General features: G+C 42.2%; 1 protein-coding gene across 2 annotated transcripts; it reads right to left on the reverse strand.

The window, feature by feature from the left end:
- Nucleotides 1-29,784: 29,784 nt before the first annotated feature.
- LOC110505546 (feline leukemia virus subgroup C receptor-related protein 2) lies at nt 29,785-60,665 on the reverse strand. Of its 2 annotated transcripts, XM_021584840.2 has the most exons (11): nt 59,706-60,665; nt 47,931-48,072; nt 44,536-44,676; nt 43,357-43,424; nt 42,903-43,006; nt 38,981-39,091; nt 38,384-38,489; nt 36,180-36,291; nt 35,688-35,752; nt 32,613-32,720; nt 29,785-31,170 (listed from the first exon to the last, which is right to left on the reverse strand). In XM_021584840.2, exons 1-10 carry the CDS (start codon nt 60,300-60,302, stop codon nt 32,646-32,648), a joined length of 1,521 nt encoding a protein of 506 aa, XP_021440515.2. In that variant the 5' UTR covers nt 60,303-60,665; the 3' UTR covers nt 29,785-31,170; nt 32,613-32,645. The 2 variants fall into 2 exon arrangements, with proteins under 2 accessions (XP_021440515.2, XP_021440516.2); XM_021584841.2 differs by lacking the exon at nt 32,613-32,720.
- Nucleotides 60,666-67,227: the final 6,562 nt, after the last annotated feature.

A 67,227-nucleotide genomic window follows, 5' to 3' on the forward strand; every position in this document is an offset into this window, starting at 1 on the left:
TGGAGAAATCGACCGTAGTTAGAGGAATTGCAAACACACACACACACACACACACACACACACACACACACACACACACACACACACACACACACACACACACACACACACACCCAATCTGTGTCATTCCCTGACAGTAAATTATTAATAATCTCCACAGGTCTTCAGGTTTTTATATGGGAGCAAAGGTTTTCTGCCTTTTAGGCATCTCAGATACATGTGTTACAACACTAAGCTCAAGCACTTATGCATATTCAGATTTGTTATCTTAGGCATCATGCAAGAGACAAAACGAATAAAGGTAGGTATCAATTTCAGCCAGAGTGTTAGAGTATAGTGTGACTTGCCCTTGGCCAGTACCAAGAGTGATGCATTGTTTTCATGGCCCGAGTGAACCTGAAAAGTGTACTGCCAGTACAATGTAGTGGGAAAATGTTTTAGAAAAAGCTGTCAAACACAAACAATGATATGCTGTACTATAATTGCCAAGGTCCCTTTACAGTCCTGGCAAGCATAGAGGAATTTCTACAAATGCAGACTTGTTATTGTAATTCCCCCTCAAATTACAATTTCAGACACACTTTAAAAATCAATAGGAGACTGGAGCCTTTGTTGCCATTTAAACAGAAGTATGTAATATTCATAAATGTTATTGTGAAAGCAAAAAGGATCCAAATATTTTTGCAAGAGTGTTGCATGATGATGGATGGTTGGGAGCCTTTCAAGTCCATCCAGGTCATTCAAATTTAAACAAAGAAGAGACAGTCTGACTCCTACAATTAACAGTCCAATCACATGCAGTGTCTCTACATGGAATTCAAGGTTGACACACAGGATTCGCTGGCGCAGAACCCATCTGCTTCCTCAGTGTTCTCTCCATGTGGTAAGTTAGGTAGACATGAAGGAGTCACGCTCAAAGAGAGTGATCAAAACATGCAGGGGTATGAAAAGAGGCCCAGATTTTCTCTGGAGATTTTTTGGCCCTGTGCTCTGGGAAGCCTCATATTTCTCCTGCTGAGAGAAAGAGAGAGGGGTGGTGGGATGGACGAGAGGGGGGAGGAGAACGAGGAGAGGGCTGCCAACAGGAGCAGAAGCCTGGGGTGTGCTCTGACCTGAGGTCTCAGCCCTGCTGGAGGATGTGGAGCAGGTTGACTTTGGGCTTGGCGACAGCGGCGGTGCATCGGGATGGTTTTGGTGAGGACCTCATTGTGGAACCGCTCCAGTGGGGTGGGCACACTGTCTGTCTGCACCACTAACGGACTCAGGGCTTTCTTCTCCTCCTCATTTTTCCTCCTTCTGAACCCCTCACTTAAGTATAAAGCACTACAGAAAAAAGGACGAGAGAAACCGCTCTAAAATGACTCCTTAAAGGGATACTTCGGGATGTTGGCAATGAAGCCCTTTATCTACTTCCCCAGAGTCAGTTGAACTCATGGATATCATTGTTATATCTCTGCAGCCAGTATGAAGTTCTGCGAGCCAATGCTAACTAACAGTAGCGCAATGACTGGAAGTCTATGGTATCTACTAGCATGCTAACAGTTACCATAGACTAATTACCATTGGCTTCCAGTCATTGCACTCACGCTAGTTAGCAATTGCGCCAATGTAGTTAGCAACATCCTTCAAAATGCACGCAGAGACATAAGAATGGTGTCCATGAGTTCATCGGACTGCAAAAGTAGATAATGGGCTTCATTGCCAAAATCCTAAAGTATCCCTTTAACCAACTATAGATCCTTTTAATTTAACCTGCATTACATTATTTACACTCTAATATCTGAACATTGCTTTAGCTCCCCATGTTTTAGGCACTTTAACATAAACGTAGACACTCGTCATTGCTAAACCAGGTTTGACTGAATCAGTCCCTGAGAAGAGAAATGTATCAGATTCTTCTTTTCAAAGATATTGTGGTAAGAGAAGGAAAGTTGAGATATGAAAGACAGAGTGAGGGGGCGAAAGGGCGGCAATAACACCCACTGTGATCTTGAGGTCACCACCGCTTTCCCAATCTGAGGACCAAAGCAAGCAACATGGAACAATCATAAAGGACCAAAGGAGACTCCATCTCCCCAGATAGTATTGTGCAATAGTGAAACTGAGTCAAGGAAATACTGTACATAAACCTAAAGCTCACAAACACAAGATTTCTCTAAAGTTTGAACCCATGCAACAGAATAAAAGTTGAGTTGTGCAACACAATTCCCAACAGTTCTGTTTATTCTATAACATTTTCCCTGCTCTTCCTTGCTCCATAAACTTTCCCCCGCCCAACTGCCATTTGAGGACTAGACTACCAAAGCCACACTGCCACATAGACACTGTGCTCGCTCTGGAAAACTTTCATGTCTACTATTACCATACATATCTTATTAGCTGTTCTCCTCACCTATTCATCTGAACACAAAACAAACACAAAGACAGGGGCCAACAGTTTCCACAAATTTAAACTGCTCCCATTCCAAACCACAATGGAAATGCTTACCTTCCATGGAAACGTCTGTTAGACAACATGGAGTTCATTGATGTCTTATACTCCAGATAACCACTGAGAAACAGACACACAGATAATGACAAAATGACAACTATTTCCACCACCACCACCACAGGCTGCACTGGGCTTCTGCATTTTCTGTCGAATTTGTGGGGAGTTGAATGTGTTACAACAGGGCAACTGTGATACTCAATGTCATAGGCCCCAAGCCACAAACTCCACAGTACTAACAGGCCCATAAAGCTAATCAAGCAGCAAATCCCCCATAGAAGAATATGGAGTGTAAGCACAAAACTGGATTTCCCTATAAATAGGGGGTTTAATGCTGTTTCAACTAGAAGTCATCATGGGATTCAAGCCATGTTTGGGGAAAAAAATACAGGTCTCACAAGAGTGCGAGCTGTAAAGCCTATAAATACTCTCGGAGATGTAATGTACAGTAACCGGCCAATTCTCTAATGGGTATCAGCTTCTCACCTTAACTCCTAGCTGAAGTAGTAATAGTTGTATTATGTAGTAATAGAAGTTGTTAAATGTGGGTAGGCAGCAGTATGGTCAAACATTAGACATTGCTGTTCTCTTATTCAAAAATGTATCTAGACATGTACAGTGCCGTGAAAAATATTTGCCCCCTTTTTGATTTTCTCTATTTTTTTCATATTTTTTTTATACTGAATGTTATCAGATCTTCAACCAAAACCTAATAAAAAAAATGTTTAAATGCATACTTCGCCAGGCATAATGAGACCCATGTTGTGTTATTTGTAAACTCAGGTTCCCTTTATCTAATATTAGGTCATGGTTGAAGATCTGATAACATTCCGTATAAAAAAATATCAAAACATTTAGAAAATCAGAAAGGGGGCAAATAGTTTTTCACGGCACTGTACGTTAGTGTGTAACATTACCCAAAGTGTCCGAACCCCTCTCACCTGTACAGTTCCCATGTCTCTGGGGTGGGGAAGCTCTGAATTAACCTCCCTCATCTCTCGTGCTCCTCTCTTATTCTCCTCAGGACTTTCAGCTACCATGGAGAGGAAAGAGAACCCTTAGCTTCAATATCACCTAACAGATCTATCAGATCTAACAGATCTATCATACTAACTTCAGCTATGTCTATTGACCTCCTCAGCAGTCAGGCACAGGGTGCTGTCCCTGTTAACCTCCTGGATTCTCATTAGGCCTGTCTGTGTCAGTGTTGTTGGCTGACAGTGGTCTCTACAGCTGCAGGAGAGGAAAGGGGAGCGGACATATCGTTATACTGATACCATCTATCTAATTACCACATAAATCCACCCTGATACTGGTTTAATAAATTAGGTGTTTAATAGGTCTAATGAATAGGGTGCTAATGCAAGTTGGCTGGCTCTGTTCAATTCTAAGAAATCATCCCACACACTGATAAAAACTAATATTTCAAAAAAATGTAACAATCTTTACATACAGAAAAGCACCAAATCTATGGAAAATGTAAAAAATCATCCCCTTTCCTCCCTCCCTGGGTTACATAAATGGCACATTTTCTATCTTCGCTAGCTGGCATTCCTGGCTGCCTCCTCCTTGGCATGCATTACCAGGGCTGATTGACGACTTTGGCACGCAGGTTTGAGCCAGGGTCAGACAGCAGGTCATAACCCCACAGGATCACATAGAGAATTTGTCATCTAAATAGCAGGGGGATTACATTGAATTTGCCAGACTGGTTGGGGAGATATGATGGGATCCAGAGACTGACAAGGCCTGATCCCCTGAAATAATTGAAACTGTTGCTCCTAATCACAGTATAGAGGAAGAGAACAGATTATTCATAGGAGCATAGGATTCACTGTCTCTCTGGCAGGACTGCTTTAGTGGCAAGATTGTTTTGCTGTGTCTGTAACCGGCAACCGGCAGAGGGGCTGAGACATCAAGGGATTGATTCTCAGAGCTACATTGCCTTGCTTCTAAATCATAGACTTGCCAAGACCAATCTAATAAGGACTATTCGATTAAAAGCACCACTTCAAGACCATGATTCACAATCGATAGAGGGGGCTTTTTGGCAGCCACAAGTAGGGAAAATATCATAATCGTTTAGACTCAAAAACAACATAGGCTAAGAAGGATAAGTGGTAGAAAAATGAAGTGGCTTCCTTACCGATTAATGTAAAGACGTCACAGTGGTGAGGCATAGCGAAAAGGTGCAGCAGGGTTAATGTGGTTGGGTTAGAGGATATGAGAAGGCAGGACAACTTACCATTCTGGAGTGTGCACTGGCTGACTGAGCAGAGAAAGGACGCTAAGAGAGGCAATGGTGTGTGACAGACAGTGAGATGAACATCAGCCGCTAACTACACCAGTCTTAACATACACACATGCAGAGAAGCACTTAGACATGCACATCGAAAAACACACTGTAAGCATACAAACCGAGCCATTCATACAGATCACATTGTCATGGTTCCACCTGTCACCAGAGGGCAGCAGAGACCGTCCTAGAGATATTTACGACACTCAGGTGTGTCCTATTTACTAATTTCCCTGTTAAAAGAGGTGTGTTTTCTGTTGTCCTTTGCAGAAGCTTGAATTGTTTACCACGTGCGTTCGTTTCCTGAGGGAGTTTGAGACTTAGCGTTTGTTGTTCTTTCAAGTGTACTGTGATCCTGCTGCTATTGTTTCTCAGTAAAGTATTATGTTTAACCTTAACCACTGATTCCTCATCTGGTCTCTACTCTGCACCTGGGTCCAACCTTACCACGTCACACACATACGAACAAACGTAAAGCCTTGTTACAGTAAGGCTATCTGGGCACTTTACACAATTTAAGGTGGAGTAGAAAAATGTCTGACTTGATCATGTCCCACCAGCAGATCCTAGCCCAGACCGGGTGCAGTAGTTCACTGCAGTGAGCCAAGTGTATTAGCTGCTGTGGCATCATTAAGCAACAGAGCCTAGTGAGAGCATTAGTCACCTGATTAAACATGATCAAATAATAATCTTCAGAGCGTGCACTCGCAGTGCTGATGATGTCACCCTAACCCTGTAATTGCATTAGCAGTTGTTTTTCATGAGAATGACTTTCCATGAGGGCAAAAAGGGCTCAGCTATAACAGCAGAACAAATACAGTAAGAGACATGATGACAGGCCATGTGGAGAAAGACGTTCTATGGCATGGAAAGGCAGTTCCTTCTGATGTCTAAACTAAAGCACTTTTTAGTGAAACAATAAAGGTGGTGGTGTCCCATACCTGTGCTTTGTGGGCTTGGTACGTCAAACCTGGGTCAAGAGTCACCCGTTCAGAGCAGGAGTGTTGTAGCAGGAGATCCTGACAAACAAAGCCTGTAGGGACATGACTCACTACAATGAGTAAATGACAGTGGCCTAAGATTCTAGAGAGCATGTGTTATCTAGAGCAGTAAAGCACATGTAATCCTGTAATAAATATCAATCTGATACTATCATGTGTGACATGAATACGGTGCTGTAGGCCTTTCTTCACAGTTGTTCTCAAACTCACAATCATTTACACTCTCTCTTTCTCTCTTAGAGAAAAAAAAAATCACTTAGAGCTAACTGATCCCAGATGAAGAGAGGAAAACTACTTTAAAGTTAACGTCATACTTTCCCATACAGAGTGATGGGACAACTTATTTAGGATCAAATCAATCGACAGCTCAGGCCCTGAGGTTATTTGTACTGCCTCATCCAAGCCGTCAGGTAAGAACTGGGCTCTTGCCACGTTCTTGTCTAAATGCGGCAATTATTACAAACACGGCTGACGCATTACTGACAGCTACACACAAGGGGAAAATGAATGCTAATGGCATGCTGTCATTATTTACAGAGCTGGGATGCAGCCCAAGTGTTATCAGCCAAAAGCATCAGGGTTTGTATAGTGAATAATAGACGGGGTATGTTTTACATGCCACTGCTCATTTTACCCAGTAATGCATCAGTCCAAAGATAACTGTAATTTATGATTCCGCACGCTGGCCCCAGTACAGACAGATACCCCAACAGCCCCTCACAGTGTCATTAGATATGGCCTACAGGCTCTGGGGCTCAGTGTCATTTTAGATATCGTTAGCGGGCTCAGACGACGCTCTGGATCATGACAGGAAGGTACAAACAAGATGAAGACAGAAGATCTCAACTCATTACCAGTACTGATATGAGGAAGATGAAATTAGTTTTACTTGTAGTACACGTGTCATTGTCAAAGCTCAACTTGCTTTGGAAGGAATTGGTTAAGTCTGAAAGTGTTAGGGTGAAGTACTGTAAAAAATATAAAAAATAAAGTGTAAAAATGTGTAATAACAATATTTATTTTAGGTGTGGACTTGAATTTCTCTAAAATATTCTCCACAGCTCGAAACAACCTGGCTACCTGAGAATGCATTAATTATGAAGCAAGGCGACATAACAAAGACATGTCATTCTCTGCATAAAGAAAGTCTGTTGTTTAAACAGTGTTGATCTGCTCATAGGGCTAACCATTTCTTGTCTGCATGCTAAGGATTGCTTTGGCTTAATAACGTGAGATCACATTTCTCAAGAGAGCTTAATTACTCCAAAACAAGTCCTCTGTTGACAATTTCACCCGCCAGTCATTGAATGTTAATGAATAATGCCTGTGGTTTCTGCACAATTCTGAGGTCCCATTATGGAGCAATCCAACTATTCTCTAATATAAAACGGTAACTAACTGTGAGGCAAAAGTTAGTTTTAAACAATGCCTAACTGTCTCCACAGGCTGAAACCAAGCGTCATGCAGCAGAATGGCCAATTACTGGCATTCTTTCTTCGCAGTGAGGATTTTCTGAAGAGAGCCCTAATAGACAAGAGACACTGGGCTGAAAAAACAAGCGCAGTGGAGCCTGCTGCAGGCTGAATCCTGCGGATGGCAGACTCAGGGCCAACAAAGTTTCCATCTACACTGGCACTCCCCAGCTAGGCCCCGCCCAGTTCACAGGTAGAGAGAGGCCCTGGAGGAGACATGGGGATGGGAGGGAAGGCAACTGAACCCACAGATCAAACAAAAGGCAGCTCATTTAGAAGACTGCCCATGTCATAAATGATGAGAGTCTGTCCAGTTCTTTACTGACTTACTATGCAAAGAGGTTGGGATGGTTAAAATATTTACCGGCATCAGACTGATGTTAGCCTGAGAAAAGGCCCAGTAGTAAGAGTGGATATAATGGGAGAAATAGCCTGCATGTCAATGGGCTCCTAAAACCTGCACCTTTCTGACAATCTTTGTTTCAAAACAAAAAGTATAGAGGTAATGGTCTACTCACATCATAACGAGCATGTGGTTTACAATAAACAGGTCGGTATGTAATAAACAGAATCATTTTAGAGCATTCAGGCGTAGCCGCCAGACCAAACCCTTGGCGTTCCTCCCTCCCCAGAATCAGTGCATTAACGCGTCATTAGTGTGCACAGATAGAGAGAGAGAGAGACTCACCCACAAGAGAAAACATGTCTGATATCATGCTGGCCTTTAGCATCAGATCCAGAGGAGCATCGCTGTAAATAAAGATTGAAATCATATAAAACTAAGCAAAATATTTCATTGATATTCCTTGGATGTCATCAAAGTCCATATGGTAAAATAACACATAATGCCCTTTCTCACATACAAGTGCAATCCCAAAGTTATTGAGGACAGAAAGATCTCAATCACAGTCAACAGAATTTACAGGCCTGGAAAGAACTGCTTAGATCTATTTCCCGGTATTTGTCAACCAACGAAGTGTACATCTTCAAACATGACATTTCCTTATGTGTCATATTAACATCTATATTCCTAGAGCTCACCATTTGATGTTTATGTGTTGATGGGAGGAAGAACAAAAGTGTGTTTCATTTCAAACAAGGTCATGAATATGTTTTTGAGTCACCCTAAAGTCCCTCCAGCAATTTACACTTTTACGGCATTTTTGTCAGAGCAGAGTAAAGCTCTCAATGAATGTGTTTCAGAGCAGAGTAAAGCTCTCAATGAATGTGTTTCAGAGCAGAGTAAACCTCTCAATGAATGTGTTTCAGAGCAGAGTAAAGCACTCAATGAATGTGTTTCAGAGCAGAGTAAACCTCTCAATGAATGTGTTTCAGAGCAGAGTAAAGCTCTCAATGAATGTGTTTCAGAGCAGAGTAAAGCTCTCAATGAATGTGTTTCAGAGCAGAGTAAAGCTCTCAATGAATGTGTTTCAGAGCAGAGTAAACCTCTCAATGAATGTGTTTCAGAGCAGAGTAAACCTCTCAATGAATGTGTTTCAGAGCAGAGTAAACCTCTCAATGAATGTGTTTCAGAGCAGAGTAAACCTCTCAATGAATGTGTTTCAGAGACCAACTTCTGTAACAAGATCAAAGGTCTGGAATGAGCATGTGTTTGTTCCTGTGAACCGTGAGATGATGATATGTAGTCAGTCACAGCCCCTCACCAGGCCAGAGGAGGAGAGAGGTTGACCTCCAGGAGCCATGGTTTGAGGTTGGAGTGGATAAGCACATCAAAGCCACACAGTTCTGTAGATTAACACACACACGAATAATAGCATTACTAGAGGACATGGGAGGTCAGCAGAGTCTGGGTCTGTTCTGGGTCCACTGCCCCCATTTTTGATTAACAGGACAAAAAGTTTTTCCCAGACCATGTCACCTAGGCTAAACAGGAAAAAACGTTAGGCCCTAGCCTAAAACTTGGGCCCTGTGGGGAGGAAAAACTCCTGGACCTAATGATGAAAGATCCAGTTTCTTATAAAACTATAATAAGTCACAATAGAAAATAGAAGACGTCAACGGTCTTATCTTGGTTACCACAAACTGGCAGTTGACAACATTACTGGTTTTCTGCTACTGATTATATGGATATTAAATATCCAATCACTATACATCAAACGGCTGCTGCTACTGAGGATTGGCTGGCTGCATTACATTAGCTAAGTATATTCACATTTCAGCTCCATTGAGCTGCTTACATCAGAGCTTAGATGAGAAACATATTTATGAACTCTATACTCGTGCATTGAATAGGCCTATATTCTTTATTTAAAAGCTCTGAACATCAAGTCTGATTTTCATGCCATTATATACTATAAAATCCTTCTGCCACATTGGGATGGTGTTGCTCAGTCAAAATTGTAGCACAGAATTAGCCGACACCTCAGTGTAAACCACACCTCAGTCCCAAACTGTCACCATCTAGGCCAGTGGTATTCAAAGTCGGGGTCGCGACCTGCAGTGTGGTGCTAAAATCTTACACAAATAAGAAATACAACGTTTTGATATGGTACAATATGCAAATGTTTTTGAGAAAGAACATTTGAAAAATTGAGTACATTTATTTGTTGTTTTCATTTTGAAATGAAAATGCAATGAATTGATGGTCATTTGTTGATGTAAATATCTGAATTTACCGATTATAACGTTCTGTCATAAGATTTGGGGTGGGGTAGTTGCTAGAAAATGCTAACATCCGATTTTCAGGTACACAGTATTTTCAACCTAACTTCTGTTTCCCCTGAAAAACGGAAGTAGGAACTCTGTTCAGGCCTCTTTCTATGCCTGGAACGTTAGGCTAGGGGTGGGGTCGTGAAAAAGTCTGAAAAATTATTGGGGAAAAAATGGGGTCCCCAGAAATTCTGGCGGAAAACATGGGTTCCTGCAGAAAAAGTTTAAATACCACTGATCTAGACCAAGTTGAAGAGAAGCACATGATTAAGATAGAGACAATTGTTGATAGACCCTGAACTCCAACTGAGCTAAGTTTGGAAAATGATGTAAGTATTTTCCAAGTGCGAGGGACCTGGCGACTCAGACACTCCATCGCCAGCTTGGCAGAGAACGACACAATAAAGGCCTTTTACTGAGTGGTCAGGGAGTTCCCTGTGTACAAAATCCTCCATTCTCGCTCTCTCTCTCTGCTTCCTTCACGGTTATAAAACAGCCATGCCACCACGGCATGGCGGTGCTAGGAGCTCTGTGGAAGCCCTCCTCACCACCACTCCCTCAGTCTCACACTCACTGCTCTGACTGGGGAGTGTCCCTTAGCTTAGGCCACAGCTCCCAGGGGAAAACAACCACCTTTTAGAGGGACTAGGCAAAGCTCTGGCCGTAAAGCCAAAGAAAAATCAGCTTAAAGGCAATTCAAAAGAAAATAGTCTGTTTTGAGAAGAGGCCAGAGGTTGGTGTTTTCAAGGCTGTCGTAGCATACACTACCGTTCAAAAGTTTGGGGTCACTTAGAAATATCCTTGTTTTTGAAAGAAAAGCCCATTTTTGGTCCATTACAATAACATCAACTTGATCAGAAATACAATGTAGACATTGTTAATGTTTTAAATGACTATTGTAGCTGGAAATGGCTGATTTTGAATGGAATATCTACATAGGCATTATCAGCAACCATCACTCCTGTATTCCAATTGCATGTTGTGTTAGCTAATCCAAGTTTATCATTTTAAAAGGCTAATTGATCATTAGAAAACCCTTTTGCAATTATGCTAGCACAGCTGAAAACTGTTGTTCTGATTAAAGAACTAATAAAACTGTCCTTTTTAGACTAGTTGAGTATCTGGAGCATCAGCATTTGTGGGTTCAATTACAGGCTCAAAATGGCCAGAAACAAACAACTTTCTTCTGAAACTCGTCTGTCTATTCTTGTTCTGAGAAATGAAGGCTATTCCATGCGAGAAATTACCAAGAAACTGAAGATCTCATAAAACGCTGTGTACAACTCCCTTCACAGAATAGCGCAAACTGGCTCTAACCAGAATAGAAAGAGGAGTGGGAGGCCCCGGTGCACAACTGAGCAAGAGGACAAGTATATTAGAGTGTCTAGTTTGAGAAACGGATGCATCACAAGTCCTCAACTGGTAACTTCATTAAATAGTACCTGCAAAACACCAGTCTCAACGTCAACAGTGACGAGGCTACTCCAGGATGCTGGCCTTCTAGGCAGAGTTGAAAAGAAAAAGCCATATCTCAGACTGGCCAATAAAAATAAAAGATTAAGGTGGGCAAAATAACACAGATACTGAACAGAGGAAGATTGTTATGGACAGACAAATCTAAGTTTGAGGTGTTCGGATCACAAGAAGAACATTTGTGAGATGCAGAAATAATGAAAAGATGCTGGAGGAGTGCTTGGTGCCATCTGTCAAGCATGGTGGAGGCAATGTGATGGTCTGGGGGTGCTTTGGAGATGGTAAAGTGGGAGATTTGTACAGGGTAAAAGGAATCTTGAAGAAGGGAGGTTATCACTCCATTTTGGAATGTCATGCCATACCATGTGGACGGCGCTTAATTGGAGCCAATTTCCCCCTACAACAGGACAATGACCCAAAGCACAGCTCAAAAGTATGCAAGAACTCTTTAGGGAAGAATCAGTCAGCTGGTATTCTGTCTATAAAGGAGTGGCCAGCACAGTCACCGGATCTCAACCCTATTGAGCTGTTGTGGGAGCAGCTTGACCGTAAGAAGTGCCCATCAAGCCAATCCAACCTGTCGGAGGTGCTATAGGAAGCATGGGGCCAAATCTCTTCAGATTACCTCAACAAATTGACAACTAGAATGCCAAAGGTCTGCAAGGCTGTAATCCTGCAAATGGAGGATTCTTTGATGAAAGCAAAGTTTGAAGAGCACAATTATTATTTCAATTAAAAATCATTATTTATAACCTTGTCAACGCCTTGACTATATTTCCTATTCATTTTGCAACTCATTTCATGTATGTTTTCATGGAAAACAAGGACATTTCTAAGTGACCCCAAACTTTTGAACGGTAGTGCAAGTTCTTTGTTCTAGTGTAAGAGGTCAACATCAGTGTTTACACAGAGAACCCATGCTATGATATATCTTCACACAGTGGTTGGTGAAGGAATGACATTACAGTGTAAGTAAAGTTTTATATAAAAAACTCAGTCATTCATGGTTCATTTAGTGATTTTCTACAAGTGCCTCCTTCCTATCCTTCGGTTCATGGTTTTCTGACAATAGTAAATGGCAAAATGTGAACAATTGCAGGAAACTAGCTGTAAAACAGATTTTTATTTGTCTAAACTGCCAAGATGGGGACCTCTAAAATTGTCTCTGAAATGTATCGGGGCCAAAGGGCCGACCTCGCTCATTGCCACGCCCTCTGCCACGCCCACCACCTAAGTCCCTTTTTGATCCAGAAAAAAGACTGAAATTCAAAGTTTTTCAAGAGTTCTTCTCTTGTAAATATGATGATGATTATGGAAGATCTGAATTCCAACTCATCCACTGAGCAAAGTCATTCATTATGCCATTGCTAGGGTCAACGGGCTTGATAACTAAAACCATGTTAAAGTGGAATTGAGCCAAACGTGTCGATGGAGTCCTTAGCCTGTAACATTAGTAGCACTACCAATCTGTCTTTGCGATTGGACACTGAAAGCCAAACAGTAGTTGCTAAGCAGAACGCAGGGATTTTCTTTTCCGTTCACTGGTTTATCCCCTTTTTCACTCTTTTTAAATAAAACACACACACACACACACACACACACACACAGAGAGAGAGAGAGAGAGCCATAAAACATAATGTATAAGTCTCAGGGAACAGAGCACTGGAATAAACTGCTTTGAGCCTGGAGTTCCTCATCAGTCGTAGGGGATAAAGAGGAGAAAAAAAGCCTCTCCACCTCTCCAGGCCCCGACAAGCAGACTCTGTGTGCTGCGCATTTCCCCCCCAATTAGGAGCAGACGCCTCTGCTGCCCCATGAGCCCGCGGAGCCGGGAGCTCTGAGACGTGTCTGTTCTGTGGCTCGACCGCTGCCCGGGGAGCACTGTTAACGCACCCACAAAGAAGCCACAACAGCAATCACACAGCGAGAGAGAAGAATGAGAGAACATCCCCAACACCCATTAAACGTTGGAGGAAAAGAAATAAAGAAGTGATACGAAGAGGGGATGATCAAGAGGAGTGGTTTTGTTTTTTACTATTGGGTGGGCTCAGTTGGATACTCCATCACAAGAGACAGCGCCAAAACAATGTTCTCCCCACCCTGGCCATGTAGTTCATGGGCCCCACAATAACAACAACAACATAAAGCATCTTCTTGAAGTGGGTTTTGTTGTTAGTTATCACAAATTGGATTATTGCAGCATTTTCAAATAAATCACTAATGTGGAGCTTGTTTCTCTGGATTTACAGAGAAGAGCAACAAGTTTGATGCCAAATGTGCAAAGTCACCCTAAAGGCAGCTAATAAAAAACATGGAAAATATTGACTGCTGTATCTCCATGGATAACACAAAGAGGAGAAACATGATGATACAAATGAGTAGGCTCCAAACATAGGCTTCCTCCAGTGATTGCCTGCAAAGAATTTCATAGCAACCATATCATCTCATCGTAATAGCCCCTATTTTTGGGACAGGAAAGTGTTTAACTAACAGACAAATGTAGGACTAATAAAAGCTGTTTAAAAGCTATTGCTGATTCCACAATATGTAGTAGGCTATAAGAGAGATGTTCAGTGGAATACATGAACAGTTAGTGGAAGGTTTGGTGTGTAATAAAAAAGGCCTTTTGCTTGACTAATTAGATCTCAGTCAAAACATGTCCTAATCAGCATCTCTCAGTAAAAAGCCTGTTCATTAATCTTAAGGCATAGTGGTAAAGAGAGCAGCATGGGTGGCATTCTACCCTCTCTCACGCACACACACAACTTACCAAAGAAAATGTATAAAAAAAATAAAGTTTCCCACATCAGAGAGAGAGAGCAATAAAGGATTTTGTTACACTAGGCTCGTTTAGATAGGCAGAGCAATTTGTGCAAAAAGAGCAAATCCCATTTGAAAACAACTAACATTGTATTTAAGACACTAAAATGGCTTGGAATAATTTGCTGCAAATTAAGATTACAACTCTCTTTAGTGCCTTGTGGCCTTATTGCCTGTGGTCCAGAAGTGGCAGCGATTGCATTTTAATTCCGAACAATAAACCTCCCTCCTTGCCCACAATTATTTATCGGGATATATCACAGCTTCTTATGTTTTCACATTAATTGATGCATGGCAACACTGCTCGGGACCATTTCAGAGCATGAACTAACATTTTGTTCAAGTTTGGGAGGTTGGGGGAGGAGGAGAAGAAGACAGAGAGAGGAGGAGGAGGCCAACAGGAGCTGTGAGAACACGGCCCCTCTGTGGTTTGGGTTGAAGAGAGAAGATAAAGTACATAGTAATACTGGACTCCCTGAAGTAGAGGCAGGCCTGGCCTACCAGCACGAATGTTTTACAATGGCTTCTACATGTCTCCACAGACACCCAGTCACATATTTAAAAAGCAGCAGGCCCACCTTGAGAGGAGGATAAGAACAGTGGCAGCAGGACGAGGGTGGTCCTCTGGAACTGTCAGGAAAGAGCTGTCACTGTCTTCCTTTGGAAACTGTCTCCAGCAGACACACTGTGAATGCTATAATTAACTAGCTCGGGGCGATCTGAAGACAACAAAATTACACCACAATAGACGGTAAACTAATATCATAAAGGGTAATGGGCATGTTCATTATAGTCAACAGGATTTGTGTATAGAATAAGATAGATGGGCCTAATTGCAGTGCATGTGTACATGTGGGTGTGTGAGTTCATCTGTGTGTCAACATCAATTACTGCCCCATTCTCTCACTCTCACTCCTAAGAATGGAGGATCTCTGCTGTCATCTTTCCCTGAGTTGATTCATTTCCATCAGACATGCATGAGGGCTGGATTAGGGCACGCCGCCCACAGCCCCACCTGATCCCACAAACACCTTCATCTGTACATTTCCCACCCTGGGCCCGTCTGGCTGTTAAGCCCTGAGGTGATGCCTGCCGCTCGGGGCAGAGATAATATCTCTATGTGGGCGACTCTCAGATTACATGATTTTGCCCTGGTACACTGCCCCTACAGCCCAAACAATCACAGGTCAGGGGCCCATTATGCCTACAGTGAAAAGTGCAGCCAGGGATCTCTACTTTTCTAACAAGTGAGAGCACAGAGCAGAGAGAGAGAAGATAAAGTTACAGACAAGAACAGGAAAAGAGAATAGAAGAGGTGGAGACAGAGGAAAAAAAGAGAGTGAAAGAGAAAGAAAGAACGAACGAAAGAAAAGGAGACAGAGAGGGCAGAGAAACTCGAGGAGGCTCAGCAGACATGCCGGCAGTCAAACCCCAACTCTCTGAGAGAACGCCAGAGACAGGGAAGACACTTAGTTCCAACACTAACACCAGTAATGGCTCCAAAATGGAGTTCACACGAGCCTGGTGCTACACAGGAGCAGCCAAGAAAACAGTCAGCCTAAATCAGAGACCTGAATGGCAACAGAAATAAACTGAAGCAAATTCCTGCTTCAGTCAAAAGGAACTCCAAAACCGCCTGACACAGGAACTGGACGTGTTCGGGAATGACTGTCTCTAGTCTGTACTGAAGAAACGAAGGAGGAAATAACTAAAAATGTACCGTATGGAATTCAACGACGTAGAGAGGACAAGAAAGGTGCAACCAGGGAAACAGACTGAGAGAATGTAGCAGACAGTCTTTACAGGTTGCCATGTATATTCAGCTCTGCTGAGTATTTAGACAGAGAAGAGAAGGGTGAGGATCTGGATGTAAGATTGAATCTGGATGAACTACAGCAACATCTTGACAATACTAACTCATTTCTTTGATTGTGCATGGACAATAGCATGGCCGTTCTGAGCCAGGAGAGGGTGGGGGAAGGTTCAAGAGAGAGTGAAGAGTTTAGGCTACTCACATGTGGTGTCCTTTCCCTCCTGCTATAAATACCAGAGCATTGCACTCCTGCTCCATTTGTTCCTATAATCCTCCACTTCAGGGTCATTATATCTGAAAAAAAACAAGACAAACAATGTCTGGCTTTTTCCAAAACAGCCTTGTGAATTAATTCCACGCAAGCATGTTGAAAATATGGTCATTGGGAAACTGGAGTGGTTGTCTATTATCTTGTGTAAAATATTACACAGGGACACTCAAAGTCAATCTTAAATTATTCATTGTTTATTGTCAGCGTGCTGGAGAGGTTCCAACCAATTCAATTCACCATAGTATACATGTCAATCAGGGCAGTCCCAGCAGTCTTATATACGGCTATACACAGAGAAGTTATATTTGCATGATTTAGCATAATTAATTAATCATTACGTTTCATTCATGTAACAGACCAATACTGGTTCATAACAAGTGACAGACCAATATCTCACGAAGCTTCTCCTCTCTAAGCTGAGACCTTGAAACTGAGATATATTTAGTTCGTTCTCAAAACAAGGTCTGGGCGTACTGCCAAATTGCAGCTACTGAGAGTGAGGATTTGTACAGTCAGCCACTTACATGAACACAGAAGTTGGTTTATAGAACAGCACATGAATAGAACACAGAAATTAGTTATAAGAAAAGCACAAACAATAAAATTCCTGTTACAATCAAATACATACCATTCAAATGCCCAAGACACAAAGTTGTATGATTTGCTCTGTTTTCTCAATTCCATGCTCCCTCAATCAGCTACATATTAATTTAGAGATTCCTTAGGAGAATGGAGAAGTGGCTGTTGACTGCAGATCCCAGGTTACGCTGTAGTTAGTGAGATGCATGAACTGGTTCTTGATGTTCTTTGTGCCACGGTCGTACTTCACTGTGGCAAACCTGTAGGCAGTGTTTTGCTGTAACATACAATTTCCAAAACTAACAACAGATCTCTACACAGAGTGATGATTACTTACAATAAATACAGTAATTCATATGATTGATCTTTGACAGCCTTAGAGGGTCAATTAGTAGAACAGAGATATGTTTCCCCCTATTGTACAGTATTAAAGAGGACTGGACACCACATGTGGAATAATGAGGATTCCTTGGCATACAGTGAGTACCTGAATACCATCAAACATAATGGAATGTCAAAGAAAAAAGTGGTATTTGCAACTCAGCCTGGATTTATTACCCTCAGTTAATAATCAAGCACGTTGTGCGATGAACAGCAGTGTGTGTGTGTGTGTGTGTGTGTGTGTGTCACTCTGTGCAGCACGTATATCTGTCAAGCCAAGCAGAGATGAGCCATTTAATCCATCATCCACCCATCTCTGCACCCAACCCCACTGGAATCCTGACTATCTTAATGAGTCATCCTTAAGAATATGGTAATACAGCTGGCTCCAGGCAAAGATACAGCTAAATTCTATATTGTGCAATGCCTTCATTGATCTAATGTGAGAAGAAAATAACTAAACATTGCTCATCTTGCAAATAGCATCGTCGCTGAGACGCGCCATCAATTGTAGTCTGTCACTGCAGATTTAGAAATCTGAGACTCATAAGATTATTACAGCAAAATATCATTACAATGTGTAATAAACCTGTCATCTCCTGGTGACCGTTTGACCATTGAGACAATGGAGAGTTTTGTTTGAAAGTGCCACCAAGGCCTCCCGGGTGGAGCAGTGGTTACGGGCGCTGTACAGCAGTGCTAGCTGTGCCATCAGAGACTCTGGGTTCGCGCCCAAGCTCTGTCGTAACCGGCCGCGACCGGGAGGTCCGTGGGGCGACACACAATTGGCCTAGCGTCGTCCGGGTTAGGGAGGGCTTGGCTGGTAGGGATGTCCTTGTCTCATCGCGTACCAGCGACTCCTGTGGCGGGCTGGGCGCAGTGCGCGCTAACCAAGGTTGCCAGGTGCATGGTGTTTCCTCCGACACATTGGTGCGGTTGGCTTCCGGGTTGGATGCGCACTGTGTTAAGAAGCAGTGAGGCTTGGTTGGGTTGTGTATCGGAGGACGCATGACTTTCAACCTTTGTCTCTCCCGAGCCCGTACGGGAGTTGTAGCGATGAGACAAGATAGTAGCTACTAAAACAATTGGATACCATGAAAAGGGGGTACAATTTTAAATATATATATTTTTTTTAAAGAAAGTGCCACCAAGTCTTACCACTCATCAGTGGCAGACAGAAATGTTGAGACTGCCCTCTACTGGTCATTGCCTTGTAAGTTCCTGACTACAGTTGCTACAGTACCTTTCTTCACAACTTTCATGAGGACAGAAAGTAATTGCAAAGCCATTATCCGAGATGGACCTCTTGACCCACTATACAATTCTATGACCTGGCAAATACAGATTAGATAGCCCATATAGAACCATTGGCCATTACTTGTAAAAGGAAAGATCCAGTACACAGCTCTCCTGGCCAGGCTCTCCTCATGGAGATAGATAGTGAGTAGATCATACGATGTCATCAGCACATACAACCGCACATCAAACTTGAAGTCTGGAAACAATGTATTAAACATAGATCAACATTTCTGCTTTTCTGACTACTGTCTTCAGTGGGCAAAAACCCACCATCAATCAGAAACAAATTATTGATGTAGCGAGACACTAAAATGTTGTCATCCATTGGAATCTAGTTAGGGTTTGAAGGGTGAGGATCAAATATATGTACCTGGTGCATTATATGTGTTATAAAACACATAATGCACCAGGCACAGTATGATCAAGTCAGACACATGACATTGGCCAATCAAAGAGAAACCCCTTCCTGTAGAGCAGTCTATCAGAGCCCTATCAGTGGGTAGGAGTGGGGTCATTTATGAGGCTAAAATGTGTTGCAGGTGTTGAAGCTGAGGAGGGATGGGGGTGGGGGGGTGGAGAGCTGCGAACCTCAGGGCTGGCTATAGTTCAGAGGGGAAAAAAAACAAATGAACATTCTTCTTTCCAAATATCACCCTGACATTCTTTCCACTGTTTCATAAAAATACCTCAAAAGAAAAGTGTTTATTGCTTGTCCAAGTCAGAGAACCTTGTGGAGCTCTTCCAAAGCCAATGCCTTGAAGTGTGTGATTTACTCAACAACGCTTAATGTCTATGACACACAGTTTTATACTTTTTTTCAGCATAACCCCCCCCCCACACACACACACACACACACACACGTAACTGGCCATATTGTTTCATTTACAACACAAGTTCGCTCAGGTCATTATCCGCGACTTAAGTTGAGTGTATCTATAACACAGTAACACTTTAACAAAACAGAATTCTTCCTTTGGCATATCCCTTACATTGCTGACCAGGTGGATACCTCGTCCTCAAGAAGATGCTACTGGCTTAATGATCCAAGGGCCCTTGTCCTTGATGAAAGAACCTGAGGGTGAGGCAGAGAGAGGACGGGGATGTGTGGTGTGCTGTGCGAGAGACTAGAGGAGAATCATGGTGGCTTATTGTGTTTACATTTACAGTAAGTAAGTTAGCAGACAAGCAAGACTTACTGAATAACTCCTGGTACTCTGAGGGAAGCACAAAAGGTCTAAGGGACGATGTGGAAGTTTTTAAAGCCGTGAGCCTACTGCATCCGCTGGATGTTTTTATACAGCCGGTCTTTAAGCGTCAGTTCATATGACCTGGAAATGAACAGGGCCATTGACCTTTCAGCTCGAAATGCTTGAGTTCTCCACATCTTGGACGCTGAGAGAAATAAGACCTTGTACAAACACAATGGCAACGAGACTCCTGCATGACAGTTTGATTCATTTCATGTTTTAGAAAGGCACTGGTCCAAACAAAATGTACTTTACTGTGGAAGCCAATAAACACAAGCCCGATTTGAAGGGGTATAAAATGCTAAGCAGTGTGAACCTTTACATCAGGAAGTGTAGCAAGCCAATTGGACATAGTTCTACGTACAGTTGGACACACTGAGGTACCTAGGGAAGTGGTTGACCTTCTGGAAGTCTTGGAGGCTACGTAGGAGGTAAGGCTTGAGGTGATACCACGTCCACACGAGGTTGAAGTCATTACTGTTTAAATGGATCTGAAAATAGGACCTTCCAGTCAAGCTCAGATCTAAACGTTATGTACGTCAGACTACTTAAAGGAACTACTCACAGTAAGACCACACTATATGCAATGGCAGGGGAAATCGGGGGAAAAAAATGGACACCAGTTAAAGGACATCATAACAGGAAAAATATAGCCTTGGTGCAAACATGAAGTTTACACAGTTGATTACCACCACATCACATCTGACAGCTTGATAAGGATGGATCTGAGGCCCAGATCCGATACTCAGCCGCTAATCTGCTGAAATGTAGGCCTCTAACTTCAAATCATCTCAAAGGGAGGCCAGCTCACCAGCTATATTCATCACCATCATATTACTTTATATCTGTTTTGTTTTATTCCTACCCTTCTGTGCTCCTTTGTGAAGAGTCAGGTTTGGCATGGGCCTGCACTTCTATGAGAAAGCCAGATGTTTGCAATAGAGGGTTATTAAACTTTGGCTCTAGGGATGATGTGGCAGACACTAGCCTGCCTTTGATGATGGGTTTAGTGGGAGTCAAGAGGCATTGAAGTGAAATAAAAATTGACTTAATAGTAAGTGCTTGGATGGAGCGATAATGGCGAGTGGGCTCCCTTGTGAAACAGGATTAATGCTACGGTGGGCCAACTTTTTGTCTGTGGGTGCATTCCCATGCTTTGAGATAGGCAGTGTCAGTCAAACATCAGCCCTCTTATCCCCTTACAGCACAATATGTGCAAGTGAATCAGAATGAGACATTCTTTGAACATTTCATATAGTACCTCATGGAATCTATGATTGGTAAGCATGCCACGCACCAGCCGGCTCTCCGTGTGCACAATCTTGAAGGCCAGGTCGTACCGTTGTAAAGACAAAGTAGGAACATAACATTATCATTCAACAGGAATTAAGGAATAGGACAGAATAACAACAGAATTCTAGACTCTCATATATTTTAGAATGTTTCTTATGGACCCCAGTACCTCCAACAGAACAGATGTTTTCATCCTTAGAGACGATGGCTTGAGCAAAGAACACCAGGACTGGGACCTTCCTGCTGAGGCCACTCCAGGCAATGGAAGGATGGTCTCTGATAAAACAGAAACGCATCAATAAACTATTCTTCTTATTCTTACATTGAGAGGCTCATGCAGGGTCAAGCAACACATTGGTAGTTTATTCTATTTTCACTCAATCTCATAGAGCCAAATCCCCAAAATAAGATAAATGGGTGACAAAACAGTCATAAAACTCCCATGAAAATAAGAGAAAAGCCTCTCAGACAGGGCATACAGATGTAGGATCTTAATTTGATCACTCTTTTGTAGCTGAGAATTTTCCTGCACAGCAGGAACACAAACTTGTAGTGTATTCAAGGTTTAAAAAAGGTTATAAAGCTTGTAATTTCCACTTTCAAATATCCGACTTGATTTGCCTAACAAAACATGTATCAACCCCTAAAAAAAATATATATATTCATTAAAATCCACATAATAATTCACATTTCCTGTTGCTGCAGGATTATTTTCCTGCTGCAGCAAATTGGCTCAAATTAAGATCCTACATCTGTACCCTTAACCTAAAGCTGTATAACCTGTCTCGAAATGTTGAGTTTAAAATCCAAAATGATGCTACCCTTAGCTTACCTCAGGGTGTTGGAATGCAATCTGACAAGGTGTTTACTCTACCAGACCAGAGAAAGGTCGGGGCCTCACACAGTCTCATAGGTACTGCAAAATAACATACCTGTCAACTAACAAACACCCTGGTAACATTGAAAATATAGGATAGTACCAGACACAGCCAGCATGTCTGTGGCCATGGTGGAGATAAGATGGCATGCTGATGGAGAAGAACTCTATCAGACGTGACCAAGGATGGGTGTGGTATGTAAATAATACCTGCTCTTGGCTCAGCTATCCAAAAATGTCAGCCAAAACAAAGCTCCCATCTAATATGATATCTAAAGTTCCAGAGTATTAGTCACTCAACACAAGGTCTAGTCCAGTAATACTGGGCTCTTGGAATATGCTTGTTAAAGATCTTGCAAGCTATGGTAATGTTTCTGTAATAAACATATGGATTACAGAGCTTGATATTCCTGTAAATTTGCCAGTGGCACACTGGGCCAATGCCAAGTCCAAAGCTCCATGACGTAATTTCAATAGAGGTGATTTTCTCTTTCATTTGCGGGCTGAGCAAGTAGCCAAACTTTAACTTGGCAATATCATATTTAAAATCAAATGTTATTTGTCACATTCGCTGAATATTACCGTGAAATGCTTAGTTACAAGCCCTTAAACAACAATGCAGTTCAAGAAATAGAGTTAAGAAAATATTTACTAAAGTAAAAAAAAAATTAAAAAAACAATAACGAGGCTATATACAGGGGGTACCGGTCCCGAGTCAATGTAAGGGGGTACAGGTTAGTCATGGTAATTTTACATGTAGGCAGGGGTAAAGTGACTATGCATAGATAATAAACAGCGAGTAGCAGCAGCGTAAATAGTCCGGGTGGCCACTTGATTTTCATGCTCAATTGTTCAGCAGTTTTGTGGCTTGGGGGTAGAAGCTGTTAAGGCGCCTTTTGGTCCTATACTTGGCGCTCCGGTATCACTTGCCATAAGGTAGTGGAGAGAACAGTCTATGACTTGGGTGACTGGAGTGTTTGACAATTTTTTGGGCCTTCCTCTGACACCGCCTAGTATATAGGTATTGGACGGCAGGAAGCTTGGCCCCAGTGATGTACTGGGCCGTATGCAGTACCCTCAGTAGCGTCTTACGGTAAAATGCCGGAGCCGTATGCAGTACCCTCAGTAGCGTCTTACGGTAAAATGCCGGATCTGGGGACCCATGCCAAATCTTTTCAGTCTCCTGAGGGGGGAAAGGTGTTCTCGTCCCCTCTCCACGACTGTCTCGGTGTGTTTGGACCATGATAGTTCATTGGTGATGTGGACACCAAGGAACTTGAAGCTCTCGACCCACTCCACTACAGCCCTGTCAATGTGGCCTGTTAGGCCCGCCTTTTCCTGTAGTCCACGATCAGCTCCTTTGTCTTGCTCACATTGAGGGAGAGGTTGTTGTCCTGGCACCACACTGCCAGGTCTCTGACCTCCTCCCTATAGGCTGTCTCACCGTTGTCGGTGATCAGGACTATCACTGTTGTGTCGTCAGCAAACTTAATGATGGTGTTGTAATCATGTTTGCCCACACAGTCGTGGGTGAACAGGGAGTACAGGAGGGGACTAAGCACGCACACCTGAGGGGCCCCACTGTTGAGGATCAGCATGGCAGATGTGTTGTTGCCTACCCTTACCACGTTGGGGCGGCCCATCAGGAAGTTGGGGCGGCCCATCAGGGACCTTAGCTAAGTTATGAGCTTTGTGGGCACTATGGTGTTGAACGCTGAGCTGTAGTCAATGAACAGCATTCTCACATAGGTGTTCCTTTTATCCAGGTGGGAAAGGGCAGTGTGGAGTGCTATTGCGTTTGCGTCATCTGTGGATCTGTTGGGGTGGTATGCGAATTGGAGTGGGTCTAGGGTTTCCGGGATGATGGTGCTGACATGAGCCATGACCAGTCTTTCAAAGCACTTCATGGCTACCGAGGTGAACACTATATCATTTTAGCTTTTTAGTAAATAAACATTCAATTAAGATTGGTGTGGTACGAATTCATTAGTGGGACCCGGGTCCGTGCAGATTCACGCTCTATACGAATGTATTAGTGGGACCCGGGTCCGAGCAGATTCACGCTCCATACGAATTCATTAGTGGGACCCGGGTCCGCGCAGATTCACGCTCTATACGAATTCATTAGTGGGACCCGGGTCCGCGCAGATTCACGCTCTATACGAATTCATTAGTGGGACCCGGGTCCGCGCAGATTCACGCTCTATACGAATTCATTAGTGCGACCCGGGTCCGCGCAGATTCACGCTCTATACGAATTCATTAGTGGGACCCGGGTCCGTGCAGATTCACGCTCTATACGAATTCATTATTGGGACCCGGGTCCGTGCAGATTCACGCTCTATACGAATTCATTAGTGGGACCCAGGTCCGTGCAGATTCACGCTCTATACGAATTCATTAGTGGGACCCGGGTCCGTGCAGATTCACGCTCTATACGAATTCATTAGTGGGACCCTTGTCCGTGCAGATTCACGCTCTATACGAATTCATTAGTGGGACCCGGGTCCGTGCAGATTCACGCTCTACACGACGTTCAGAACGAGATTGTTCGAGGCAACTGGTTAATTAGCGGCTGTTGTAAAATCGATATTCTGATATTCTTTGAGTTAATTTGGGAAATAGAAACTCAATAAAAACTAGTTTTCCCATGGTGCCCCAGGTTAATGAGTTAATAATTGCTTGATTCAGTTAATCACGTAATTAGAAACTTGTAATCATTCGATGAGCAACAGTCGTCACATTAACTAATACAACGTCACGACAAGTGGCTTCTGTCTGGCCACTCTTCCATAAAGGCCTGATTGGTAGAGTGCTGCAGAGATGGTTGTCCTTCTTGAAGGTTCTCCCATCTCCACAGAGTAACTCTGGAGCTCTGTTAGAGTGACCATCGGGTTCTTGGTCACCTTCCTGACCAAGGCCCTTCTCCTGCAATTGCTCAGTTTGGCCGGGCGGCCAGCTCTAGGAAGAGTCTCAGTGGTTTCAAACTTCTTCCATTTAAGAATAATGGAGGCCACTGTGTTCTTGCGGACCTTCAATACTGCAGGCATTTTTTGGTACCCTTCCCCAGATTGTACCTCAACACAATCTCAGCGCTCTACGGACAATTCCTTCGACCTCGTGGCTTGGTTTCTGACACGCACTGTCAACTGTGGGACCTTATATAGACAGGTGTGTGCCTTTCCAAATCATGTCCAAATCAAATTAATTTACCACAGGTGGACTCCAATCAAGTTGTAGAAACAGCTCAAGGATCATCAATGGAAACAGGGTGCACCTGAGCTTAATTTCGAGTCTCATAGCAAAGGGCCTGTATACTTATGCAAATAAGGTATTTCTGTTTTTATTTTTATAAAATTTGCAAAAATGTCTAAAAACCTGTTTTTGCTTTGTCATTAAAGGGTATTGTGTGTAGAGTGATAAGGAAACATTTTTATTTAATCAATTTAAGAATAAGGCTACAAAACGTGGAAAAGGTGACGGGGTCTGAGTACTGTACTGAGTACTGATGCACTGTATGTTGAGCCCTGGACTGCAATGATACATTTACAGTAGCTGTACTGCTAGACATCATGTGTCACTACAGAGGAGTGAGCTTTAATAAATCTAATTTATTTATAAAGCCCTTTTTACATCAGCCAATGAAACCCAGCCTAAAACCCCAAACAGCAAGCAATGCAGAAGCACATGTCATAGTTATATATCACATGTAATAGTTAGGCTAGTGCCGTGGCAGCATCCTCACCAGTAATAACCCAGTATCTACCTAACATAGGCTCAAGACTCACACGGAGGTCAAACTCATTTCAATATAAAGCATGCAGTGCTTAATAATGTAGGCCTATTGAATGTCACTAAAGACGCTTGAAATCAATAATACATTTTAGTCTGATGACCAGGTCTTCAGACTGTTTTCTTCACAGATTCCATTACAACTACATGCAAGTGATCTAAGGTGCACTGAAAGTGCATTCTAATTTGTTGCCAAAGAGTTTAGTCTTCTAATGACATTTGAATTCAGGAATAGATTAAGACTAGACCGTGAACTTCTTGGCCTAATCTACTGTGGAAGTACTGACTACTGGAGGTGCCAGGCTATTTAAGTGCCAAATTCATCACATTTAAATACACCAAATAAACCAGGCTTAATTTAGATTGCACTGTAAGCTCCAGTGAACTAACTTTACCCACATATTGATGCTTTACACAGTATATTTAGCTATACCTGTTCTTCATTAAGCATAATAAGGCAGTGTTACAGTGTTTATGACGGTTGCATAGAATTACAAATTAGAACTCTTAGAATTTAATAGGATCTCTGCGGTTTCCATTATGATCGAGTTTAAACATTGACATATATGTATTACTCATCCCAGTAACGCTGCTTTCTACAACTAGAAGGACATGTAACCAACCCAATCAGAACCGCCACTTACTCTTGCTCGTCCTCTGAGGAGGACTCGGAATCCTCTTTATCCCAGATCACTGCTGGCATTTCCACCACAGTGAAGAGGGAAGTACCTCCTGATTAAATCTGCTTTGAGTCAGGTATCGATCTGGGGTTATGACTGTGGTCATCTCCAGTTCTCACCGTCTACTGTTGAAATATCAGTCTAGTTAAAACATAGCACATTATTAATACTGAATAATAAATTGTCTGCAATTGAGAGGACCCATATTATATAAATAATGTTCATGCATAAATTATGAGTCTGTCCATATCAGCGCTGCCCAGCAACAAACGTAATCATAGGAGGTCACACCATGCATTGAAAATGAAACATATTTTGCGTGTTGCTATGTTTTTTTATATACACTACCGGTCAACATTTTTAGAACTACTCACTCATTCGAGAGTTTTTCTTTATTGGTACTATTATCTGACCGCAAGGCACTACAGAGGGTAGTGCCTATGGCCCAGTACATCACTGGGGCTAAGCTGCCTGCCATCCAGGACATCTACACCAGGCGGTGTCAGAGGAAGGCCCTAAAAATTGTCAAAGACCCCAGCCACCCCAGTCATAGACTGTTCTCTCTACTGCCGCATGGCAAATGGTAACGGAGTGTCAAGTCTAGGACAAAAAGGCTTCTCAACAGCTTTCACCCCCAAGCCATAAGACTCCTGAACAGGTAATCAAATGGCTACCCAGGCCATTTGCATTGTGTGCCCCCCCCAATCCCCCTTTTACGCTGCTGCTACTCTCTGTTAATCATATATACATAGTCACTTTAACTATACATTCATGTACATACTACCTCAATTGGGCCGAACAACCAGTGCTCCCGCACATTGGCTAACCGGGCTATCTGCATTGAGAAATTACAGTCCATCATTACTTTAAGACATGAAGGTCAGTCAATACGGAACATTTCAGTGCAGTCACAAAAACCATCAAGCGCTATGATGAAACTGGCTCTCATGAGGACCGCCACAGGAATGGAAGACCCAGAGTTACCTCTGCTGCAGAGGATAAGTTCATTAGAGTGACCAGCCTCAGAAATTGCAGCCCAAATAAATGCTTCACAGAGTTCAAGTAACAGACACATCTCAACATCAACTGTTCAGAGGAGACTGAGTGAATCAGGCCTTCATGGTCGAATTGCTATAAAGAAACCACTACAAAAAGGACACCAATAAGAAGAACAGACTTGCTTGGACCAAGAAACACGATGTGGTGTGGAGTCCAAATTGGAGATGTTTGGTTCCAACCGCTGGGTCTTTCTGAGACGCAGTATGGGTGAACGGATCATCTCCGCATGTGTGGTTCCCACAGTAAAGCATGGAGGAGGAGGTGTTATGGTGTGGGGGTGCTTTGCTGGTGACACTGTCAGTGATTTTTTTTTATTCAAGGCACACTTAACCAGCATGGCTACCACAGCACTCTGGTTTGGGATTAGTGTGACTATCACTTGTTTTTCAACAGGACAATGACCCAACACACCTCCAGGCTGTGTAAGGGCTGTTTGACCAAGAAGGAGAGTGATGGAGTGCTGCATCAGATGACCTGGCCTCCACAACCACGCGTGATTGATGAGACCATAGGGCCTCATTTACACCCTACCTGACTAACTAATGCTGTAGAGAAAGAGAGAGATGGGTGAAGTTAAACTAGCCAGGTTAATTGGAAATGGTAGATTTCTAATATTTTGTGGAAGCCAGGCTCAGCAAGGGAAGATTCTGGAAATGGAAAAGCGTAATGGGAAGAAGATTAAGTCATGCACCTGGTGTTTTTGCTAGGTTGACCTGGGGGGGGGGGGGGTCATCACTGTGTCACGCTGGATAATGATAGGAGACAAGCGCATACGTCATTTTTTTATTTATTTCTCCACCCAAACAAAAGAGCGAGGTGTAAACCCCTAAACAATACATGGGACAGGACCTGTAAAACATGTGCATAATAACACGTGGCGTGGAAGACGATACAACAGCACAGGTACTCACAAGACCAACAGACATGGTAACAATAACCCACAAGGACAACAGGGAACAGAGGGCACACGTGTGTGTGTGTGTGTGTGTGTGTGTGTGTGTGTGTGTGTGTGTGTGTGTGTGTGTGTGTGTGCGTGCGTGTGTGTGTGCGTGCGTGTGTGTGCGTGTGTGCGTGTGCGTGTGCGTGTGTGTGTGTGTGTGTGTGTGTGTGAGTGAGTGAGTGAGTGAGTGAGAGATATAAGGTGTGTTTTGTTTTGAAAATCATTTATAGCGGATGTGAAAGATAGGTTCCTTGTGTTTCCAAAACCGATACATTTTCAACGTTCAGAGCGTCAGACCCTCCCATAACACACACAACTCCCCCGACCCGAAGATGCTGTCATCAATGGGCGCAAAAGCAGTTAGTGTCTATGAATGGGGTACTGTAGAGTCTATTCATCCTTCATCCACAAAACGGCACCTCTGACCATTGGCATTATGGCACCTCTCATTGTGGCGAGTAAGTACTGCAGCTCTATAATCCCATCTGATCAAATAGTGAGCTTGTTTTGTTATAACCAGTAACAACACAGTGTTAGTAAATCATCAAACTACCAGGTACAGAATGTGCATCGCTCAACAACATTTTTCATCTGATATAATTTGCTCAGAGCTTGTGCTGCTGGTGTCTGTTCTGCAGAGGAAACCCCATTCCATCCTCTCACCTCTCCAGGTTTCTCTATCATGGGAATGCTGATTGGGTTCCAGTGTGTTCCAGAGCCTCAGGAGGAGGTGGCTGCACAGCATAAGAAGCAGAACTGATTCCAAGCTACAGAAAACTTTTGTTATACATTGTGCCATTTAGCCCAGCAATAGAGAGAGCTGTATGTTTCTTCTCTTGAATAATGAGTGGCCTATTTACTATACTGTATGTACACAAAGACAAGTCCAATGGCTTTAAGCTTTTAAGAGGGGGTATACAATAACTGGAATTTATTTTGCAGGTCATTTGTACCTGTCCTACGTGATTTGTACCTGTGCTAGGATATACTAGAGTTTGGCTACAGCTGTTTCACTCTTGCATGGACAATTGAACAGGGATTGTCGATCAATGTTTCAGCATGTACAGTAATGATACATAAATGTACAGTGATGATTTTATGTATGTTAATAATGGTTTGATTAATGTGTGGTAGGGTTGACTGGATTTGGAATTGTTTTATGTAAATGAACAATTTGGTGTGAGTGCCATGTAGTGCCTGAGTGCCTGAATGGATTCTCTCAACATTGGGCCTTTGTCTTGATTTCTAAACTGCTCAGTGATGGTTTCTGTATGTTACTGGATTTTGTGTGTGGTATAACACATCCATTGATAAAATAACAGCCTTTTTTTTAAATGTTTTTTTTTTTACATTTAGTTCACCAGATTACCATGTACAATTGTTCACAACTGACACTTTGTCCAAACAACATCTACAAACATTTTTACAAAACTAGAATTATGTTGTTCATTACTGAGTATGAGAAATAGTAAAAAATGACATCACCATTTGATGTATATAAAATGATCCTTCAAAAAAAAAAGAAAGCTGATGAAACACTGCACTATGGGATTTCATCTTAAATCTCACCATTAACATGAAGTATGGCATGAAAGAGTTCTCAGTAACAAATATACAGACCAAAATAATCATACATACAACATACAGAACTAGCCTACCTTGTGCAAAATGACAAATCCATTGGATTGTCTGTCTCGTCACGCTAATGATTTTGTGCTCACATTGTTATCATTGCGTTTTAGGCTCTAAAACAAATCAATGTAGAGCATTAAATACAATAGTTATTCTAAGAATGTGGTTAAAGCATACTCAGGCACAGTATCAGCCCTATTCACCATTATCAGTAGTACTCACAAGTATCTCTGTGATCCTATTTGGCAGATAGCAATCTCAAAATCATGTTAAACCCCTAGGTGAGTTGGCTTGACTGAACCTCTGAACAGACTGCCATTCAACTGAAACCACTGAGTCTGTAGTCTACCTTTAACTATCATTCCAAAAATACAACAGTTACATTAATACACTTAGCAATGTTAAGTTTGGTTACGGTATAGTATTGGTCAAATGTCAGGAAACAAAAAGCACAATACTGCTCATATCAGGATGCACAGACATCAACATTTACATGATTTAGATTGGAGACAAAGGTAAAGAAAATGAAAAGATGAACCGTTCGTAGCGTACTCTCAAAAAGTGACACTTAAATATGAATTAACAGGTCATTAAACTTGAAATACTTCCGGTTGTGCCTGACAATCAAACTCGTTATCTGTCGAGTAATTTGCTAGAGGGAGAACATGTGAGGTTCCACGTGAGTTCCTCTACGTGGCTTGAGTAGATCTGGGGAGCCAGTTGTGCTAGGCAGTAGAAATAGCAGTCACTGGAACTAAAGCCAGAGCAGGGTGTCCATGCCCCAGCCTACAGTACATTCCTGGGCTCTGACTTCCTCAGTGGAGTCCTCCATGTCATAGTTTCAATTAAGTAGTAATTACATGTTCATCCAAATTCATCACTTGTGCATGTGCTCACCTTCACATTTGTAAAGGGAAAGCAGCATGCTTTTTACTGTGTGTACTGTATCTGTTTGTGTGTACATCCTTTGGTAGTTTTCAAACATGTCAGTGTGTGCTGGGCTGTCTTCTCACACCTGTCCAACTGGAATTCCTCCTTATACCTTGACCTCCTTCAGTGTAGCTGGCGGTGAGATGCCTTCCTGTTTCTGTCGAATCAAAACATTACTATTAGAAATCAGATTTTCCTCATGATGTTCCAATATTATATATTACTACATGTACTATGTTAAAACTTTAAATTGTGTTATTTCTATTGAGGTGGAGCTTACTAACAATGGAACATCTTATTGGGTCTCAATATTTATAAACTAAGCACATTTTATTTAACCCTTATTTTACCAGGTAAGTTGACTGAGAACACATTCTCATTTACTGCAACGACCAGGGGAACAGTTACAGGGGAGGAATGAGCCAATTGGAAGCTGGGGATGGTATGAGGGCCAGATTGGGAATTTATCCAGGACACCGGGATTAACACCCCTACTATTACGATAAGTGCCACAGTGACCACAGAGTTGGAACACATGTTTAACGTCCCATCCAAAAGCGTCACCGGGCAATGTCCCCAATCACTGCACTGGGGGATTGGGATATATTTGTTTTAGACCAGAGGAAAAAGTGCCTCCTACTGGCCTTCCAACACCACTTCCAGTAGCATCTGGCCTACCATCCAGAGACCAACCAGGACCAACCCTGCTTAGCTTCATAGACAAGCCAGCAGTGGGATGCAGGGTGGTATGCTGATGGTGTAAATTAGACAAACAGGCACTTAAGTAACTTGGTTTCACTAGAATGTATTTAGGTTATCAAAACAATATGTGTTTTACAGGTAATGTATACACTTATGATTATCTTTCTCTGGAAAACAGAAAAAGCTGATTGATTCCCCTGACCCTTGTTGTAAGGTACCAAAACATTTTCTCAGGGGTTTATTAGCTAATACTTAAACAGGAAGTTAAAAGCTCTCTGCCACACATACAATCATCACCATTTTGTTTTCCAACCAGCTCATATAGTAGGGCTTTGCTTTGAGAAGGATGATCAACCGAAGGACAAATAGTTCAAAGCACTAATATTACACTCAAGCTGCAAGTGGCATACTTCTACAAAGCTTCAGCATGATCACTTCATTTCCAACAATATTTTACAGAACTTCAGTTCCTCAGTCGCTGCTTAGCTGACAGAAAATGTGTCTTACTGATTATTGTAATTGAAGCACAGTACCCTATCCAGATATTAACTCCCAACCCTGCTTGGAGACTCCTTATGCTTGACCAATCCCTGTCATCTGCTTTGGCAAGTCCCACATGGCATTCTCAATCCAAGTTACTGCTCTTACTGCTCTTTTCACAGAAAGAGCAGGTGTCATGTGTTTCTTTAAGACCTTTCACCCTGCTGAAGTGGGTTACAGGCTACAGCATTTAGAAAAGGTTTAATGTGTAAAGATTGAGTGAATTTAGTGTTTTATGTCTATCTTTCAATTGGAATTCTCAACACATCCCCAATAGGAGTGCTCTTTATGATTGCATTTTGTACTGTACAGCACTTTGCATGTGTGAAATAAGATTCAAAGACTTGATACCTGTACCTTGGCAGGTGTGTGTTTGGGTTTTAGTGAATGTCAGGATTGCTGCTCCTGTGATCTGCTGGGTGTTGTGGCCCCGTAGTCCTGTATCCGAGACGGGGAGTCTGCAGCCTGGAACAACGACTAGGGAATCACGCACAAGAGGGGCAAGAGGGCTCCTCCACCATCCCTATCACCATAATCCCTCTGCCCTTTCCAGACCCTCCCATAACACCTTCTTTTAACTCCAGCAGTCCACCTGCCTCTAGAGAGAGCCTTCTCTTAATGAGGACTCTTCTGAGGATGGAAAGGATATGACATAAAGCTGGAGTGGAATTGTAAAGGATTATGGATTAAACAGTCAAATTGAGCAATATGGTCTTTTTACTCTTCAGACGCTATAAAAAAAAAATTCTAAGCTATATTTTCAACTAATACAATGCTACCTACTGTGACTAACAAGCATTCCATTTTCAACATCGAATTTAAAAAAAATGGAGAGAAAATTCTTGAATTCTCTTGGCACTGTTACTGGAGACAAGGGACATTGCACTGGTTTTAAATATTAAGAGAAGTATTGATGGGATTATTGTAGTATTCCATAAATGAAGTGAGTAAAGCTCCCAACCTGCATTGAGATAAAATAAGTGATAGCGATAGAAAGAATAGTCGCTGAGCAGAGTGCATTTGTTAGGCATGAAAGTCTTGTTAATGATTTAAAGTTGACCTTCAACAGCTGAACATCACTGGCCAATGGTGAGTTGAACCTGAAGTTAATTATGAATCTATTATATGATTAAAGCAAAAAAAAATACAGAATTACATTCTCTTGTGTGAGCAAGCCATTGGTATATGATTTATTTTTTGCTGCCAAGTGAGAGTAATTGAAAAAGTAAAAGTGCTGTATTTTTTACTACAGCCTATTGTACACTCTTATGATGAATATACTCCCGAGTGGCGCAGCGGTCTAAGGCACTGCATCTCAGTGCTAGAGGTGTCACTACAGACCCTGGTTTGATCCCGGGATGTATCGTGATCGGCAGTCCCATAGGGCGATGCACAGTTGGCCCAGCGTCGTCCGGGTTAGGGGAGGGTTTGGCCGGGGTCGGCAGTCATGGTAAAATACGAATTTGTTCTTAACTGACTTGCCTAGTTAAATAAAAGGTGGCTGGATCATTGTAGTTCTATACTCCAGATAAACCACAATGATATTTCACCCTGATATTGTGTGATACCTGTAGATTCCTACAACTCTGCAGCCATAACAATCTGTGACAAAAGGTACAGCATCTTTGTCATGCATGTTGCATGTCGAACGAAACAGAAACTTCTCAAGCATGTTTTTGTATCAAACACCAGCAAGGCATGTAATCAAATACAGCTAATCAGAGAGCTGACAGCGGGTGCAGAGTCATGTTTTCAGAGAGCTGACAGCAGGTGCAGAGTCATGTTTTCAGAGAGCTGACAGCGGGTGCAGAGTCATGTTTTCAGAAACAGCTGGGTTGTTTTCAGAGAGCTGACAGCGGGTGTAAAGTCATGTTTTCAGAGAGCTGACAGCAGGTGCAGAGTCATGTTTTCAGAGAGCTGACAGCGGGTGCAGAGTCATGTTTTCAGAGAGCTGACAGCGGGTGCAGAGTCATGTTTTCAGAAACAGCTGGGTTGTTTTCAGAGAGCTGACAGCGGGTGCAGAGTCATGTTTTCAGAGAGCTGACAGCGGGTGCAAAGTCATGTTTTCAGAGAGCTGACAGCGGGTGCAAAGTCATGTTTTCAGAGAGCTGACAGCGGGTGCAAAGTCATGTTTTCAGAGAGCTGACAGCGGGTGCAAAGTCATGTTTTCAGAGAGCTGACAGCGGGTGCAAAGTCATGTTTTCAGAGAGCTGACAGCGGGTGCAAAGTCATGTTTTCAGAGAGCTGACAGCGGGTGCAAAGTCATGTTTTCAGAGAGCTGACAGCGGGTGCAAAGTCATGTTTTCAGAGAGCTGACAGCGGGTGCAAAGTCATGTTTTCAGAGAGCTGACAGCGGGTGCAAAGTCATGTTTTCAGAAACAGCTGGGTTGTTCTCAGAGAGCTGACAGCGGGTGCAAAGTCATGTTTTCAAAAACAGCTGGGTTGTTCTCAGAGAGCTGACAGCGGGTGCAAAGTCATGTTTTCAGAAACAGCTGGGTTGTTTTCAGAGAGCTGACAGCAGGTGCAAAGTCATGTTTTCAGAAACAGCTGGGTTGTTCTCAGAGAGCTGACAGGGGGTGCAGAGTCATGTTTTCAGAGAGCTGACAGCGGGTGCAAAGTCATGTTTTCAGAGAGCTGACAGCGGGTGCAAAGTCATGTTTTCAGAAACAGCTGGGTTGTTTTTAGAGAGCTGACAGCGGGTGCAAAGTAATGTTTTCAGAAACAGCTGGGTTGTTTTCAGAGAGCTGAGGAAAAGCACGGTGGTGTCTGATGCTTGTGACCCCTGTGTCCACTCCACAGCAAACAAGAGGAACCCACACCAGAGAAGCAGCCAGACAGCCAGCATACCACCCTGCATACCACTGCTGGCTTGCTTCTGAAGCTAAGCAGGGATGGTCCTGGTCAGTCCTTGGATGGGAGACCAGATGCTGCTGGAAGTGGTGTTGGAGGGCCAGTAGGAGGCACTCTTTCCACTGGTCTTAAAAAATATCCCAATGCCCCAGGGCAGTGATTGGGGACACTGCCCTGTGTAGGGTGCCGTCTCTCAGATGGGACGTTAAACAGGTGTCCTGACTCTCTGAGGTCATTAAAGATCCCATGGCACTTATCGTAAGAGTAGGGGTGTTAACCCCGGTGGCTAAATTCCCAATCGGGCCCTCAAACCATCACAGTCACCTAATAATCCCCAGTTTACAATTGGCTCATTCATCCTCCCTCCTCTCCCCTGTAACTATTCCCCAGGTTGTTGCTGCAAATGAGAACGTGTCTCAGTCAACTTACCTGGTAAACTAACGAATAAATAAATAAAATAAACAAAAATAGTCCATTGAATGGAGCAACAGCCAGGGGCAGTATCCAACACATCACATCCCTTTTAACTGGAACGCAGAGATCCTACCGCTGACACCAAATAGCAGAAACGGATATACTTACACTTGCCGCCTGTGTCTCAGCCAGATGGTTGGCCTTTTGCCGTCGGAGGTCAGACTTGATGAATGCTGTGACATATAGATGAGAGCGGTAAGGCACTACTCAGAAACATATTCAGAAATGCATGGGTCATATATAGTATTGATGTTCAGGAATGTATAGCCTCGGAAACTATGTTGGAAATGTACTACTGTATGTAGAAAATGTGTTAACGTTTTCCTGTGAAGAGAAATCATGGTCACTATGACCCACTAGAGGGCATCATTACTCCAGGATGAATCCTAGATAAGGCTGTTACGCAAAATCTGTGAAACTGACTGCGATTATCTGAGGAGTCATGCGTTCCTACAGCCCCATATAATGTGGATCACATAACAGGACACTGTGCTTCACTATGACAACTGCAGGCAGATGAGTCCAAAGTTCAATCTACCATAAAGCTGTTCTGTTATTGCAAAATAGGGCTATAATGTGTGTAGGGGTTAAGCAAACTACCTGTCATAATAGTGCCTATGAGGAGGAAGACACAGAGAAAGATGTTCCCAGCGAACGTTCCAAAGTGCTCTATGATCTTCCCTTGACCGATGGTGAATATGATCCCAAATATCTGGAAGAATGAGGGGAGTGAACATGAGAGTTGATCATCTCTAAACACAATCAAGTTTCAAGTTTTAATGTCACATGCACAAGTACAGTGAAATGCCTTTCTTGCAAGCTGTAACCCCAACAATGTAATACTAAAAATAACAAGGTTGAACAAAAAAAATAACACGAGTCAGTTCCAGTACCATATTTACAATGTGCAGGGATACTGGATGGATAGAGGTAGATATGTATAGGGGTAAGGTGAGGTGACTAGGCATCAGGATATATGATAAACAGAGTAGCAGCAGCATATCTGATGAGTGTATGTGAGTGGGTGTGTAGAGTTGGTATGAAATGTAAAGGTATGTGCATATTATGGAGAGAGCGTATGCATGTGTGTTGAAGTATCAGTGTGCATAGAGTGCAAAAATAAGAATAAAATACGAAGGTCAACTCAGATGTTATGTGTAACCATTTTGTTAGCTATTTAGTTAGCTACAGTGCCTTGCGAAAGTATTCGGCCCCCTTGAACTTTGCGACCTTTTGCCACATTTCAGGCTTCAAACATTAAGACATAAAACTGTATTTTTTTGTGAAGAATCAACAACAAGTGGGACACAATCATGAAGTGGAAAGACATTTATTGGATATTTCAAACTTTTTTAACAAATCAAAAACTGAAAAATTGGGCGTGCAAAATTATTCAGCCCCCTTAAGTTAATACTTTGTAGCGCCACCTTTTGCTGCGATTACAGCTGTAAGTTGCTTGGGGTATGTCTCTATCAGTTTTGCACATCGAGAGACTGACATTTTTTCCCAATCCTCCTTGCAAAACAGCTCGAGCTCAGTGAGGTTGGATGGAGAGCATTTGAACAGCAGTTTTCAGTTCTTTCCACAGATTCTCGATTGGATTCAGGTCTGGACTTTGACTTGGCCATTCTAACACCTGGATATGTTTATTTTTGAACCATTCCATTGTAGATTTTGCACAGTGCTCCTTGGGATGTTTAAAGCTTGGGAAATCTTTTTGTATCCAAATCCGGCTTTAAACTTCTTCACAACAGTATCTCGGACCTGACTGGTGTGTTCCTTGTTCTTCATGATGCTCTCTGCACTTTTAACGGACCTCTGAGACTATCACAGTGCAGGTGCATTTATACGGAGACTTGATTACACACAGGTGGATTGTATTTATCATCGTTAGTCATTTAGGTCAACATTGGATCATTCAGAGATCCTCACTGAACTTCTGGAGAGAGTTTGCTGCACTGAAAGTAAAGGGGCTGAATAATTTTGCACGCCCAATTTTTCAGTTTTTGATTTGTTAAAAAAAGTTTGAAATATCCAATAAATGTCGTTCCACTTCATGATTGTGTCCCACTTGTTGTTGATTCTTCACAAAAAAATACAGTTTTATATCTTTATGTTTGAAGCCTGAAATGTGCCAAAAGGTCGCAAAGTTCAAGGGGGCCGAATACTTTCGCAAGGCACTGTATTTAGCAGTCTTATAGCTTGGGGATAGAAGCTGTTCAGTAGCCTATTGGTGTCAGACTTGATGCACCGGTACCGCTTGCTGTGCATATGCAGAGAGAACCTTCTATGGCTTGGGTGGTTGGAGTCTAACTTTTTTCCGGGCCTTCCTTTCACACAGCCTAAAATAGAGGTCCTGGATGGCAGGGAGCTCGGCCCCAGTAATGTACTGGGTTGTCCATGCGGTCGAGGGCGGTGCTATTGCCATACCAAGCTGTGATACAGCCAGTCAAGATGCTCTCAATGGTACAGCTGTAGAACTTAGAAGATTTGAGGGCCCATGCCGCGCCTTCTTCACAACTGTGTGTGGACCATTTTAAGTTGAGTGATTTGGTCACTTTAAGCTCTCGATCTGCTCCACTGCAGTCCCATTCAGGTGGATTACAGACTGGACTCACATCGGCCTTGGAGAGCGAGACCACCCAATCTTCTGGGTCGGTGACAGCCCTCACACCCGGGACTATGTTGTTATTGTCAAAGCGTACATAAAATGCATTAGGTTCATACATAGACTTCATGCATACAACAAACCTAGATGTACTATTTCAATGGTGAATATTATCCCAAAGTATGATCCCTGTTACCTGAGCTGAACAGTTGAGCAGGCCTGAGGAGGTGCCCTCACACTCTGGGAAGGTCAGCTCCACAGCAAACTCAAAGCCAAGCGGTAGGTACCCGGTCATGAAGAACCTGAAGACATGAGGTTTTCCAGTGTTGTTTTTACTCAAACTAAAAGAGCAGCACTTAACATTTCATGCCTGCTGAGAGAAATAAAACATCTCCTCTGAGGGCATTACTCTAGCAGACCCTTTAAAACCTTCAGCTCTTGTTCATCTCCTTTATACATCAGTTAACAAATAATAAAATACTTATTCAACTCCAGAGGAAAATAATTAATGTTGCACATAATCATGGGCTTTTCTCCCACTACACTTGACCTTAAACAGTCTTAACTACTAAACATTTTAAGATATTGTCTGCCTTTTCCCACAGAGTGGCTGTTTAAAGAGCAAGGAGGCAGTTTGCAATGTAAATAGCATGCAGTGCTCCTGTGGTGTGACCAGGGCAGGAAACCTAGTCCACCCCACATTACAACTGACATGCTAAAGGTGGAATAGCTAGCAAATGCAAATCATTCACAAACATCATTGTGTGTGGTCACAGTGTTTGGTCACTCTTACCCAAGAGCCCCCGATGTTACAAACACCACCCATAGGTGGCCTAAGTTGAGGGTGAAGGCATAGACCACCATTCCCACGAAGGACAGAAGATATACAGCCAGGGTAGTCTGTCTGGGGAGAGAGGAAAATAATCATATATGTTTGTTTTTCCTGGATTTTGCCTGTATGAAATGTACTGTATGCTTGTGTAAATAGAAATGTACTAACTATATTTTAATAAGCAGTTTGATTTGCTGCATTGCTCCCGGACACGTCAACATTCCATATGGGATTTGAATGAGTCTGCAATGTATTCATCTTATCTGGATGTTGCTTTTACATAAGTTTCACAAAGCACTTCAGAACAGTCCCAGTCCTCAACAATCTGTGGTAGGCCTACATACAGCACCAGTAACCCGTCCAGGTTCTGAACTAGCATGCAGAACTGTTCAGTAAGGCTGGCTGTGGCTCCACTGTCAACCCCTCCAATCCCATCCTCTATGAGAGGAAAAACAAGATTCCTGACCATCTAAGACCCCCTTATTAAAACTGGCACATTCTGGCCTACACCAACAGGCTTACTATGGTGAAGCTCTTCCTGTACAACCACGCATGAAACATTGCTCCACTCAGCTATTGTTGTTAATACAACTTCGTCCTTTGTCTCTCACACACATGGAGGTATGAGGAAGGGAGCATCAATAACAGAAATCTGGGTTGACTGCTTTGGCTCGATTTACTCAGATGTCATGTGAAGAATTTGGAGAAACAATTTTCCCCCTCATAACATGTGTTATATATCCCTTTCATACTAAGATGAAAAGTTGCCAACTTTACCATGCCGTCAACTTCTATCACATGTTCTTTATATTTGAAAGGTATTGCGGTAACAAAGCCTGGACTTTTGTTTCCACCAACCAAGGTAGTCATGAATGCGGTGTTATGCTTAAGTCTCGCTAACAGTATAAAACGTTGACTTTTATCTTATAAAAAGTTTTAAATAATAAACATTCTATTGTTGTCAGACATCAGACTTATCAAAGCTTCACAGAAATGCTTTTAATGCATGTATTCTCTCCATGTAAATGTATGTAGTTCTGTCCTGTTCTTGTCTGTTGTCACAGAAAGTCATGGGGAAACACATTGTATCTGCCATTGCATCTTTTTTTCTTGGCTTTGAGAGCTACATTTTTAAAGCCCTTATATCTAGCTCCTAAATGATGGGTTAATATGCATACCTTTCTAACTTAGCCTACTAGCGATTTGAAGTTTATCTGTCTTCAGCCAAAATAACTGGCGGGGAGTTTGAAAGGAGAGAAAGCGTGAGATGGTGTGATCACATGGTGATTATACATGTACTGCAGTATTAGGCCTAATATTTAGCCAACAAATGAGTTCATATGGATGAGCTTCTTCAGCTACATATAGCCCCTCTTTTCCAAGCCTCTCGACTATTCCTCTTCTCCTGGAATCGCAAAAGCTACAGGCTACAATATCTTGTTGGACATTAAATGTTGAGCATGTTTTGCTACGATTAGTCCTACGATTAGATAACTGTCTGCTGGGGATGAAGCAGGAGTTTGGGGGCTAGGTTTGCAGGTAAACACGTGGTACTGCCACTGCTGTTGTTATAGCATTCCCTGATGTGTAGAGTTGTGTAATGCCTGCAATTGAACGACATAGTTGATTCATTGTTTGTTCATGATCTGGTCAGGTGTTTGATGAATGGCTGCTCTGTGGTGAGAAACAACAACCTGTGTTATTTGACCAAAACAAATAGAAAGGAGATTAAACGGAATTGGACATGGTCTGCGCAGATGTCTGAATGACTACATTAATAACCTCTACAGATGTAGTTTCTTAAATTGATCACTATTTTGTTACTGACAATTTTCCAACACAGCAGGAATTGTGAACTTGTAGTGTATTCAAGGTTTAAAAAGGCTTCTAAAGATTATAATTTCCACTTTAAAATGTCAGCCACTGTTCCCCGGGTGCCGATGACGTGGATGTCGATTAAGACAGCCCCCGGCACATTTCTGATTCAGTAAAATGGGGTTAAATGCAGAAGACACATTTCAGTTGAATGCATTCAGTTGTACAACTGACTAGGTATCCCCTTTTCCCTTAAGATCTACATCTGTATATAGATGCATTTAAAAGGATAGAGACTTCCTCTCAGGCACCATTAACTATGGAGCCTCAATTCCAACAGGCCAGTACTTCAGCTGAGAGGATTCATACATAAAAACTTGTCAGCTTGGATATGCAGGGAGAGAAATCAGATACAACGCTTAGTTCCTCCAGAACCTAAATGGTTTCCACTTCCAACAAAAATAACTAATCTGCCTAGATGCCTGCCTTTGAATGAGAGCTTTAAAAGACATTTATGTAGAAAGTGACTCCTTTAGAGTGGCTAATGAGAGAAGCAAGAGCCCAGCCCATCCAAGGTCATATTCGGTTTACTGTTTTCATAGCCCGGAGCTCAAGAGTGTAAACACAACATTACTGATTGCTACCTTGTCAACCTATGCTATGGATAGTTTTTTTAATGAAGGATATGATTGAGATGTTAGATGTAGAGTAAGATTAAGTAGATACAGTGAATCTGGCTACTGTATGCACTAGTCTTTATCTGTACACAATAGTTATCTGTACGCAAGGCAAATCACATTTTAATCACTAATTAAAAAGGGCAAAGGTTCTCAAAGAGATGAGAAGTGGGACCTTAACAGCTCTTATCTTATTAACTGACTCATCAGCAGTTACTGGACCTCTTCCAACACGGAGCTTGACTGACTTGATCAGAGAGCGTGACGAAAAAGCTTGAGAGGATTATAAAGCCAATTACTGGGAATTTTCTGGTGTCATCAGACAAAAGATTAGCCAGTAGCCTTGTCAGCAGCCAGCTACAGCCGCACTATTACAATGTGTATGTGTCTAAGTTGGGGAATGTGTATGTAACCTTATTTAGTTCATTAGTACTAAGGAAGGGCCACTGAGCCCTGGGCATAAGTGGTCGCTTAGGGCCACGCGGCCACTAGAGGGTCCCTAACCAAATCGTTTTAGTTTTTTTAGGACTCAGTCAGGGCCTCTACTTACTGTTACTAGAATACACAAAGTGCAATTTCGAAATGTGGTTGTGCATCAGCAGTTTTTATCTTGTTATTTCAGTCACTCAATAGTCATTGCAGAGAAAATCATTTGATTGGCAAGTTTGTCTTGCCAGCTATCTAATAATCATGGCCTTATACCAGGGCACATGCCCAGGAGCCCTGTCCTCCAGGGGGCCCACGTTGATTTTGTTCGTCACTCTCACTCAGATATAATTGTATCATGGCATAAGTCATGGCAAAATGGGTATAACTGCAGGAATTTAGCTATTAAACGGACCATTTTTTCCTCCGCTCCATGGCAAAATGGGTATAACTGCAGGAATTTAGCTATTAAACTGACCATTTTTTGCTCCGCTCCATGGCAAAATGGGTATAACTGCAGGAATTTAGCTGTTAAACAGACCATTTTTTGCTCCGCTCCATGGCAAAATGGGTATAACTGCAGGAATTTAGCTATTAAACGGACCATTTGTTGCTCTGCTCCATGGCAAAATGGGTATAACTGCAGGAATTTAGCTGTTAAACAGACTATTTCTTGCTCCGCTCCATGGCAACATTTGTAGAATTGCATGATTTAAAAAAAAATGCATAATTTTCTTTCCGTCCATGTCAAAATGTATAGAATTTCATAAAACTTGTGTTAAAACTGTAACATTGGGGGGGGCACAAATCTCGCTTAGGGCCCAAAAGGGTAGGGTCGGACTTGCCATTCAGTGATCAAAGTCACACAAAAAAGCTATTGTATCTAGGAGCATAATGCTACATGCAATAACGTGTATTTTTAGTAAAGTATTGTGTACTCTCAAGTGTTCCTAAGAGTATCTTACTTGTAGGTTTTGGTCTTGTCCAACCAGATCCCACATATGAGGGACCCCACCATCCCCGCAATGACAATGGTGAGGCCAATTCTTCCAGCATTCACCTCTTCACCCTGTGGAGGTTAAAATGACTGAATTGGTCTTTCTGCAGTCAAATTGGACATCCTGACCCTCTCACGCTTTTCAGTTATCTTATCTGGGGTGAGCCTACTTGCTACTAGAACTTGATACTAGTTCTCTTATACCTCATCTTTTTCGGGGCTATAGAATTGTGTCTTTAGTCTAGAAAATACCCTTAATTATAGACTACACAGTTAAATGTTTTACTTATTGGGGAGGTAACATCTCAAGATCTTCTTTGAATACAGTAAGTGAGGATATAACTGAAGGGCATGACCACAGAGGGACTTATGCAGACTACAGTAGGTTGGTTTTATTGTGATAAGATTCAGGTGAGACTTACTGGATAATGCTCAATAATCATCCGGTTCAGCAGTGTGGAAACAGCATAGAAACAACCGACATTCAGCCCTGCAGAAAACACAAGGAAACATGTTGGTTTTGTTTCTGCACTCTGAGACAGAGCTGTATTTTACAGGAGCTGTAGTCTGCAGAGGAGCAGGTCTTTATTTAGTCTGAGGCCTGCAGGGAAAGCAGGGGGATCCAGATGGGACGCTGTATTTGGGTTTCACTGGCCCTGTCCTAATGGAACCCATACCTGGCCCTTAGCCAGTCTACTACTACAAAGGAGAGAATATTTGACTTTGACATAAAGGGTGGTGTGTCACTCAATATTTAATTGGTTTGGACAGCTTTGCCCTTAAGGTTTGTTGTCTTGTTCCTGAAAATCCTTATTTGCCACATCAAAGGGTAAACAATGTTAATATCAAATAACATTTAAAAAAGTAAAACGTCATATTTCCAAACAGCTAAAGGGCATGACATATGTAATAGTTCAACTCAAGCATTTATGTTATTGTTTATATTGAGATGGCACAGCCAAGGCAGACAATAATTCAGTGAAAATGTAATCAGGCTAAGCTGACCCGAGGCAATACTTTTATGGACTAGTAACCCTACCATTGCAAATATTCAATAAGTTAACCATTAACTACAAGGACTGTGACCTTTCAACCCTAAGAATCTGACAATAAACCTAAAATCCTCAAAAATACCGTTTGATATACAAATATGTACAGTGTGCTGGATACAAAAACATAATGAGAGATATATTCACATCTCTGATAATGACCTATTGATCTGGCTTTAAGACCCTAACAGATGTTTTCTTCAGATGATTATACTCTGATGTTGTGTACATGTTTTCAATCACCTGTCACTGTGATGATGCAACAGCATCCACGTTGTTCATATTTACGTTTGTGAGTTCACCTTACTTGAACTCATTCAGGGGACACACAGTAGAGACTGCAGGATAATGCCCAGTGTACTTCGAATAGGGGCGATTCTGCTGTGAGGCCATGTGTGTGTGTTTATGAGATGAGGTCTGGGGCATCACCAATACAACAAGCTTTGATCTGGACAGCCGTATGTAACTTCTGTTTTCTCAAATAATAGGAGTACAAACATGCTGGTAGACATGGGTGTGGTTTGAGAGTGATTGAGGGTGAATACGACCCACCATAGCTGATGACGAGGAGCATGAAGGGTAGGTTACGCAGCAGTCTCAGGATAGATGCCACGTAGGAGTACTCTTCTGGAGGGATGCTCCTGGCCTGGACCTGAGCCAGGGTGGGAGGGATTTCCGGCTTCTCTTGGAACCCTGTTGAACACAGAAACAGAACCGGTAATAATAATAATGTGATAATGCTGATATACTGTAGAGTAGAAGTTTGTATGCAATTCCCATAACACTGGACCATTCATTCCTATACAAATATTTGACAAACACCAATCATAGACACACCTAAATGTGTGTTCTCAACATACATTATCTAGGCACACCCAAAATATATTAGAAAAGGGTTGGATGTAGATTCTGAAGTTGCACATCTGTCAGAGCCCTTAAAATTGGATCTAACCACAAGCCAATCCTCCCCCTCGTTTCTCCTCCCAAGAAAAACTAGCAGCAGTCACTCAAATAAGCTGGTGATAGCAACAAATTAGTGAAAGGCCAATGGCCATCCCATGACTTCTAACATCCCTACATCTGTGCTTCTATCAATCAACACAGACACCTGAGCTCAGTAGGAGTTAGGGCAGTCACATAGCTTTGGGGGACTATAAAACGGGAGGGGCCAAAGTTACATCCAGCTAGTTCAGTACAACGCAGCCAAGGCAACACACCAGGCCTATCGCTAAAAGAGCAAGAGAGAAAGAGAGAGACAGAAAGATGCGTGTCTGAGAATTTGCCTGAAGACTGGAGAGATGAAATGCACCAGTAACTGTTTGCCCTATCAGGGCCCTCTCTCTTCCTCCATGCCCCTGGTGCGCAGTGAGTGAGTCAGTCAGTCAGTGATTCAACACTAGTCACGCTGGAGAGTCCAGCTCCAACGTTCAGTCTGAGAAGTGGAGGAGAGATCAGCTCACTGGGGTAGGAGTTCATAGAGTAGACCCACACACCAACTAGCCTCTACTCCACCTATCTGTACAGCTAACAGAGGGCTTCAATAGGCTTCAAATAACTTACAGCACCGGGTTAACAGAGGGCTTCAATAGGCTTCAAATATTTTACAGCACCGGGCTAACAGAGGGCTTCAATAGGCTTCAAATAGCTTACAGCACCGGGCTAACAGAGGGCTTCAATAGGCTTCAAATAACTTACAGCACCGGGCTAACAGAGGGCTTCAATAGGCTTCAAATAACTTACAGCACCGGGCTAACAGAGGGCTTCAAATAACTTACAGCACCGGGCTAACAGAGGGCTTCAATAGGCTTCAGATAACTTACAGCACCGGGCTAACAGACGGCTTCAATAGGCGTCAGATATCTTACAGCACTCAGCTAACAGAGGGCTTCAATAGGCGTCAGATATCTTACAGCACTCAGCTAACAGAGGGCTTCAATAGGCGTCAGATATCTTACAGCACCCAGCTAACAGAGGGCTTCAATAGGTATCAGATATCTTACAGCACCCAGCTAACAGAGGGCTTCAATAGGTATCAGATATCTTACAGCACCCAGCTAACAGAGGGCATCAATAGGCGTCAGATATCTTACAGCACTCAGCTAACAGAGGGCATCAATAGGCATCAGATATCTTACAGCACCTAGCTAACAGAGGGCTTCAATAGGCGTCAGATATCTTACAGCACGCAGCTAACAGAGGGCATCAATAGGCGTCAGATATCTTACAGCACCCAGCTAACAGAGGGCTTCAATAGGTATCAGATATCTTACAGCACCCAGCTAACAGAGGGCTTCAATAGGTATCAGATATCGTACAGCACTCATCTAACAGAGGGCTTCAATAGGTATCAGATATCTTACAGCACCCAGCTAACAGAGGGCTTCAATAGGCGTCAGATATCTTACAGCACTTAGCTAACAGAGGGCTTCAATAGGTATCAGATATCTTACAGCACTCAGCTAACAGAGGGCTTCAATAGGTATCAGATATCTTACAGCACCCAGCTAACAGAGGGCATCAATAGGCGTCAGATATCTTATCCCCACAGTGTTGCTGGCCAGGCCCCTATAGTATCTGCTCACATCCTCCCCCCGTGGCTCATTTCATTTGGTTGAGTGTGAAAGTGCAGCAAAAGATTCTCCATTGGGATTGTCAGTAGCCTGAATGTTGACGTGTTGGGGGGGACAGAGGGTGTGGCCGGGTTAATCATGTGATCAGGGTGAAGTTGCCATGGGTTGGATCCAGCGGACCGTACCAAGAGAGGCATAGGTTGTCTCTGAATTTTCTTGGAAGATTATCTGGTTTACTGATCCAGAACTAGAGGGCTACACACTGTAAACATGCTTCTGTTTTCCCACAGAGCAGTCTGGGGAGATAGAAAGGGCCTTGTCTTATCCTGTGTTCAGTTTGATCAATTCGTTAAGTCGCTACTCAATACTGTCTGCTGACACCGGAGGAGAGTTTCATTTCCCAAGAGTCCAGAAAAGATAAATAATGGCAGGTCAGGCAGTGAATCCCCGTTCTTCATCTAAGGCTAGGTTCCATGTCTAAGCTTGCCCAATGTGCCTCTTTCAACAAAACATGGGAAGCCCCAAAACAGAAGTGGGATGACCTGGTTTGTGTGATGAAATAAAAAATACCTTAAAAAGGCAGTTCAGCGGTTTTAACTGAGGGTAATTGCAGAAGTCATGAACACTGGACAAACATAGGTTACTGAAGTCCATGTGACTCATGTGAGTACCTCTCTATCTATCCTACCATGTCATCACTCTGAGAAAGTGTCAGTCATTAAACAGAGTCTAGAGGGGCAAAGGAATCACTCTATACTAGACCTCTCAACGTCCCTACTCCGTTTTAATATCACAACTAAAGAGATCTCGGTCAATTACAGCGATCGCAGCCCTGCCACAGCGAGTGAGTGAAGAGACGTTAGGTGGTCTGTTCAGAGCACATCTCAACACACACTAATCCCTGAGACTGCTGACCTATCCGCCAACCCTGCCAGGAGAACATGACAGTCAGGGACAATTAGATATCCAGGACAGGAGACTACAGAACCAATGGTAAGCCCCAGAGATGCAATGCTGCAATGTAATTGTATTCCTACTGCCAAAGCAGAGCTATGTGTCCCCGTTGAAATAATCTTACAATGAAGCAAGTCGGAAACCAAATTTCTTCGGCACAAGGTTATGAACTGAGGCTCTATTTTTTCCCTACCAAGAGTTAACTATGAGTTGTTGTGACATCGACAATGTTAGGGGATAGGTCATTCTGGCCCCTCATATTGGCATTATAATGAATTCAACACCTCAAGGCTCATAATGACTGAAAGAGTTATACGTTATAATTGGGATGAGTTTAGGAAGGAGTGACTCTACTGGCCAACTCTATGTGTTAGCCACAGGATGTACTGTGCATAAGACTGGCCATTTTCCCTCGGGACTTACAGAAGACCACAAGGATGAAGATCACGGTGGCCACTCCAGCAGTGATGTAGAACATGATGCTGATGTGGTATGCCAGCTCGTCTATATTGTCAACATTTGGCACGAGAATGGGTGGCACCAGGAAGCCAATGGCAATGCCCAACTGTGAGTGAAGGAGACAAAAATACATGATCATTCAATGACTCCTCCCCTCACACCTACAGACATATGAAACAAAGCTTGGAAAAAGGGATCATAACCAAGGCACAATTTGTTTAATTTGAGGCATAAAAGAAAACACATATGACATATTTAAAATAACTTCCAGTGCTTTTTCACAATTCCTGACATTTAATCCTAGTAAAAATTCCCTGTCTTAGGTCAGTTAGGATCACCCCTTTTATTTTAATGTGAAATGTCAATAATAGTATGATTTATTTCATCTTTTGTTTCTTTCATCATATTCCCAGTGGGTCTGAAGTTAACATACACTCAATTAGTACTTGGTAGCATTGCCTTTACATTGTTTAACTTGGGTCAAATGTTTCAGGTAGCCTTCCACAAGCTTCCCACAATAAGTTGGGTGAAAATAGGCCTATTCCTCCTGACAGAGCTGGTGTAATTGAGTCAGGTTTGTAAGGCCTCCTTGCTCACACACACTTTTTCAGTTCTGCCCACAAATTTTCTATAGGATTGAGGTCAGGGCTTTGTGATGGCCACTCCAATACCTTGACTTTGTTGTCCTTAAGTCATTTTGCCACAACTTTGAAAGTATTCCTGGGGCGGCAGGGTAGCCTAGTGGTTAGAGTGCTGCACTAGTAAGGTTGAAAGTTCAAATCCACAAGGAACAAATCTGTTGTTCTGCCCCTGAACAGGCAGTTAACCCACTTTTTCAGTTCTGCCCGCAAATTTTCTATAGGATTGAAGTCAGGGCTTTGTGATGTCCGTCATCGAAAATAAGAATTTGTTCTTAACTTGCCTAGTTAAATAAAGGTAAAATAAGTAAATGCTTGGGGTCATTGCCCATTTGGAAGACCCATTTGTGACCAAGCTTTAACTTCCTGACTGATGTTGCTTCAATATATATAATTTTACTCCCTCATGATGCCATCTATTTTGTGAAATGCACTAGTCCCTACTGCAGCAAAGCACCCCCACAACATGATGCTGCCTCCCCCGTGCTTCACGGTTGGGATGGTGTTCTTCAGCTTGCAAGCCTCTCCCTTTTTCCTCCAAACATAACAATGGTCATTATAGCCAAACAGTTCTATTTTCGTTTCATCAGACGAAAACACCTTTCTCCAAAAAGTATGATCTTTGTTCCCATGTGCAGTTGCAAACCATAGTCTGGCTTTTTTTATGGCGGTTTTGGAGCAGTGGCTTCTTCCTTGCTGAGCGGCCTTTCAGGTTATGTCGATATAGGACTCGTTTTTACTGTGGATATAGATACTTCTGTACCTGTTTCCTCCAGCATCTTCACAATGTCCTTTGCTGTTGTTCTGGGATTGATTTGCACTTTTCGCACCACAGTACGTTCATCTCTAGAAGACAGAACACGTCTCCTTCCTGAGCGGTATGACGGCTGCCTGGGCCCACAGTGTTTATACTTGTGTACTATTGTTGGTACAAATGAACGTGGTACCTTCATCAATTACTTGTTTATTATTTAACCCCCTGTTCTACATGTTGTATTTGTGAGTGATTGTTTGTTGTATTGTGGTCCATATTGTGTGGCCGTGTATATTACGTGCTATGTTTGAATTTTTGAGTAAAGTATTTTATTACTTCATATCTGCTGTCCTGCGTCTGACTCATCTCACCAGCTACACACAGACTCCTTTACAGTAGGCCTTGAAATACATCCACAAGTACACCTCCAATTGACTCAGAAGCTTCTAAAGCCATGACATAATTTTCTGGAATTTTCCAAGCTGTTTAAAGGCACAGTCAACTTAGTGTATGTACACTTGTTATGCATGTTATTGAAATCAAAGTACTACTCATATTACAGAGCGAGAGGTAAAGCTTCATATGACTCCAACTTTTGCTTTGTAACACCTACAGATGAAACATTATGAAGTCTTAAAGGAGGCTTCGGTAAAGCTATAATGTCACAAATATTCCAACTTCAATCAATTCTTTCTCAATAACTATAAGATACAAATGTCAAATACAAATCACTAATACCCCCCCCCCCCCCCCCCCCCCTGCCACATGCTAAAGTCACACTCAAGCATTAATGTCAGGGACTTGGACTTAAACAACAGTGGAGATGATGCAAACTTATATTTACGTTCTTGACCATGTGAGACTCATAGTACGCTACGCTTAGACTAGACCTTCTATGTTTTTACTGTTCGACATCAGGCGCTGCCAAACTTTTTCACTGCCCCCCGCACGCACACGTCTATTTCTAGAGGCACAAGCACTGTTCATGACACAAACTGTTCACGCTGCTCTTGTTGGTGGAGAGAATTTTCCAGGCTTAAAGCTTATTTACTGCAATTCTACACCTTTTGTCACAGGGTGCAAAGAGGATTTTGCCATTTTAAAGCACATTTTCTTGCAATTCTATACATTTTGCCATGTGATATTTGAATGGAAAAAATACAACAATATCCATTGCCAAAAAAAATAAAAATAAATTCGATTTCTGAGAAGTTAATGTCATGAATATATTGTTCACGGGATGGGATCCTAATGTCTTTCACAGACCAGAAATGAGGATCCCCTCTGAACTGAATCATAGCACCAGTTAAAAACTTCTTAATTGCTGGGTTTTATAGATATTAAACAGACTGCCAGAGATGCCTGAACTAAGACACCATACAACCCTTGTGGCAATGTGGCAACACAATCCTCAACATAACACGGCACAAACAACACAACATACAGGACAAACATCTGTGTAAATGATTCATACCACAACGAACATTTAAATTAAATTAAAAAAGGATTAACTGAGAATTGGAAACTGTAATCAGACATTCAAAATGAACATTGTAAAGGGTAAACAGAAAATGGCATGGATGCCAAGTCTTCCCAAAATAATTTACCAATAAAAAATCATTAAAAAAAATTATTTATTTTTTAATCTTTCGCCTCTCTGTGTTTCATAAAGGTCCTTCAATTCACAAGAGGCTGAATGTATCTCACCTGGGGAAAGCATTTGAGCAAACAAAACAGCGCCCCTCTGTCTCAGTATGTACAGTATAGCGTATCTATGGGGATGTCTAGTCAAAAAGAGTATGACATTATTGCTGCCCGTAGCATTGAATACAAGGAAACCAGCGAGTATTTGGCCTCCCTTGATATATTTTTTTATAATAGCCAATCAGCATTGAGTTCAACTGAATGAGCTCAACTGTGATTTAAACCCTAACCCTAGCCAATGATTATAACAGTGATTCTGATCCAACCATAAATCCATAAATTGTGCCCCTGGCCTGAGAGGATGGAAGTTCAACATGTAGCTAGATGTAGTATGCTAATGTTAACTAGCTGCCTGGCGCATCGTTGCCCATGAGTTAGGCTAGCGAGGAAGCATTTTAGCCAGGTAGCCTAGGGATTCGAACCTGATATTCTGTACACCAGAAAGACATCTTAGCCTGCTAAGCCAAAGCCTATAGGCAATTTATCTTGAGAAGCTAATTACATTTTTTCTGGTCTCAGGCAAAGTTACTCATCACGTGTGTGTTCACCAAACCCCTTCATCCTGGTTAGTTGTTTTCATGTTGAGTAACCTTGCCTGATACCTGAAGAGTTACATTGGCTATAGGCTTTGGTTTAGCGAACTAATGTAATTTTCTGATGTGACACTTGTTCGAACCCTGTCATTCATATTTGTGCCGTGGCTCAAATGGGTTTTTATGAGGAAAAGGAGGTCCAAGGATGGGGAATTGTAACTGAGGTGGATCAGTTACCACACATGATTGATGAGTAGGCCTAACCTTGCCTGAGACCTAAAGAGTTGTTTTGGCTCCCTGAGTCAATGCCTAGGCTTCAGCTTAGCAGCCCAATGCTTTTCTGTAGCACAGGAGAGTTAGCACCCTGTGTGTTGGTTACACAAGTCTAAAATCTATTTACAGAGAGCTCGACATGGCTAGGATGTACTACTACATGAGGTGTGGTGTTGCTCTCCTCATTCAAGCCTCCAAGAAAATCTGGGTTGCTTAATATAAGCAATTTGAAATGATTTACTTTTGATGCTTAAGTACAGTGCCTTGCGAAAGTATTCGGCCCCATTGAACTTTGCGACCTTTTGCCACATTTCAGGCTTCAAACATAAAGATACAAAACTGTATTTTTTTGTGAAGAATCAACAACAAGTGGGACACAATCATGAAGTGGAACGACATTTATTGGATATTTCAAACTTTTTTAACAAATCAAAAACTGAAAAATTGGGCGTGCAAAATTATTCAGCCCCCTTAAGTTAATACTTTGTAGCGCCACCTTTTGCTGCGATTACAGCTGTAAGTCGCTTGGGGTATGTCTCTATCAGTTTTGCACATCGAGAGACTGACATTTTTTCCCATTCCTCCTTGCAAAATAGCTTGAGCTCAGTGAGGTTGGATGGAGAGCATTTGTGAACAGCAGTTTTCAGTTCTTTCCACAGATTCTCGATTGGATTCAGGTCTGGACTTTGACTTGGCCATTCTAACACCTGGATATGTTTATTTTTGAACCATTCCATTGTAGATTTTGCTTTATGTCTTGGATCATTGTCTTGTTGGAAGACAAATCTCCGTCCCAGTCTCAGGTCTTTTGCAGACTCCATCAGGTTTTCTTCCAGAATGGTCCTGTATTTGGCTCCATCCATCTTCCCATCAATTTTAACCATCTTCCCTGTCCCTGCTGAAGAAAAGCAGGCCCAAACCATGATGCTGCCACCACCATGTTTGACAGTGGGGATGGTGTGTTCAGCTGTGTTGCTTTTACGCCAAACATAACGTTTTGCATTGTTGCCAAAAAGTTCCATTTTGGTTTCATCTGACCAGAGCACCTTCTTCCACATGTTTGGTGTGTCTCCCAGGTGGCTTGTGGCAAACTTTAACTGACACTTTTTATGGATATCTTTAAGAAATGGCTTTCTTCTTGCCACTCTTCCATAAAGGCCAGATTTGTGCAATATACGACTGATTGTTGTCCTATGGACAGAGTCTCCCACCTCAGCTGTAGATCTCTGCAGTTCATCCAGAGTGATCATGGGCCTCTTGGCTGCATCTCTGATCAGTCTTCTCCTTGTATGAGCTGAAAGTTTAGAGGGACGGCCAGGTCTTGGTAGATTTGCAGTGGTCTGATACTCCTTCCATTTCAATATTATCGCTTGCACAGTGCTCCTTGAGATGTTTAAAGCTTGGGAAATATTTTTGTATCCAAATCCGGCTTTAAACTTCTTCACAACAGTATCTCGGACCTGCCTGGTGCGTTCCTTGTTCTTCATGATGCTCTCTGCGCTTTTAACGGACCTCTGAGACTATCACAGTGCAGGTACATTTATACGGAGACTTGATTACACACAGGTGGATTGTATTTATCATCATTAGTCATTTAGGTCAACATTGGATCATTCAGAGATCCTCACTGAACTTCTGGAGAGAGTTTGCTGCACTGAAAGTAAAGGGGCTGAATAATTTTGCACGCCCAATTTTTCAGTTTTTGATTTGTTAAAAAAGTTTGAAATATCCAATAAATGTCGTTCCACTTCATGATTGTGTCCCACTTGTTGTTGATTCTTCACAAAAAAATACAGTTTTATATCTTTATGTTTGAAGCCTGAAATGTGGCAAAAGGTCGCAAAGTTCAAGGGGGCCGAATACTTTCGCAAGGCACTGTATATTTTAGCAATTACATTTACCTTTGATACTGAAGTATATTTACAACCAAATACTTTTAGACTTTTACTCAAGTAGTATTTTACTGGGTGACTCATTTTCTATTAAGGTATTTTTACTTTTAAATAAGTATGACAATTGGGTACTTTTTCCACTACTGGCATCAATCCAGTGGCCATTTTGCAAACTCCATATCATGTATGCTACAGAAACCCTGCTAACCAAACAACCGTGCTAAGTGAATGCACAGTTTAATTACAGGGTAACTACACTCAAAAATCTAAATTTAGTTAATTTTCCCCAGACTTTGAAAGTGGTCTCCGGATGTGGTTTAAGCTTTGTTGTGGACTTAAAACATCCAAAAAAGAAAAAAATCAGAAACCTGTGTATTTCAGACTTAGTTGAAAGCCTCATTTATCTATTTCAATAGTAGTTCTACTATTTGCCTACTTGCACAGTACAGCTTGGATTGGCCTGACTGTGAAAGACCAATATGGGATTCATCATTTTAAGTCATTCAGAGTGTATGTCAGAGTTTGTCATAGAATTCTTGACACAGGGCACCTTTCCTTCACCGGGTGGTCTGTTTGAGAAATTTGGGGCAAAATTAGAGTATGCCCACTTTCCAGGCACCACTGCTATATAATGTAGCCTATCATAAAACGACAAGTTGTGTTCTACTTATTGTGGGTTATATGTCTATTTGAGTACATTTTTCAACTAAACACAAGACACATCTTATGATTATGCATATAGGACTGTAGGGCCAGACCCAGTCCATATTATTTTCAAGTCAAAAGAAAAGCTGTCTATAGCTCTCATGGGATTGAGCACAGTGGAATTTTGCAATGGTATAGTGCCCCTTCAGTCTCTGCTATGTCCTATACAACTGCTGATCATAAACTTTTAACGGAAAAGGAGAAGGAACAACTTCACAGCAAGCTTGAAGCCCGACCAACACCATCCTTTTTATGTAAACTGAGACTAAAACTACAAATGCATTCCAAATAGGCCATGTAAAGATTGTTTGTTAAAAAGTAAGCCTGCTATTAAGCTTATCCACATAGGAAATAAAGGAAGGAAAGAAAATGTTTAATTTCTGCTATTTGAAATATAGCTGAATATTAGGATAGATTTCGGTCTCAAAGTCAACAGTGAAGTGGCAACTCCGGGATGCTGGCCTTCTAGGCAGAGTTCCTCTATCCAGTATCTGTGTTCTTTTGCCCATCTTAATCTGTAAATTTTTACTGACCAGTCTGAGATATGTCTTTTTCTTTGCAGCTCTGCTCTTCACTGTTGACGTTGAGACTGGTGTTTCGCGGGTACTATTTAATGAATCTGCTAGTTGAGGACTTGCGAGGTGTCTGTTTCTCAAACTAGACACTCTAATGTACTTGTCCTCTTACTCAGTTGTGCACCGGGGCCTCCCACTCCTCTTTCTATTCTGGTGAGGGCCAGTTTGTGCTGTTCTGTGAAGGGAGTAGTACACAGTTTCTTGGTAATTTCTCGCATGGAATAGCCTTCATTTCTCAGAACAAGAATAGACTGACGCGTTTCAGAAGAAAGTTATTTGTTTCAGGCAATTTTTAACCTGTAATCGGACCCACAAATGCTGATACACCAGATACTCAACTAGTCTAAAGAAGGCCAGTTTTATTTCTTATTTAATCAGAACAGTTTTCAGCTGTGCTAACATAATTGCAAAAGAGTTTTCTAGCAAGCCTTTTAAAATGATAAACTTGGATTAGCTAACACAACGTGCCATTGGAACACAGGAGTGATGGTTGCTGATAATGGGCCTCTGTACGCCTATGTAGATATTCCATTAAAAATCAGCCGTCTCCAGCTAAAATAGTAATTTACAACATTAACAGTGTCTACATTGTATTTCGTATCAATTTGATGTTATTTTAATGGACAAAAAATGTGCTTATCTTTCAAAAACAAGGACATTTTGAAGTGTCCCCAAACTTTTGAACGGTAGTGTATATATTTTTCTGCATAAGTATAATACAGGAAGGCACAATTTATAGTCCAATATTTACACATGTTTTTGGAAGGTGGGTTGGGGGCACGTATTACAATTGTACAGTGTTTAGCAATTATAATAAGAGTGTCATGACGCTGGCCTGGGGGTAGGTTTATGACAGTGATAAATACCCCCCCCCCCCCCCCCTTTTCCTCTCTCTACCCTACTGACGTGTCTATTGAAAATCCCTTGGTTAACATAGAGATTCTGGGAACATCCGAAGGTGAGGGGAAATTAACCATATTTTGGTAACCCAACCAGTTGAACATATGCGCTGGTACATAATGAATATGATGTCAGTTTGGTTGTCATCTGAGACATTCTCATCAATGATAGCATGACTTAAACACTACAGTGGGAAGTCTACACATTATAGTTATCAGATTCACATGGAATTGTTGTGCAATTTAAATGTTTGAATATGTAATTATTTGTGATGGGATGAAATGTGATTTTAGCTTCTAAAATGTGAGAATTGGGTTTTCATGAGTGAATTAGGCCCGACTCAGTGGCCCGCCCACGTGAAGAGACATTGGTTATAACCAATGAAACACGCCCTCCTCTCCCTTCCTATATTAAGCCTTGACGTCAATATAACCTCCTGTTCCGAGGACGTGAGGACGACGGTTCATACGTTAAAAAGGACTAACATGTCAACTACAGAACTAAGCCAACCTCAGCGTGAGCTTTGGTTGTGAATGGTATGAACTTTGAACTCTTATTCACTAAAGAAGTGAGACATCCCAGCCGTTGAGTTAGCAACATCAGCTAAAAACGTGGGCTAGGAAAGGACAGAGAGAGTATCCCGTCTACCACCCAAAGACGACACTACAACATTTCCCGTTCCCCACCAGAGACACTCTTCAAAGGACAAAGGACTCTGTTGGGCAACACGGCCATCCATCTACCACCAACCTATTGAAGCACAGCTCAGAGTAAATATTTATTGCATTTTCCTTTTCCAAATGGGCGGTAATTTAGAATGCATAGGATATTGTATTTACGATATCACAGCTTCACACTTTGTTCTTCAGTCTTCCCGCTCTTTCACTCAAACCCAACCCACTTTCCTTTGTGTATCCAGCTGTCATATCTGTTCCGTCCGCTAGGGACATTTTCCTTTATGACATCATTTGTAATCAAGGTATGATTCATTCTGTGTATATGTAATTCAGTGTGATTAGTTAGGTATTTAGTAAATAAATAATTCAACCAAATTTTGTATTGCTGATTCAACTTGTTAGCCAGGGTTCGTGAAGATAACCAAGAATTTGCAACTTTCAGATGAGACTGAAATAAGGTGACGATTAATATTGACTGCTATTGATGTAAAATATTACTTGGTCTTTAAGAGATTATTCGGAAGATAACAGCTCTATAAATATTATTTCGTGGTGCCCCGATTTTCTAGTTAATTACATTTACATGATTAGCTCAATCAGGTAATATTAATTACGGAGAAAGTATTTTATAGAATAGAATGTCTTTTCACTTAATCCGGCATAGCCAAAGATACAACAAGAGTCTGGTAGCAGCAGTTGTGATGTGTGTTTAGCATGAATGTGTGAGTGTGTGTGTGTGTGTGTGCGTGCATGTGTGCGTGCGTGCATGTGTGTATGGATGAGTGCATATCTGTGTGGGTGTGCACTTGAGTGAGTGCATGTGTGCTAAATTGCGGAGAGGCTGTGCAGGTGGTCAATTCAGTTCAGGTGTTCAGCAGTCTGATGGCTTGTAGATAGAAACTGTCTCCGAGCCTGTTGGTATCAGACCTCATGCTCCGATGTCGTCTGCCCGACAGTAAGGGAGAGAACAGCTCATGGCTGGAGTGAGTGGGGTCCTTGATCACGCTGCTGGCCTTCCTCGGGCACCGTTTCGAATAGATAGATGGGAGGGAGCACGGTGCCAGTGATGTCCTGGAATGTCTTCACCACCCACTGGAGTGTGGTTTTGGTTTGGTTTTATCAATAATAGGCTAGTCTATTAGTTTCATAAAATATTTTAGCGGATTTCCTTATAAATACATAAAGGATTTTTAAAAGAGCGACAATTTAACATACCTGTAGAAAAGTAGCTGCATTAATGCATTAAGTGTGTGATTAAGTGTAGCCTACTGTACAGCTGCATACACTGTACTGGCAGAAGATGGTGGATTTGTACCATGTCATTTCCCCTTACTTACCTTTATATTTTCATATTTTTCAGAGTTTTTCTTTGAATTCCATAAATTGCTGTAGTGACAGAATTCTCAAGAAACCTAGCCAATCGTGGAAGATACATTGAGTTGTATTAGAAAACATAACAGAAATACTTCTGAAAATTGTTGTACATCATTCAGCTATAGAGATGCTCAATGTTGTGTATTTGACAGTTATGGTGATGACATATTGAAATGTGCTGCAATTTTAGAAAAAGGTACACACAAAAATGTTGAAATGGTTTGACATGATGTCTTCTCATGGAGTTTCAAGATTTGTATGTTGCAATTTTCAGGTTAGCATTAGAGTATAACCTTTTATGTCAGTGTCTGTCTGAAACATTTTAAGCCTGAGAGCTGAATTGTTTTTAAAAAGTAAACATATTCAAAGAGATCATCCATACAGAAAGGGCTACATCCTAAGGAGATGATTGGATAGGTAGGAAGATATGGGGTTGGAAAGATGTAGAGTTGAACTTGCAGGATAAAAACTCCCCACCCTACTCAGCACATTATACACACACACACACACACACACACACACCTCAAAAAATAAATATTTAATATTATTATTTGAGCACAAAGCTATACTGGTAACTAAGCTCAAACAGCATGTTTAGTATATCATTGTTATCAACTCAAACACTTAACCACAGGGCTACTTTAGTCATAAAAGTAGGCTAAATCAGATATATTTTAAATCCATACAAAAGTGAGCTCTGAAAAGAGATAATCCAGCAAAGAGGCTCACAAAGAACAAAATGCCTGTGGTTGGTTGGAAAGCTACTTTATTGGAGCAGTGGATGTGAAGCTGCCTATGAAAATCATCTCAGATCAGTTTTTAGGACATGCTTGTCACTATGCATGTAACTCACTATGCGCCTGAATTAGTGAGTCCACAGGACCAGCAATATAAACCTCTAACGGAGAATAATATGCAGCTCAAAAGGTATTATGAACATTCTTTCATAATCCCCAATAAATTGATTTGACTTTCATCATTTGCCTCAGCATTGTAAGTCCCAAATGGCCTCCAGTTTAAGGTTTGACTTCAACGTAGTTGGATACTGAATACAGGCATATTGCAGTAGTGTAATTATACATATTACATATTGCATTTAGAAGTCAACTACCCAATCTATAATTTGATTAATTGGGTGTTTTGAGGGAGGAAATAAGACAAATCTCGCCCTAAGAGAGGTTGTAGATACTTTCAGTTCCAGATTGTGTTCACAGTGTCCGAACTTTATTAAAAGAGGATGCATGCTCAAGATGCTTTCAATGCTCAGCAAAGCATCCATTGCAGAATGACAGTAGCCTAGATCCATGTGTGAATGCATATGGATTTCTCTGGGCTAAATCATAACATGTTAACCACTTTCAATGTATGATCATTTGTCTAAACAACTTTTACATCTAAAATACCACAAAAAGTAAGGACCCTCTCTTGATGGCCATTGGTCATACATGCCATACTGTAGGCCTATATGTCGTCTGATCCAATGAACTGTCCAGTTTAAGACATTGAGATGTTCTTATTCATTATTCATTCATCATCTAAGATGTCAAATAATAAGTTACTTCTCCTCTAAGACCGACCTTTTTCAAAACACCACATGTATGTGCACTCTTTATTTTGATCAGTCAATCAATTTGTTAGGCGAATTAGAAACTAAATCAATCGCAACTCTTTTTAACTTAATAAGGTACCTTTGCTTGAGGTGGGATAAACTCACCTGATTCCCAAAAACGCCGATGGAACAGGCGGTGGACACCTCTTCGGAACCAAACCAAACCGATGCCAGGCGGGAGGGCATTCCAAGGATGAAGACCTGGGATAGGGAACTTGCAAACTGTCCGAGCATCGTCACCCAAAATAAGTTTGACCTGACGCTGGCCACCTTGATCCATGTCCCAAGGCAATTAATTGCGGTGGCCATCAGTGCTATGAGCCGCAATCCCTTTTTGTCCAAAAGCCAGGAGACAGGCCATATAAAAGGAATATAGGTCAACATATAGACCATTGACATCCAGTCAATGGTAAAAGAGTCCACATTGTAGAATTTCATAAAAATATTGTTGATTATTCCGTATTGGATCCATTGAAATGCGTTGCACAGGGAGTAACAGCTGAAAAGGAACACCATCACCCATCTCCTTTTGTATAAACGCGTGGTAGTTGAAGGCCTATTGTCCTGGTTCTCATTCGAGATGCTCGTACATTCAATTTGTTCCTCCATGTCCACCGATTTGGAAGGGTTCGTTTTCCTCAGATCCAGACCATTTTTCTCCTCTTTAATTGCTTTGTTATCAAAGTCAGGATTGTCGCCCATAATGACAACGTTTTTGGGTACCCTTGGGTATCTGCGCGCACTGTTAGTTTAGTCTACAGAAACTGCAACTTAAACACCTAGGTCTATGTATTATTCAAAATGAGCACGCAGTGTAGGCTAACGCGCAACACATCTAAACTTTTTAAATGTGCAACTAACGTCAAAATGCTCGGTGAGCAATATCTTCTAACTAGCTATTAAAAAGCAGACAACTGCAAGCCAAATAGTAAACCAGGGTATAATGTAGGCAAATGTTAAATATCATCTCTTATTATATAATGATGCAAAGTTCCAAAACTTGAAATGGGGAATCATACATACAGCCTATGTTTCTCTTAACATAAGAATGTCACGAATAGGTCGGTGATAGTACTTTTGCTCCGAGAAAAATTCCAATCGGCTTATTATAACACCACGTGATGTCCAAACTCTATCTCCACCCTGATGGAAGTTGAACCAATGACAAGGAAAACTTCCGCACACGACGTGACTGACAGAACAAATTATAATTAGCATTTAATGACCCATATTGCTTCTTACAAACACGTTTCTTGCTAAATGTGACAATGAATTAATAAACAAACATTGTACACAATTACAGTGGCGTCATTAGGCCTGGGCTTGAAGGGCTTCAGCCCAGATGTTTTTGATCAAGCCCTGAACCTTTTGGTGGTAAAAAAAAAAACACACACACACATCACCTGTCCTATGCGGTATAAAATAAAAAGTTTTACAGACTAATTTTACCAGTGGACCGCTCATGTCCCTTGACCATTCCCCCACCCCTACAGCACCGGTTAGATGTCAATGACATCACTCAGCAAAATGTCTGTCACTCAGTCAGTCTGCAGCATAGCACAGAGCAATTATGGATATTCAAAATGTATTCCAAAGGAGTGGCAAAAAGACGAGCAGGTTGAGGTGCAGAGGCAGCAGAGTTAGCCACAGGTTTGTGCAGGGTTGGTGGTAGCTAACAAGCTAGTCTCCCTCAGCATAAGGGTTGGCTAATGAAAATAAGCTAGCGTTAGTAGTCAGCATCCTTAAGCTATTGGCTGTCAGTCAGAGTTAATGAACAGTATATTTAGTGAATGGGCAAGCTAGGGATATTGATATAAGCAGGGGTGACTTGTCATTCAGGGTAGGTGGGGCAGAGCCCCACATTTTTTCCAAAAACAGGCTTGCCTGTTTGGCATGTTATTTTGTCATTAATACATGTCACATACCAGTTTGCAAACAATGTAAAAATAATATATATCATTGAGTTAATAAAGCCACTTACAAAAATTGTCTCTTTTTTTTCTTGAGTAATGCATGTCTTTCAGCCTAGCTCAGTGCTTTCTGTTGTGGTCGGGCAAGCCAGCAGAAAATATGAAGTGCTGCGTCGTGATTGGCTCAGTGTTCTGTCACTCAATAACCTGTTTTAGAGAAATGTAATCATCAAATATTGTAAGAGCTTTCATTGTCTGCTTATATGCCCACTTTGTTTAGCCTACAGTTCTAACTTGGTGTACAGGGAGAGCACTGTAACAACGGCCCATGTTCTGAAATATGTTGCTGTACATTTCAAAAGTGCTAAACAAATAGTTATATTGACGAACATTACGTCCGTCCTAGCTCACTCATTGTCTTAATCAAAATTACGGATTGCCTCTTAGCCAATTGTCATCCCCTTATGACATAGTTTGTACATCTCAATTGTCAGTAGAAACCACATTTGTTTAAGCAAGTCAGCTATATCAGCTATATTTTTTTTAAAGGCAGTAAATGAGGCTGAATGAGCTGTTTTACTGCCAGACAAGACTCCACTGATAGCCAGGTGTAGCAGCGGTAAGATGTTGGGACTGCTGTTGGGACTCTGCTGTTGGGACAAGCCCTAACAGTTTTTGGGAACCATTTGTCACCGTTGTAGTGCAATTCATGTATTGTTTAGTGTTGTGTTGTGTAGTGGCTTTGCTGGCATGCATTCCATTTATTTATTTATTTTGCTAAAATTGCCACTGGATATAAGTCATGATATTAGGAAAAAGGTTTATTTCCAGCAAGTGTATTTGATGGGTTTGGTTTCTGTAGCTAGTTTGGCTGGCTATCCACATCGGTAGCTACTGGCTGGCTAGCTAGTTAAGACCGAAGAGATGAGAGAATGTTTTTCTGACTTGAAGCACATATCTTCTGACAGTGACACAGTGCCGACCTGTGGACTGAAGCTGAACTTTACTACAACATTATATTTAACCCTGTTTAAAATTAGCAATGTTGAGGTAGAACTGACAAAATGAAATGAATCATAGAGGTCTTATAATCTATTCCATTCGACAGGTAAACATGCTTAGCTCATGTCTGTTATTTCCATACAAGCTATCTTTTTTTATTTTATTTTATTTAACCTTTATTTAACAAGGCAAGTCAGTTAAGAACAAATTCTTATTTACAATGACGGCCTAGGAACAGTGGGTTAACTGCCTTGTTCAGGGGCAGAACGACTGATTTATAGCTATCTCACAACTATTTGGTTAAAAGAAACTGCCCATTAACCAATTTGTGAATTCATTTTATTGAGCTTTTATTTTTATTACTCTTTTTATTCACTTAACTACTTACTTTTTCTATTGTTGTTGCATTGTCAACAGGTACATGCCAGTAAGCATTTCATTGCATTGTGTACTCCATATACAGTGCATTCAGAAAACATTCAGACCCCTTCCCTTTTTCCACATTTTGTTACCTTACAGTCTTATTCTAAAATTTATTAAATAAATGTTTTCCTCATCAATCTACACACAATGCCCCATAATGACAAAGCGAAAACAGTTTTTCAGAAATGTTTGCAAATGTAATAAGTATTCAGACCCTTTCAACTCCTGTTTCCATTGATCATCCTTGAGATGTATCTACATCTTGATTGGAGTAAATTAAATTGATTGGACATGATTTGGAAAGGCACACACCTGTCTATATAAGGTTCCACAGTTCACAGTGCATGTCAGAGAAAAAACCAAGCCATGTGGTCGAAGGAATTGTCCATAGAGCTCCGAGACATTGTGTCGAGGCACACATCTGGGGAAGGGTAAAATAAAATGTCTGCAGCATTGAAGGTCCCCAAGAACATAGTGGCCTTCATCATTCTTAAATGGAAGAAGTTTGGAACCACCAAGACTCTTCCTAGGGCTGGTCGCCCGGCCAAACTGAAAAATCGGGGGATGAGGGCCTTGGTCAGGGAGGTGACCAAGAACGCGATGTTAACTCTGACAGAGCTCCAGAGTTCCTCTGTGGAGATGGGAGAACCTTCCAGAAGGACAACCATCTCTGCAGCACTCCACCAACCAGGCCTTTATGGTAGAGTGGCCAGACGGAAGCCACTCTTAGTAAAAGGCACATGACAGCCCGCTAGGAGTTTGCCAAAAGGCACCTAAAGACTCTCAGACCATGAGAAACAAGATTCTCTGGTCTGATGAAACCAAGATTGTACTCTTTGGCCTGAATGCCAGCGTCAAGTCTGGAGGAAACCTGACACCATCCCTATGGTGAAGCATGGTGGTGGCAGCATCATGCTGTGGGGATGTTTTTCAGCGGCAGGGACTGGGAGACTAGTCAGGATTGCCAAAAGGCAAGGATTAGTAGTAATGGCGTCAGAGGGGATGGCTGCCATTTTAAGGGCTCCTAACCAACTGTGCTATTTTGTTAGTTTTTTTTTGCATCGTTTGTGACTTATTTTGTACATAATGTTACTGCTACCGTCTCGCATGACCGGAAAGAGCTTCTGGACATCAGAACAGCGATTACTCACCTCAAACTAGACAAAGATTTGAGAGTCCGAAGCAAAGGATATACTGCTTTCTTGAGACCAGGCCCAAATCCCTGTCATTCACATGAAGAAAAGATGGAGAAAAAGGGGAAGGAGATCGGGTTGTGTTGCGTTGTGAGAATTCAGAGAAGAGTGAGTAAACCTCCACTACCATCTGTACTATTGGCCAATGTGCAATCATTGGATAATACACTGGACAATCTACGATTAAGACTATCCTATCATCGGGACATTAAAAACTGTAATATCTTATGTTTCACCGAGTCGTGGCTGAACGACGACACGGATAATACTGAGCTGGCTGGGTTTTCCGTGCATCGGCAGGACAGAGCATCTGAGGGGCGGGAGTGTGTGTCTATTTGTCAATAATCGCTGGTGCTCGATGTCTAGTATTAAAGAAATCTTGAGGTATTGCTCGTCTGAACAGTACATTATGATAAGCTGTAGACCACACTACCTACTAAGAGACTTCTCATCTATATTATTCATAGCTGTCTATTTACCACCACAAACAGATGCTGGCACTAAGACCGCACTCAATTAGCAGTATAAGGCCATTAGGAAACAAGAAAATGCTCATCCAGAAGCAGAGCTCCTATTGGCCATGGATTTTAATACAGGCAAATCCGTTTTACCTGATTTCTACCAGCATGCCACGTGTAACCAGAGGAAAATAAACTCTAGACCACCTTTACTCCACACACAGAGACAAATACAAAGCTCTCCCTCACCCTCCATTTGGCAAATCTGACCATAATTCTATCCTCCTGATTCTTGCTTACAAGCAAAAATTGGTCAGATGATGCAGATGCTACGCTACATGACTGTTTGGCAAGCAAAGACTGGAATATGTTCTGGGATTCATCCAATGCCATTGAGGAGTATACCACCTCACTCACCAGCTTCATCAATAAGTGCATCGACGAAGCCGTCACCACGGTGATCGTACGTACATATCCCAACCAGAAGCCATGGATTACAGACCACATCCTCACCGAACTAAAGGCTAGAGATGCCACTTTCAAGGAGCAGGACACTAATCCGGACACTTATAAGAAATCCCGCTACGCCCTCAGACAAACCATCAAACATGGAAAACATCAAAACAGGAGTAAGACTGAATCCTACTACACCGGCTCTGACGCTCGTCGGATGGAGTAGGGCTTGAAAGGTAACCTGCACAAATGATTACCGCCCCGTAGCACTCTTGTCAGTAGCCATGAAGCGCTTTTAAAGGCTGGTCATGGCTCACATCAACACCATCATCCCGGAAACCCTAGACCCACTCCAATTCGCATACTGCCCCAACAGCTCCACAGATGATGCAATTTCAATCGCACTCCGCACTGCCCTTTCCCACCTGGACAAAAGGAATACCTTTGTGAGAATGCTGTTCAGTGACTACAGCTCAGCGTTCAACACCATAGTGCCCACGAAGCTCATTACTAAGCTAAGGACCCTGGGACTAAACACCTCCTTCTGCAACTGGATCCTGTACTTCCTGACGGGCCGCCACAGGTGGTAAGGGTAGGCAAGAAAACATATGCCACGCTGATCGGGGCCACTCAGGGATGCGTGCTACGCCCCTCCTGTACTCCCTGTTCACCAAGGACTGCGTGGCCAAACATGACTCCAACACCATCATTAAGCTTGCTGACGACACAATAGTGGTAGGCCTGATCAACGACAACGATGAGAGAGCCTATAGAGAGGTCAGAGACCTGGCAGTGTGGTGTCAGGACAACAACCTCTCCCTCACTGTGAGCAAGACAAAGGAGATGATCGTGGACTACAGGAAAAGGAGGGCCGAACAGGCCCCCATTAACATTGACGGGGCTGTAGTGGAGCGGGTCGAGAGTTTCAAGTTCCTTGGTGTCCACATCACCAAAGAACTATCATGGTCCAAACACACCAAGACAGTCGGGAAGAGGGCACAACAACACTTTTCCCCCCTCAGGAGACTAAAAAGATTTGGCATGGGTCCCTAAATCCTCAAACAGTTATACAGCTACACCATTGAGAGCATCCTGACCGGTTCCATCTCCACCTGGTATGGCAACTGTTCTGCATCTGACCAGAAGGCGCTGCAGAGGGTCAAGCATCACTGGGGCCAATATATGTCCTGCCATCCAGGACATATATACTAGGTAGGTGTCAGAGGAAGGCCCAAAAATGGTCAAATACTCCAGTCACCTAATTCATAGACTGTTCTCTCTGCTACCGCAGAGACTGCACCTGTACTGACCTCGCCTTCTGGATGATAGAGGGGTGAACAGGCAATGGCTCTGGTGGTTGTTGTCCTTGATGATCTTTTTGGCCTTCCTGTGACATCGGGTGGTGTAGGTGTTCTGGAGGGCAGGTAGTTTTCACTACCCTGAGGTAGACCTCACTACCCTCTGGAGAGCCTTACAGTTATGGGAGGAGCAGTTGCCGTTCCAGGCGGTGACACAGCCCGACAGGATGCTCTCGATTGTGCATCTGTAAAGTTTGTGAGTGTTTTTGGTGACGAGACGAATTTCTTTAACCTCCTGAAGAGGTTGAAGGTTGAAGAGGCGCTGCTGTGCCTTCTTCACCACGCTGTCTGTGTAGTTGGACCATTTAAGTTTGTTTGTGATGTGTACACCGAGGAACTTAAAACTTTCTACACTCTCCACTACTGTCCCATCGATGTGGATAGAAAGGGGGGTGCTCCCTCTGCTGTTTCCTGAAGTCCATGATCATCTCCTTTGTTTTGTTGACATTGAGTGTGAGGTTATTTTCCTGACACCACACTCTGAGGGCCCTCATCTCCTCCCTGTAGGCTGTCTCGTCGTTGTTGGTAATCAAGTCTACCCCTGCAGTGTCGTCTGCAAACTTGATGATTGAGTTGGAGGCGTGCATGGCCACGCAGTCGTGGGTGAACAGGGAGTACAGGAGAGGGCTGAGAATGCACCCTTGTGGGGCCCCAGTGTTGAGGATCAGCGGGGTGGAGATGTTGTTACTTACCCTCACCACCTGGGGGTGGCCCGTCAGGAAGTCCAGTACCCAGTTGCACAAGGCGGGTCGAGACCCAGTGTCTCAAGCTTGATGACGAGTTTGGAGGGTACTATGGTGTGAAATGCTGAGCTGTATTCGGTGAACAGC

Source organism: Oncorhynchus mykiss, chromosome 25 (genome assembly GCF_013265735.2).
Source record: "Oncorhynchus mykiss isolate Arlee chromosome 25, USDA_OmykA_1.1, whole genome shotgun sequence".
Classification (NCBI taxonomy): Eukaryota; Metazoa; Chordata; class Actinopteri; order Salmoniformes; family Salmonidae; genus Oncorhynchus; species Oncorhynchus mykiss.

Coding starts and splice junctions, on each gene's coding strand:
- LOC110505546 (XM_021584840.2), bottom strand. CDS start 60,302: ATGGGCGACAATCCTGACTTTGATAACAAAGCAATTAAAGAGGAGAAA. Junction 43,007..43,356: donor TGATTATTGAGCATTATCCA/GTAAGTCTCACC, acceptor TAACCTCCACAG/GGTGAAGAGGTGAATGCTGG. Junction 32,721..35,687: donor CTGAGACACAGGCGGCAAGT/GTAAGTATATCC, acceptor TCGTTGTTCCAG/GCTGCAGACTCCCCGTCTCG.